This window comes from Equus quagga, chromosome 6 (genome assembly GCF_021613505.1).
Source record: "Equus quagga isolate Etosha38 chromosome 6, UCLA_HA_Equagga_1.0, whole genome shotgun sequence".
In the NCBI taxonomy this organism is placed as follows: domain Eukaryota; kingdom Metazoa; phylum Chordata; class Mammalia; order Perissodactyla; family Equidae; genus Equus; species Equus quagga.
The window spans coordinates 15,142,272-15,214,360 of NC_060272.1; the positions used below are offsets into that span (position 1 = coordinate 15,142,272).

General features: G+C 38.7%; 1 protein-coding gene across 1 annotated transcript; it reads right to left on the reverse strand.

The window, feature by feature from the left end:
* Positions 1–19,346: 19,346 nt before the first annotated feature.
* Positions 19,347–58,339, reverse strand: IPO5 (importin 5). Its single transcript, XM_046664381.1, has 26 exons — positions 58,173–58,339; positions 52,508–52,588; positions 50,145–50,337; positions 48,304–48,406; positions 47,096–47,192; positions 46,784–46,888; positions 44,621–44,743; positions 44,420–44,540; positions 42,515–42,602; positions 40,086–40,192; positions 36,349–36,473; positions 36,168–36,257; positions 35,913–36,086; positions 33,302–33,520; positions 32,146–32,229; positions 30,259–30,391; positions 30,049–30,170; positions 28,392–28,488; positions 27,041–27,213; positions 25,945–26,056; positions 25,803–25,858; positions 24,604–24,726; positions 22,804–23,023; positions 21,712–21,940; positions 20,129–20,270; positions 19,347–19,492 (listed from the first exon to the last, which is right to left on the reverse strand). Exons 1-26 carry the CDS (start codon positions 58,260–58,262, stop codon positions 19,406–19,408), a joined length of 3,294 nt encoding a protein of 1,097 aa, XP_046520337.1. The 5' UTR covers positions 58,263–58,339; the 3' UTR covers positions 19,347–19,405.
* Positions 58,340–72,089: the final 13,750 nt, after the last annotated feature.

Here is a 72,089-nt window from a genome sequence, read left to right on the forward strand (position 1 = left end):
AATAATTTGTACCATCAAATTTTCTCCATTAGTCATACGGACAAATTTGTCTTTTCTCTGAGTGTGTCTTTGAAATGCAAATTAAATTGTCCATTTTTAATGATCCTTGAAATGAATGATTTTTAATGGTAGCCCTTGTTCTTGAGGATTTACAAACGCTGCTCTTCTACTCTCAGAGCAGAACAGCTTGACAGGGTAACTGACCTGGGGCCCTAATGCTTGGTCCTAAATTGCTCCATGAATGTCTTCCCTGATTTTTCAGTTGTAAAATTGAGGCTCTCTTGTTGTCACATCTCTGAATGGCAGCTGCCTCACTCTGATGCCTGTTTTAACTTTTAAAAAATTCTGATTAGGGGCTGGCCCCATGGTGTAGTGGTTCAGTTTGGTGCACTCCACTTCAGCGGTGTGGGTTTTAGGGTTTGTATCCTGGGTGCAGACCAGCACCACTCATCAGCCATGCTGTGGCAGTGACCCACATATAAAATAGAGGAAGATTGGCATAGATGTTAGCTCAGGGCTAATCTCATTCAGCAAAAAATAAGTAAGTAAGTAAGTAAGTAAATAAATAAATAAAATTGTTTACAGAACATAATGGTAGAGGAAACCCCGTTTACAATAGTAACAAATGAGAGAAACTACTCAGGAATAAATTAAACAAGCTATTGCATCGCCAGGCCTGAAATTCCGTCTGCTGCCTTGAGCCTCGCAGGGCCCCAAAGTCTTAGCTGTGAGTTCTCCTGCTCTTACCAGATACGCCCCCCCTCCCAGGGGGAAACGCTCCCACCTTTATTCAAACGAGCCTCCTGTGGGAGCCAAAGAGCATCTCATCCTCTTGTTACTACAAAGTCTGCCTCCCTCAGCTCCTCCTGGTTCACTCTGTTCCCACGTGTGGCCCTCGAGGCCCTGCATGGCGTCCTCCTCCTTGGCCTGTGAGTGTGTGTGACTAATAAACTGCTGGCCATCTCATCTGTCCCATGTTGGTGTTGTGTATTCAGTCATCACACACTATTTGGGGTGGGGAAATCCCTCCTTCACCCATGGGGTGAATAGGAGGTGAGCAGAACAGATATGTGCAGAGACTGCATGAGGAAAGCTTTTAAATCCTCCTGAAAGACACAAAAATAGATGACAGGGTTTGTCCTCCCAGTAGAGAGAACTTATTACATCTTTCCTACCCATGGCACAATCAGATTTTACTCACTCTGGCGGAGGTAGGGCTGTCTTCTCCCCAGAAGTCAGTTCCTTAGAGCCCACTGCACCCTCAGAACACACCGTCTCCCAAAACTGTTCTCAAGAATCAGCTGTACCAAGAGGGGGATGAACTAAGAATGCCAGAGGCATTAGAAAGCCTTAATTCCAATTATGAGACAGAAAAATGTTACCTTTTATCAAAGGACAATGAAGGCTCAAAGGACGTAAGAACAATGGCTTATTTTTGCAGGGGTGATGACGGTGAAAGAGAGCGGGGTGAGAATTTGGGAGCAAAAGGCCTTCCTGATTCTTCTGGAATCATGGGCTTTGTTGGATATAGACCCGTCATCCATGAGGTGATCTTGTTTTCCCCTAGCGTGGCACTGAGCCCTTTAGAGACAACTTGGGGATGCAAAGAATGCCGCCTTCCAAGCAAAACTGATCTGGGTTTGGAAAGATGACAAATATTCCTGAAGACCTACTGAGTGCTGGACCTTCTGCACAAGCTGGTGAAATAGCATTAAACCCAACACACGAGGGCTGTGGGCCTGTTTGTTTCTTTCCCATGTTCTTCCAAAATGAAAATGACTTCACTGTTGTTTATGATAGTAAAGAAAATACATGTCATATAGAAAATTCAAACAATACAAAAAAATATAAAGAAGAAAAAAAAAGTGGTTACTTTTCTTAGCATCCAGCAAACATGGTGGTCAGAACACCAACCTCGAAAGATTGTCAGGAGGGTTAAATGAGAGAACACAGTGGGTCCTCCACAGCAGGGGTGGATTTCCTGGGAAGCATGTGGAGCCTAAGCTTTGGGTTCCTCGTTAGCACCAGCTTATTCCGAGGCCTCTAGTGATGTGTTCCTTTGGTCATCAGTTTCCATAAAATTTGCAAAAGTAATATATTTTTGTATTCTTTTTTTTTAAGAGAACCCCTTGAATTGTATAACTTTCAAGTGCCACAAAATCTGGAATTTCCTCTGCTAAAAAATTGTAGTTATTTTCCTTCCTTTGATAAATAGCAAAGTCATGTTTTCCAGGCACTGGGAGAGAGCGGTGGAAACCTCTGGGGCCACCAGGACTGTGCGAGGCTCAGCCTGAGCACCACGTCTCATTTTTTCTAACCCTCGAGGGTCAGACTGACCCAGCTCAGGGTTCGGCATCATTCATGGAGACCGCTCATTCACGCTGCAGAGCGCTCACAATGGTTGGCACCTTCCTCAGATGAAGAACACTGGGTTGACAACCTGCTATGCGCCGGGATGTGCTCCATCTACTCCGGAAGAAAGTGTTCCCTGCCTTCTCCCTTGCCTGAGGACAGCAACTGAAAACGGCTTCAGCTGTCGACAAGTTGAATGAATAAAATAAGGGATTCTTTTTGTCTTTTTACCACCTGTGTCATTAACCTCTGAAAACAACTCATTATTAAATCTCATTTTGGAGGAAGCTGAGGAAAACTATTCCATGTCAAGGCAGAAAACAATCTGAGCTTGTTTTCTTTGCCTCTAAAGATTGTTTTGGCCATTAAGGACCCGTGGGAAGAGAGAGTCTGTCTGCACAGCTAACGACTTCCGCCGCCGGCTGTGTCCGTGGCTCAAGCTGGCAGTAATGAGTCCTGAGCCCTGGGTTCAGTCCCCAGGTGGGCAAGTTAACTTTGCTCCCAACACGGTTACAAACCACACCTCGACTTCAGTCCTCTTAGAAATGCATGTCACTGGTCCCCAGAGAGCCTGGGTGAGGCAGCACGGGTGCGTCCATCAGCATAATCAGAGAAAGAATTTAAAGGTACATGACTCATGATCTTGGGTCTTCAGTGCCTTCTTTGTAGATGAAGGACAGAATTAGAGGACTTTTAAGGAACTGAGAGGGGAGAATAAAATAAGGACATATAGTCAACACTGGACATTGAATGAGCGTCTTCTGTCCGTTTTTGTTAGAAGGGTAATATATAGCCATTAAAAGTAAATAAACTAGAGTTATATAGTACTTGATCTATTTCAGTAGGAATTTCTGGTGAAAAACAGCAAGATGTAGAAGGCACATATAGTATGATCCCCCTTTATAAGACAACTAAAAAACCCTGTATATGTCTAAGTATACATGTATAAATGTCTTATACCTTTGTAGAGAAACAGTGTTAACATGAGGTACTCTGGGGAGGACACTGACATATGGATACAGGGAGAAGGGGAAACGAGAGAAGCTGAGTCAAAATAGAAAAGAAAAGAAAGGCTGAACAAAAAAACACCACAAAGAAAAAGAATATGTATATGTATTAGTGTCAGTTCTCTAGAGAAACAGAATCAATGGTATAAATATATGTACTGGCTATTGTGTGTGTGTGTGTGTGTGTGTGTATATATATACATATATATATATAAAATAGGAGATGTATATATATATATATATATATATGTATGTATGTATACAGCCAGCCCTGGTGGTCTAGCGGTTAAGATTCTGCACTCCCACTGCCACAGCCCAGGTTCATTTCCTGGTCAGGGAGCCACACCACCCATCTGTCGGTTGTCATACTGTGGTGGCCGCTTGTTGCTATGATGCTGAAAGCTATGCCACTGGAATTTCAAACACCATCAGGGTCACCCATGGTGGAGAGGTTTCAGCGGAGCTTCCAGACTAAGACAGACTAGGAAGAAGGACCTAACCACCAATTTCTGAAACAGTTGGCCATGAAAACCCTATAATTAGCAGTGGAGCGTTGTCTGATACAGCGCTGGAAGGTGAGAGGATGGAGCAAAATGACCGGGCAGGGTTCCGCTCTGCTGCACACAGGGTCACTTGCTGCTGAAATTCAGTTGGCACTAACAGCAATGTATAGATAGACAGACAGACAGAGATAAAGATATTTATTATAGGAATTGGCTCGTGGGATTGTGGAGGACGAGGCCACAGTCTGCCATCTGCTTGCTGGAGGACCAGGAAAGCCGGTGGTATAAGTCAGTCTAAGTCTGAAGGCCTGCAAACTAGGAGCACCAGTGTCCGAGGGTGGGGGAAGGTGGGTGTCCCAGCTCCAGCGGAGAGCAGCTTCGCCCCTCCTCTGCCTTTTTGCTCTGTTCAGCTCCTCAGTGGATTGCATGGTGCCCACCCGCATCGGTGAGGCAATCTTCTTTACTCTACCAACTCAAACGCTAATCTCTTCCAGGGACACCCTCACAGACACACCCAGAACTCGTGTTTTACCAGCTGTCTGGGCATCCCTTAGCCCAGTCAAGTTGACAAATAAAATTAACCATCACAGTACAATATGATGACATTTATGCATTTCATGTATTTTGGTGCAATGATATGTATGTTTATATGAGAATTTAAAAAATTATATTCAGGTGAAATTCACGTAACATAAGACGAAACATTTTAAAGTGAAAAATTCAGTAGCATTTAGTACATTCACAGTGTTGTGCAACCACTCTTCTATTTAGTTCCCAAATATTTCCATCACTCCAACATAAAACTCTGTATCTATTAAGCAGTTGCTCTTTATTCCTGGCCCCACCCACCCCCTGCTAACCACCAATCTGCATTCTGTCTCTATGGATTTACCTATTCTAGATATTTCATGTAAATGGAATCATACAATGTGTGTGGTTTTGTGTCTGGCTTCTTTCGCTTAGCATAAGGTTTTTGAGGTTCATCCATATTGTAGCTTACATCAGTACTTCATTACTCTTTATGGCTGAATAATATTCCATTGTATGGATATAACACAATTGGATTATCCATCCATTTACTGATGGACATTTGGGTTGTTTCCACCTTTTGGCTACTGTGAATTGTGTTGCCATGAACCTGCATGTACACGTACTTGTTTGAACACCTGCTTTCAATTCTTTTGGGTACATAGGAGTGGAATTCCTGGGCCATATGGTAATTCTATGTTTAATTTTTGAGGAACTATTAAATAGTTTTCCACAGTGGTTGGATCATTTTGCATTCCCACCAGCAGTATATGAGGGTTCCAATGGGATTTTTTAAATTTAAAAATAAAGAAAGAAAGGCACTAGAAAGGTCACGAATTCTTGGAGCTCATTAAAGGCAGTGTTCACAGGGAACACAAGAGTACCAGTGGGATGAAAATTACCTTTGGCCTTAGGCCAATTCCTTACTTTCGTGGAGCCTCAGTTTCCTAACTGGTGAAACACAGAAACTAAGACATCACAGAACACTTGAGTATTATATGAAAAAACACGAGAAAGTATACTTGCTGGTACAGTGTAGACAATCAACAATTGTTAGCTGAATCCCAATATTCTTTACTAACAGGGGCATTCACTGTAGTTGAAAAGGTAGTGGAAACCATGATAGATGTACAGACGATGATTCCCCCGGAAAGGGAGAGTTTCCAAGATAAGGAAAAGATACTTCTAGAAAGTATAATTTCAACAAGATGAGGGCTCCCATCCTGGAGGCAGCATGTCACGTGGTAAAAAGCACAGCCTTTGAAACCAGATAGTCCTGGGTCCATAAACTAGCTTTGCTGCAAAGTACTCAGAATTCCTTCCATTGCAAGTGACAGGAATCCAACCCAAATAGTCTGTGCAAAAAAGGGGGACTTGCTAGCTGGGGCAGAGCTTCCTGAACATGCACTGTGCATGGGTTACAGGTGTGCTGGGATATTTGTCCCCTCAGTCCTGGGGAAGGGGGTGATCAGCCAGGCTGGCACCTCGACGTAAGAACATGCAAGGCCGATCACTCCGCCTTCCTTCGTATGCTGACTTCCTTTTTCCCACTGCACACCTGCTGTCTCATGTGGCCACTGACCCCTCTTGGGCTCCTATTCTCACATTCATGGTTAGAGAAGAAAGGGAGCTCACTTCCTAGGCCACAAGTAGAAAAGTGCCCAGGTACTCTGATTGCACTGTCTTGCATCACGTGTTCATGCTTCCCACCAGTCCCCGAGACCAGGAGACTAGGTATTTCAATCCCTTGTAGCCATAGAGATGGGATCATTTAAGAAAATAGCAGCTCCCCTATCTAGAGAGGGAGAGAGAAAGAATGGTTCCTCAAAAGAAGACGAGTACAAAAATTTTGATGAGATCCAATTTATTAAACTTTTCTCCTATGATTTGTGCGTTTGGTGTCATGTTTAAGAACTCTTTGCCTAGCCCTAGGTCCTAAAGACTTTTTCCTGTTTCCTTCTAACATGATTATAGTTTTACATTTTGCATTTAAATCCATGATCCAGTTTTTAATTAACTTTTGTATACAGGATGATGTTTAGATCGAGCTTCGTTTTTTGTCTATGCATGTCCAATTTTCCAGCATCATTTCTTGAAAAGACTATCTTTCCTCTATTGAATTGATTTGCACCTTCCCCAAAATTAATTGGACATATTGCATTGATCTACTTCTGGATTCTCTTTTCTCTTCCATGGGTCTATGTGTCTTTTCCTCTCCTGGTACCATGCTGTCTTGGTTACTGTAGCTACACAGTAAGTCTTAAATCAGGCAGAGTATTTCCTCCCACTTAATTCTTCTTTTTCCAAATTGTTTTGGCTATTCTTGTTCCTTTGCCATTCCATATAAATTTTAGAATCAGATTGTCTGTAACTACAGAAATATCTTGCTGAGATTTTGATAGGAACCGGCTTGAATCTGTAGATCAATTTGGGGGACACTGACATCTTTACTCTTTAGTCTTCCAATCCATGAGTACAGTCTCTCTCTCCATTTATTTAGATCTTCTTTGGTCTATTTCATTAACATACTGTGATTTTCAGCATATAGATCCTGTCCTGTTTTGTGCTGCAAAGACCCTATTAAGAGGATGAAAAGACAAGCTACCAATTGGGAGAAAAGATTAGCAAATCACACATCTGACAAAAATCTTATATCTATAGTATACAAAGAATTCTCAAAACTTGACAGAAAAAAAACCCAAACAGATCAACAATTCAATTGTAAAATAGGCAAAAGATCTAAATGGATATTTTGCCAAACAGGAGCTATGGATGGCAAATAAGCACATGAGAAGATCTTCAACATCATTAGCCACATCATATTTTAGTGCATGCAAGCTTTGATCATGGACAGAAATTAATAATCTGAGTGTGATGACTGTTTAGTGTGGGAGAATTGAACGTATTCGTATTGGCCACTAATGACAAAAGACTTGATTTAACAAATCCAATGTTGTGTCAAAATTCTGAGTTTTTATCATATATAAAGGCTATTGTTTTCTTCATAGGCATATGCCAAATTTACCACAATGTAAAGTGTTCACCACATGGTGCGCTTATTCCTTTTCAGAAATGTGTTAAGTACATAGAACTAGCTTAACTTGTATTTTAGGCTAACAGATGTTATTTTTTGTATTTTCTAATACTTATCCTCAGTGATTCCCTTAATCCTATTATGTTATCAGTTTCATCATAAAACTCTCGTGGTTTCTCCAAATTCTCCCTTCTCCTTTGCTTAGCCATGTTGTACCAGGCCATAATTCTGATGGGAATATGCAGAACCTGGGATCTAAACATTGCTTTAAAAAACAATGCTAGATATCAAATAACAGTGAATTCTTTGCCATATATTTATTGAGGTTCAAATAATTAGTTGGCATTTAACAGGAATAAATGTATAGAAAGAGTTAAAAAATCTTCAGTTTGGAAAATTTTCAAAACAATATTACATAAATAATAGCTCAGGCCTCCAGACTTACCAAGTGTAGGTCGTTGATTGGGTTATTTGTCCCAACAACGCAGGAGGATCAGAAAAGACAATACAAGCACACCAATAACTCCCCAGGAGAGGACCACCACAGAAGCACTGGCTACCTTTTTTTCTTTTTTTTTAAAGATTTTATTTTTTTCCTTTTTCTCCCCAAAGCCCCCCAGTACATAGTTGTATATTCTTCATTGTGAGTCCTTCTAGTTGTGGCATGTGGGATGCTGCCTCAGCATGGTTTGATGAGCAGTGCCATGTCCGCGCCCAGGATTTGAACCAACGAAACACTGGGCCACCTGCAGCGGAGTGCGCGAACTTAACCACTCGGCCATGGGGCCAGCCCCTACCGTTTTTTGCCCCAAGGGCTCTAATTATTCATGATAACCTGCATTTCTTGCCTATTTATACTCTGAAAGTTGACCATGGAAGAATGAAATCCTGACCAGCAACAGGAAATGGAGTCACATTGTACACCTGACGACTGAAGAGAAGTCCCCGTTGTTGAGGCATTTCTAACATAATTGGTATATACATATCTTTTTGTCTCCTAAAGATGGGCACCTGAGCTAACATCTGTTGCCAATCTTTTTTTTTCCTTCTTCTTCTCCCCAAATTCCCCCAGTCCATAGTTGGTTATTCTAGTTGTAGGTCCTTCTGGTTGGGGCATGCGGGACGCCACGTCAGCGTGGACTGATGAGCGGTGCCATGTCTGCGCCCAGGATCCGAACTGGCGAAACCCTGGGCCTCCGAAGCGGAGCGCTCGAACTCAACCACTCGGCCACGGGGCCGGCCCCTAATTGGTATATTCTTCAGAAACAACTTCAACATAGTTAATATTTTTTCCCCCAAATGGTGAAACTCAGTCATCGTTCCCTAACTTTGAAAGCCGTGACGCTCCTCTGCTGCCCCCTCAAGGTTCTCACATTTTTCTCCAGAGAGAGAAACAAATTTTTAAATAACCAAAAATACCACCCAAAATAGAATATAAAAACCATACATTTGCTGCTCATAATGCAAACTATTAATAGTTTCAATTGTTAAAAAACAGTAATATTATCTTCCACATATGGACTTCACGGGGTGGCTATTTACTTCCAATTAACATAATTCAGGGATGACGAATCTTTGAAATGTATAATTAAAAAATATATTCTGCATACATTTGAAGGTAAAAGAGCAAAACCTTTCTTTGGATATCTACTGTTCTTAGGTTTTAAGGTAACTATGGTATAAATTTGTCACAATAAATTCCATTTTGGTTATTATTTTACTGTGTCCGCCATCAACGTATCAACTAAATTTTTGTTCTGAGATAAAAGAATTTACTTTTATTTATTTTTTACTTTACAAAAGAATCAACACCGTGAAATGTCAATTTTCAGGTCTTGTAAACTATTTGCCAATAGTCTTGTAACAGGCCGGCTCCGGGCAGCCTGAAGAGCGGCCTAGGGAGGGGTGGGGAGAGAGCCACCTCGCTGCATGGCTATGGTTTCCAACTTCTGCATTCCTGACCTCACTTAATTTTCACAGCAACCTAGCAAAGTAGATATTTTCTTATTGCCCAATGAGCAAACTGAGCTAGAAAGGGTATGATGCCAAGGACATTTTCCAAATCCACACAATTAATGAAGAATATATGTGCAATTCAAATCCAGGTCGGTTCGACTTCAAAGTTTACCCTTTTCCCAACATAGAGTGCTACTGTCTGTATGAAAAAATGTGCGTGCGTTCATTCATTCATTTACTCTTCTGTTTTCCTTCATCCTTCCACACAAGCAATTCTTCAAGAACCTGCTCCGTGTGGGCCCTGAAGATAGAGTTAAAAACCTTCTAGTGTGGAAGGCGGGTCTAACCCAAGTGCCCCCAAGGCTTAGGTGGGGCCCTCATGAGGGGAGGATTCATGTGCAGGAAACACTGGAAGGGAGTCGGGGATCAAGACAGGGAGGAGAAAAAAGCCCAGTAAGGGTGCGATTCCCTCAGAGGATGGCACAGTCTGATCCCGTAGGCGGCCCCGGAGTGTAACTCACACGTCTGGGTTGTCCTGCCCGAGGTAGCTGGGCGTTCATCCCTCTGCACCCTCAGGAAGGTTTCGAGCCACCAGGAAGGGGTAGCGCACACCCTCCCAAGCACTCGGGGCTCTGCTCTTTTGGGCAAAGCGGCTTCAGCAGCCCAAGAGCAGGGCCCTGAGGAAGAGTTCCAGGCACATTGAAACTGACGGAGGATGCAGAAATGGTTTTCGACAAACAAATACACACCTGTGTTCACAGCAGGACTATTCACAGTAGTCAAAAGGTGGAAACAACGCAAGTGTCCATAGATGGATGGATGGATAAGGAAAATGCAGTATATGCATACAACGGGATATTATCCAGCCTTGGAAAGGAAGGAAATTCTGACACATGGTGCAACATGGATGAACCTTGAGGACATTATGATAAGGGAAATAAGCCAGACATAAAAGGACAAATACTGTATGATTTCACTTCCACGAGGTACCTAGAGTAGTCAAATTCATGGAGACAGAACAAGAACTGCGGCGGCTGGTGGGGTGGAGGGGTGGGTGAGAGGGGAATGAGGAGTCAGCGTTGAATGGGTGGCATTTCAGTTTTGCAAGATGAAAAGTTCTGGAGATTGGTTGCACAACAATGCAAATGAACTTAACACTACTGAACAGTACACTTAAAAACGGTTAAGATGGCAGTTTTTATGTTGTGAGTATTTTTTAATAATTTTAAAAATTCAATAGAAAAATGAGAATCAGAGCAAAAAAATTGGCTCTATAGATGCTGGAAGGCTGAAAGAGTAAAAAACGGGATATTTAAATATTGGTAAATTCATGGAGCAGCTATGACGCCCAGGGCTGAGGTAACTGAGATATTATGCCTCTGGGAAGTAACTACCACCCTAGGACTGCGGGAACAGAAAGGGGGAGCTGGGACTGCCCCAAGCAGAGCTCAGAGGAGGGGCCCCCATATGGCTGGTGCTTGACTCCCAGGGGGTTGGGGATACATGGTATGGCTAAGGCTGAAGAAGCTGGAGCTTGAAGTTGTAACTTCTTCTGCTACTACAGGGGTGCTACCAGGAGCTGGAAACAGAAGGATGTCCCTTCTCCTCTCCCCTTCACGTCTGCCGTCAGTGCCTCCCATCGCTAGGATCCAAACAGAAGCCAAATGGCAAGGGAGTGCTGAAAGCGCACTTAGCAAAGTCCCAACCCGTCACAGAGCAGAGCAGAGAAAGGTAAGCCCGGAGCTGAGCAACCATAAGTGAAAAACCAGCACAACTGGTGTTTTAATAGGGACATTACATCAGGTAATAGCGTAGTGATGTTACATTTCCTGACAGTGATTATACCATGGAAATTTATAGGCAATGAGCAGGGTGGGGCTCAGGGGCTGGGAAGTTACTAGGAGGAAACATCAGGAGTGAGTGGAGTTCTGGCTGAACTGACCTAATAGGACGCTTGCTGAAGGCTGGCCAGGGTGCTGACCTCCCCTGGCGGATGGTGAGGGGTGAGAATCTGATGAGACGTCGAGGGTGGCTAAACTGACCCAGCAAGACTCTTGCTACAGGTGGATAATGGAGAGGAGCATGGAAGTCTGAAAGTTGAGGCTCGGGCGAACACGAGCTCGGAGGAGCCTGGCTGGAGCTGGGTCAGGGAGAGAATCTTTGCACGTTCAAGGGATTCAGGAAGTACAGTAAAGGCTGCGATTTGTTCAAGGTGATAAATCTAGATAAAGAATATATGGGAGTTCTTTGTATTATTTTTATACTTTCCTGTAATTGGAAATTATTTTACAATAAAAAGTACAAAAACTCCAAATCTGGGCAGAACTGGTTCATGCTTCTAAGAGTCTTGCTGGCCGAGTCATTTTCTTGCTGACTGAGTCTTCTTCGTCCAACCTGACAGAATAAACGTTGCGTTGCATTTCTTGTAACTCAGTAGAACGAAACTTCTTGAACTTCTGTGATCACATTGCAAACCTTGGCCAAGAAAAAGCATTTCCTAGACTTCGGTCATGAGTACCATCTGCATGATTCCTGCCACACCCTCAAAGCAATTGTGCCTCTGCTTATACTATGTTTTAAAAAGTCAACTCACTTTTTTTTTAAAGTGCTTTAAAAGAAAATTTTAAATCATTACCACAAATGAAAAACTGGTATCATTTGTTTTAAACAGGAGGTAACCACAAAAATAAACATGTCAAAACCAGAACAATGTTATTAAATTTTTAAAAATAAAATAAAATGCCAGTAAAGATATTCATTTTATGAAAACGCATACTTGAAAAATGCTCCGTAACAAGTGCAACTTTTTTTGCTGATTTAGTAATAAAAGGATATTTAGCCTGATGCCACTTAGTCTAAGATGAAATGAGGTTCTAAATCAACAGGATGATCTAGTTTTAACATTTTGATGGTAAGCAGCACTGAGCATATCAATTTATATATTGTCATTTAAAGGGCAAAAGATGTTTAATCGTTAACAGAGTTGGATATTGAGAATTAATTCCCAGGCAAAATGATGTAACTTTTATTCCAAAAAGCCATTTGAATATTTATTACCCTGGAAGGATATATAATAGATAGTTTTTCCTGCTGGGGAATTGTTCGGAAAAATCCATTTCAGACAATTTAGTTATGCTGGAATTTTATAAATTTACTGCAAGGACATAGACCTCAAAGCAGGCCAACTTCAAAGATTTCTTTCATAGCAGACGCATTTAGAGGCAAAAAAAAGTTAAGTTAGATAATTATTGTTGACAAAAAAAAAAAAAGAGTAACAAATGTCTGGTTAAAGAATTCAGGCTGGTTAACTAGGTAGGTGGGTAGTTTCTCAGAATAGTTTTTAACTCGACTCACACCCATCAGGGAGACACGCACGCATTTCATCAAGAATGCTAATTTCCTTCCAGAAGGAGGTTATGGATTACCTCTAGTAAAAGGCTTTTGTTGGGACCAAGTCTGTGAATTTTTCTTTCACAAGGGGAGCTGGGTGGGGGTGGCTGAGGGACAAGAGCAGGAAAAGACTGTTCATTGAACAATGTTTTATAGATCTTGAATTCTGAACCAGGTCAAAAAAGTAAGTTAAATTAAAAAAAAATTAAGACTCTCCAGAATTTGGGCCTCTTCTCAAAATACCCACATATTTTGTGACATAAGAGATACTAAAGGAAGAGAGTCTTACTTGTCCACCTGCCCCTGCCATCTGATTTGAGAAAGTGTGTCAAGGTTCTTTCGAAATTTCCAGCAAAATGCTCAGATGAGTTCAGAAGCAGGAAGCTCGGATTACCAGTAGGTTCCCAGTATTGGTTGGCTTTTGGAATGTTTGAAGGACTGGGGGCTGGTCCCCAGGGCCTGGGTGTAGCTCTCACAATAGTAGCCACCACTCTGTGCCCCTGAGCACTTTGGTGACATTATTCCATTAAATTCTCACCAGCACTCTCCACCACACACAAATCGGAGGAAGCCTTTGGAGGAACCACAAGAAACTTGGAAATTATGTCATCTATTCTAGATAGCTCAGAGAAAGGTCAAGATGGGACATTTGCAATTTAAACAGGTCCAGGCAAGAAGTGAATGCTCTTCTAGGACAATAAAGGGGAAGTCCCTTACCTGCAGGTCGAGGCAGCAGTTTTCAAAACAGCAGGAGGCCTGTGGGTCCAGCGAAGGGAGCTGGGGATGTTGGGACTTCGCGAGGACAGGGCTGTCAGGGGTGGTGGCTAGACTGGATGCTAGGATGGAATCAGGCCCGCTGGCCGTCCCTCCAGCTCTGCATACCTTGTGGCTGCTGGGAGCTGGCCACTGCAGTGGAGGTGGGTGGCTGCCCAAGGAAGCAAGTAGCTTCAGGGTGAGTGGGGTCCCTGAAGGCCAGCTCGGGCCCCTCACTCACCACGTCTGGTGACAGAGAGACCTTGGGGTTTCTATCTCTGGGTGGGAGTGGCGGCCAATTGCAAATCAGAAAGGTGCATTAGTATCCTCAAATGGCACCTTCATTCTGCCTCAGAATCCTTTGCCGTTTCTATCCAGACCGGTCATTGCTGTTTAAAGAAGTGATTACAGTTATTACTTTAATCCATTATCATGTGTCCACATATGTGTTGCTATTTTATGTTTACTCTCTTCTTGAAACACCAGCTACAATGTGGGCTTTTGTCTTATGGATTATTGATCATTTATATTAGTGGTGACCTTTTCCCATGGGACCCAATTTAAGAACACTAAAAATATTGATGGGTTGTACTTTTCTTAAAATAGAACTATCTTTTCTCACCTTTTAATAATAAACTTTAAATGTTTTTTTAAATCATAAAATGCAATAGAGTCATAACCCTCTAAATGTTCTTTCACTATTTCCCGGTCACAGGGAGCCCCATTTTTGATGGCTAAATGTTTAAAACTACATAGATGCCAAGAGAAGAGGGTCTGAGAAAACCCAGGGATGTGCAATCAATGGTAAGCGGCAGCCACACACAGCTGGGACAGAAACAGAAACCAAAAAAAGGCCACCTACCCCACTAGGTTTCTAGATATGGTGACACAACAGTGTAACTGCTTTTGGGGGCTGGGGGCCAAATTTCTAGATGGTCTCCAAGTAATTTGGTACATTCTTTCTTCACTGTCAACTTAACTGTGACTTAGCAATACTCCCCCCAGGCAGGAGCGGGGTCCGGTGTGGGGAGAGGGGATGGAGAAGCAACCTTCCTGGCTGTCTGCCTGTCTGGCTCCTTCACTCTCCTCAGCAGCACATACCACACACTGGTCCCACATGTCCCACTCTGGGCCATCTCTGTGACACAGCCCAGGACAATCCCAACTGTGCTGGCAAGGCTGGATAGAAAGCCTCAGCTCAGGGTAGGTTTGTCAGTGCCCAGCAGTGGGCATCCTTTTAGTCTCTGGTGCAGTTGGCTAGAACGCTTAGATTGAGGGCCCTGGATGCACATCCTATTTACACTATTTACTGAATGTTCTTTCTTTCCCTGACTTCTTCCTATGAGACGCTCTGTGCACCCTTGACTTTCCCTTGCTGTGTGATTACATATGTCCCCTTCCTGAAGGAGGCCATGTGTTTTGCTCAGCACTTGTACTCAAGTCACCACAGTTGTTACACAGCTTAATACAATCCTCCACGGGATTCTTGTTGGTTAGTAAGGACTGCTTCCATTTTCCATGGAGTAAATATTACATGACACAGTTAACTACTTGTAAAAACGGATGCTATCCAAATTCTCTCCCCAAAGATGTGCACTCATAACAGCAAACCTGCACTGCTGGGCATCGTTCTAGGTGCTTCATATATGTGTGTGTTATATATATATATATATACACACACACACACACACAAACCTCAAGCCTCACAACCACCCTGTGCAGTGGATACTGTTGATGAACTGTTTTACAACTGAGTACTGAGGCACAGAGAGGTTAAGGAGCTCTCCAAGCGCCCAGACTGGCAGCAGGGGCAATGAGGTGTGTACCATTATTATTCCCATTTTACAGAGAAGGCAACTAAGGCACAGAGGTGAACTTACCCAAGGTCTCAGTACATGTAGAGTGAGATAGTTAAACCCAAGCAGTCGATGGTTTTAATCAGGTCAACTACGGCCAGCCTATTTTTGTGGTTTAATGGGACACAGCCACAACCACTTGTTTAGTATTTTCTATGGCTGTTTCTGCACTAGAACGGCAGCTAAGTAGTTGTGACAGAGACTCTAGGGCCTGCAAAGCTGAAAATATTTACCATTTAGTCCTTTAGGGAAAAAGTTTGCTGAGCCCTGGTCTTAACCATTCAACACCATGATCTTACAAGGTGTAGCTTAAGACCACAGGAGGTTGTCAGGCTGCAATGTGACGTTCACATTATCCACCCATCTGCTACAAAACTCCCAGGGAAGGAGGGAAGTAATGCCTAAGCCACAGCAAATGGTACTAGTTTTGATTTCCATTACAATCTGAATGCTAGTCAAGAGGACAGAAATGTATAGACCAATCAGAGGAAAAATAGAATGAAAGATCCAGAATCAGCAAGGAACACATTTCAGAATTATACTGTTGACTTAACTGGGATTTTAAAAAACAATTTTTGTGGTGTTTGACATAAAAGCCATATTGCACCACTTTTCTTTTAGAAATGAATAATTCAGCTATAATTTATCTTCAAAGTGGTGGTATTCATTCATTCAAATACCTAACAATATAAATAGTATGTAGAAATAATCAGCTCAAATATTGTCTAGCAAATGACTGTTGGGATCACAGCTCTGTGAAAATGAAAAAAAAGGTCACTCATTCTCACTCCAGGATGGTTTTAGAGTTAGCACCACTCCACCCGCCCCACTCCCCCGTCCCTGGTTCAGAAGTTCAAGTGTTAGAGATGAAAAAATACCAAGTCTACTCCTTGCAGGTAATTCACTTTCTTCTAAGACAGCGGTACTCACACTTCTAGGGTTGAGAAAATGAAAGATGGCAGGTTTTGGCTATTACTCCTTTGAGGCAAAGAGGGCTAAGAGAAGCAAAGTGACTTCTATGGAACAAGATGATAGCTAGAAAATTGATACAATATTCGTAGGCAGAATGAAGCAGTGCTAAGTAAAACATTCAGCTGGCTCCTTAACCTTTCAAATTGCTTATAACTCCAAATAGCCAATCATTCAAGATTAGATCATAAAAACATAATGCTTACAGCACTGTAAATATGCATGCCCCCCTTATTTATTGAGACCAGGTGCATCAAGAATGTTTATTTGCTCATGAATTTACCGATAGTTCTGTTAGTCAAACTACCACTCCAGAGTTATGACAAAGTTGCCTCCCATTACAGAAGTGTCAAGTTAGCTTTAAGACAATCTCACTTTTAATTTACAGCATTAAGAAAATACTCCAAATGAGTTATGCTAAAAATTTCTAACACTTGTGCATGTAATTAATCCTTCGATACAAAATACCCACACACGTCGTCTTCTTCCAGAAATAGCTCGAATTCATAAATACATCATTATTGGCTGGCATGCAAGGCCACTAGGCCACTAAACTTGGTACAAAAGGAAAAAAATGTGAATTTTCATCTTGCGTAGAAAAAGTGAAATATTAAAAATGTTCCCCCAGATAATTCCAAAGAATTGTTAGTTCATGGAACAACATAATACAATCAGTTATGAGCCCTAGATTTCAAGGTCTTGTCACATTAACAGCCTTTAATACCAAACTTCCTTGATTAGCTTGAGTCAACTCCAATTACTCATTTGTTTTTCTACTTCTATTAAGGACGTAGTCAGTCCTCGATTGGTTTGTGCCCATTTGACTATTTCTTTCAGGGATCTTAGACCCTTTTTAATGGACATCTTCTGCCTTTCCCATGAGTGCTTAAACTGGAAGGTAGGAAGTTCTTGCCCATAAGTGCTTTGCAAACACTAGGTTCTCCAAAACAACAGGCAGCCATATTCTGACCACACTTCTACCTCAACTTAGGCAGGCATGCCACATTTTTAACATGTTTGTTAGTGCCATCGACTCCATTCTCCTAGTGACCCTGTGTATAGCAGAGCAGAACCCTGCCCGGTCTTTTTTGCACCATCCTTTCACCTTTCAGCACTATATCAGACAATGATCCACTGCTATTCATAGAGTTTTCACGGCCAATTTTTTCAGAAGTGGGCGGCCAAGTCCTTCTTCCTAGTCTGTCTTAGCCTGGAGGCTCTGCTGAAACCTCTCCACCATCGGCGACCCTGCTGGTATTTGAAATACCGGTGGCATAGCCTTCAGCATCACAGCAGTAGGCAGCTGCCACAGTATGACAACTGACAGGTGGGTGGTGTGGTTCCCTGTCCAGGAAACTAACACGGGCCACAGGGTGAGAGTGGGGAATCTTAACCACTAGACACCCAGGGCTGGCTTTCTTTAAGTGTAGTAATAATTTAAATTAAAACCAAAACCTAAATTGCTCCAGTTGATTGGCATTAGTACATGAATTGACTTTTCAAACTCTATTCTATGTAAGAAAGCAAAAGGGGTTTTCTTGACACATTTTTACTCCAACAGGATACAGGGTATAAAGCAGCTCCAAATATTACCCGATACACATTACAAAAGAGTCAAGTAGGTACCCAATGAAAGCAATGATTGTGTTGGCGAAGTCATTCCAGGCTAATGGTGTCGTGCTGAAAACTGAAAACATATTTGAAAGGTATTTGCTACCAAGTGAACCATCTTAATATAATCCATTCTGCTTTCTATTCCATTTCAGATTTAGTTTTAATAAAGTAATGCAAATCATTTAAAGAAAAAGCCTTTAATTTTAAATTCTGATCTATGCATAAAATTCATTTTTTATACCACGGTTAAATTTAGTACAAACTACAAAACTGTTAACACTGCTTCAACAGAAATCTATTAAGATCCCTTAAAAAAATTTAAAGAAATAACAGCAAGTCATTTACTGCTATGAGGTTAATACATAAAGAAAAAACACATTCACACATTTTACTGAATTTATCAGTAAATAATTTTAGCTATAATACTTATCATAAAATTGAAAGTTTGAAAGTTGTGTGTGGCTCTACAGCAATTACAATTTGCAATGAAAATACTAAACCAAATCTTTTTCATCTAACCAGAACAATCCTAGTTTAAGAAACTACTGGTTGAAATTTGCAAAACCTAAAAGGACACCAATTGTGAACGGAGTAGATGTATCATTACTTAGCTTAAACTAAAGTGGAAGACGGTAAAAACTAGATGCTTTTAAGTTTGAATTGCATAAGGAAAACATCAAAAAAAATTCAGAGCCAGAGTTATTACTTTAAAAAAATATTAGCTTATTCTTATATTAAAAACATTAAATGAATCAAAGCCAGACAGTACTGAATTTTTACACAAACTTCTTTTGTATTTCAATGTTGTTTATTGAGGAGTGAACGACAGACTACTGCCAGACATGCCAACGACACTTCACATTCAAGGGCTGGAAGCTGAAAAGCTTTCCAAACTGAGTCACTGTGTAAGCCTTTTGGGAAAAAACTGAAAGTGACATCAAATATGACATCTTCATGCTTGTTGTTTTGTCTTCAGCTTTTTTTCTATTTTTGGACCTACCAGTTTGCTGGTAGGCTTCTTTCTACCCTACGCAAAGACTCACACTCCAATAAACAGAATTAACACTAGGTGTATAGCAATTTGTTTCAACACACATCTATGCTAACGGACCTTAAAGCTGTTTTGTCTTAAATTTCCTTATGTCTAATGAGAAAAATTAATTTTATTTCCCTTTCACCTTCAATGGGTGGGTTATACCAATAGAAAAATACTCTTCAGTGCTACTGTAGGGCTTACGGGGAACTTCTTCAGTGGCAATGATAGAAATCCATTTAAACACCATTCTCAAACCCAGTGCTTCTCTTCCCGCTGTTGTGGCTTTGCAGAAGAAGGGCCTACACACAACTACCATTCTCTTTTGCTCAAAAACAAAACAAAGAAACCTAAACAAAAGGGTAAACGTTTATTTGGAGTTAGTTTTCTGGTGGTGATATCAAGGCCCTTCAAGCAGAGTTCAGGAGCTCCTGTATGGCTGCCTGCTGCTCGGGACTGAGCTGTGCTATGCATTCAGTCCACAATCCTCCAGAAGTCTAGGGAAAAAACAGTTTCACAGATTTAGATTTGGAGAAGTGGTCATTTGGAAGTATTTTAAAAATTGTCATTAGGTAGACTGTAATAATGCCAAAATATTTGCTTTCCAGGTAGATCGATTTGATGAGCATCATTGTAAAAGCAAGAAATCTGCTCATTTCTTTAACGTTCATTTCATCTACGGTAAGTTTTCTTTATTATTTTTGTACTCATAAAGCTACACTAGGTGGATGACACATTCAAGTAACTAACACCGAGGAATTTAAGGAGTAAAAATCATTTAAAAAACTTTAGTAGCTGACAGCTTACTTACTATAAAAATCTCATCTTTTTTTCTTCCGAGATATGCAGCAAAACTTCTACAGAATGAGTATGTGCTAAGCACTGAATGGGTTCAAAATGTCTCAAATTTGAGACAAATATTTTAGTTTTCATAAATGAGAACATACAGCTAGATTATATATTAAGTATAATTCATCTGAGGCTTGGAGACAAGCGAACATAAAAACGAAATTTCCTTAGCTCATTGGATTTCTATTTCCCTCCTCTAATATAGAAGAATATGGAAAAAAACAAACAAAAAAACCCCAAAAACATTTTATTTCCCCTTTCTCAGTTTAACCAAATCACCTTACCTGCACTTGGCGAACTACATTAGCCAGACGTTTGGCACAAGGATCTTCATGTTTAATTGCCTCATGCATTTCTCCTTCTGCAATTATACTGAATATTTTGGGCAGATTGGTATTGTTTGGGCCAAGAACGATTGGGTGATTACTGACAAAAGAAAGAGAAAAAACCATATAAATGAAAATTACAGGGAGAAATCACTCAAGCACTCACATTTTCCCTCAACCCTTACCCCAACACGAAATTCTGTTATAATGTCTTTATAAAATGATTATGTGTTCACTAAAATCAACTGCCTTTTAAAATTTAGTAGGAAGAAACCCTGATGATTTTACTTATTAGCTCTTCAGTTTCTTCCCATGTAAGTTGGGAAAAATACTTGGCTCATCTCTCAGGGTTGTTTTAAGGGCCAAACAAAAGAACGCTCTAAGTGCTTTATAAATAATTTGTGACATTAAAAAAAAAAGTAAGATATAACTAAGAATAACAGTTTCTTAACACAAATTTTATTTAGATACTATAAAATGGTTTCTAAAATAAATATGAAGTTCTAAAGGATACACGGACATTTCGAGAATAAGATGGGAAATAAATTCCAGGCAAGTTTAATGGAAAGAAACGTAACAGTGAATTTAATTAGAATTCGAGTCTTTGTTATTAAGAGAATTTCAGAGTAGTCATTTCCAAGGGAGATGATCAAACAGCCCGACGGAGAACTGGTCACTTCAGAGGCAGAAGCAGATTAGGAGAGTGTAGTCTCCAGGATGGCTGTTACATTCCTTAATGATGTTCTCAGTGGGAACTCACACACAATATTCGTGTGAACTTGACCTTAAATAGCTGTGAGAGAATATGCCCACTGGCCTACTTCTACAACCTCCAGGAAGATGCGTGGCTGTAGCCCTTGGATTTATTCACAGATTTGGATTTATTCATAAAGCAGTTAACTAATAATGACAGAGCTCAGATCTGACTAAAATTTACGGGAACTTAGACTTCGAACAACAGACACCAAAGAACATGCCTTTGATTTGATAGCTTCTATACCTTCCAGGTTGTTGCAATTCTTAGATATACTCATGGGCACAAAACAGCACTAATAATACCAGAGCCTAGGGCCAGATCTTGATTACCCGTCTGGTACATTTTCCTTATACCACTGATTCTTGAGTCCAAAAGAAAAAGACAAACAACACACACACAAGAATTTAGGAGGCTCAAAATATGGTACTAACAGTGTACTTCAATTTGATTTTACTAATAGATGATATGTCCATTATACCTCAGTAAAGCTGAAACAATAAAACAAAACTAAAGCCAAACAAATAAATAAATGGGGTGGGCAACAACATAAGAAGGGAACCTTCTGAAAACACCAAGTTCCATGATGCCTCATCTGTTGAATTTAACTCCATAAAGAAAAACTCAAAATTAGATCTGATCATAAGGCAACCTTAACTGTGATATGGTTTCCTAGTATGATTTACAAAGACAGCATTATCACAAACCCAAACGTCTGAAGGCTGTGCACAGGAAGCACTGTTTTATGCGAAGGGGAATGAAATAAGGTCTATCTGTCCTTTCTTACCTTTCAATCAGGTCGCACAGATAACTGAAAGTCTGAACAGCTTCTTCTTTGTCTTCGTGTAGTGGAAGCCAAGACAACCAGTGTGGGAGGACTTCTTCAACGTTCACACAGTCGGGCTTGAACTTCATAATTTTCCCTACTGCTGAGATGCAGTTCTCTGTAGCATTGACATTTTCTTTGGTTTTAGAATCAGCAGATTGAATAACTCTTACCAGCAGTGGAAGTGCTTCTAAAATAAGCAATTAAAAAAAGGTGAGTTAAAATCTCATTTTCATACAAATGAACATAAATATTTCCTCCTTTCATCTTTGGTCCAGTTATTGATGATAATGAAGAAACGCTGAAGTTTAAGGAATGTTTCCTCTTCTTGGCTACAGAATCAGAGACATAGTCAGGAAAGGGAGACTGCCCCAGCATGGTCAGGACCACAGCACTGTACTCAGCTAGAGACCCCGAGATGTTAGGAGCCTCCAGAGTCACACTCCTATCACCTCAGGGTACTGAAGCTTTTAAAAGCCACCTAGCTATATTCTTGTGTTAAAAGTCCCACACTAGGGCTGTGGTATACCCTGCAAATCCAAAAAGAACTGAACTCTGGAAAACCGGGGTGGGGAGGCTCTGACTCCACTCAGATACCATTTCCATTCCCATTTCTATGAGAATAAAGAGAGCTGGGGCCAGCCTCATGGCCGAGTGGTTAAGTTCGAGCGATCTACTTTGGCTGCCCAGGATTTCACTGGTTCGGATCCTGGGCACGGAGATGGTACAGCTCATTAGGCCATGTTGAGGCAGTGTCCTATAGAGCACAACTAGAAGGACCTACAGCTAGAATATACAACTATGGACTGGGCGGGGTTTGGGAAGAAGAAGAAGAAGAAAAAAAAAGATTGGCAACAGTTGTTAGCTCAGGTTCCAATCTTTAAAAAAAAAAAGAGGGTAAATTCATAAATGCTATAGATGAGGTATTTGCAAAAGGGAAGGAGAATAAGACAGAAGTAAGTTTATAATGTTTGGGGGTGTGGAAAAGAGAATGAGGTAGGGATAAAAGGGATGTCTGGAATGAAATGCATGGAACCAAATAAACAAAAGTACCTGTACAAAAAGGACGATAGTTATCTCCACCATACTGTGCCATGACTCCGAGGCCATACGCAGCTGCCTGCCTGACTTCTGGGCTGTTGTCACATACATATTGGAGCATTGGCCTTAAGAAATATTCTGCATATTTAAATGAGGCTGGACTACAGTGTTCTATGACATCATCAAAGATGCACAATCCCCATTGTCTATCTGGCCATGGTCTATGTGGACACTACAAAAGAGAGAATGTTTTTAAGCTTTGAATGTTGGTACATAAAGAATGTAAAAAAATATTCACTTATAAACTATCAGCTTACATGGATATTCCTGGTAATAGGCAATGAAAAACAACAAAGTAACAATCACTTCTTATGAATAACAATCCTCAAACTATGACACAGATTAATAAAGTACAGGTTTAAAAAGACTTGTGTGATTTGTTACAGAATTCCACAATCTGACATTACCATACACAAGAACTTACAGTAGCAGCAATGCATACACATTTACAATGCATATACATTTACATATAAAAGACAGTGTTAATGATGTATTTAAAAAACAATAGGGGCCAGCCTAGTGGTGCAGCATAAGTTCACAGTTCCGTTTCAGCAGTTCAGATCCCAGGTACAGACATGGCACCGCTTATCAAGCCATGCTGTGGTAGGCATCCCACATATAAAGTAGAGGAAGATGGGCATGGATGTCAGCTTAGGGACAGTCTTCCTCAGCAAAAATAAGAGGACTGGCAGATGTTAGCTCAGGGCTAATCTTCCTCAAAAAAAAAAAAGAGAGAGAGGGAAAAAAATAAAAGCTGTGAAAATCTTAACTTTATAGTATTGATTCAACAAGCTAAGAAACATGTGCCTAAATCTTCTGAAAAATGTACTATACTACTAACTACAATAAAATACAAAATTGAGGGGCCAGCCCAGTTGCACCGTGGTTAAGTTTGCATGCTCTGCTTCAGCGGCCTGGGGTTTGCAGGTTCGGATCCTAGGCACAGACCTACACACCACATATCAAAGCCATGCTGTGGCAGTGTCCCACATACAAAATAGAGGAAGACCGGCATGGATGTTAGTCAGGGACCATCTTCCTCAAGCAAAAAGAGGAAGATTGGCAATAGATGTTAGCTCAGGGTCAATCTTCCTCACTAAAAAACCCAAAAGACCAAAACCAAGATTGAAAGCCAAAAAAGGGACAAACATCTGATGACCGGTTTTAATTTATAATATATTTTTAAAAATTGAGGGGCCAGTCTGGTGGTGCAGTGGTTAAGTTCACACATTCTGCTTTGGTGGCCAGGGGTTCACCAGTTCGGACCCAGGGTGCAGTTCTACAGACCACTTGTCAAGGCATCCTGTGGCAGGCGTCTCACATATAAAGTAGAGGAAGATGGGTAGAGATGTTAGCTCACAGCCAATCTTCCTCAAAAAAAAAAGCGGGGGGAGGCGGGAATTGAACATATAAGGCCATCATCCAGCATCTATGATTACTGGTTGTACATTAACTGAATTCTCTAGGGCCTAGTGAAAAAAGGGTAATCACACTGTTTCCATTTATTAATTTAGCAGGGCATAGATAATCTGAAATAATAAAAAAAAATCACATTAGCAAACTTCAAGCATAGATTCAGTGAGAAAATCTCCAGGGCACTGCAATAAACCTGATAAAATTAAAGGTGTACAGTGGAAACTCTTCATGATTCCTAAGATCCACCTTAACTTGCAAGTCTAAGTTTTCAAATGCTGCAATGAAAGAACTCCAGGTGAACTATCTAAAACAACTGTCAGAGAGGTTAACACTTACAATTAAGTTGACAATTAATGGAAGCAGCTGTTCAAACCACGGTAACACCTTTTCCTTGTAGCTACTGAATATTGAGTGTAAAATGTCTGACACTTTGGTCAGAATATAAACATCATTATCATCCTAAAAAAATAAAATAAAAAACACACCCATATGTATTAAAAAGTATCCCCACTATTATTAACAGTAACATCTATTTAAAAAATCTAAGAAATGCAGAAAATTAGATTTCTCATCACTTTCTTAAGAGCATAGCAAAAGTCTAGAAACTGAGGTTACCTCAACAATTGCATGTCATGTCTCTTACCTGCCCATGGAAAGATAAAGGTGTGTGGCAAGTACTGCCTGCACTTATCGCACTTTTCTTGAAACACACTTACAAAATATAAGGTTGAAAAATTATACCAAATTTCAAAGTTCTAAAACACAAGTGTTTTTACTTTAGTATTTTTTTTTTGTTTTCTGCAAGAACATTTCCAATTTTGGAGTAGGATGGTGGAGACATGGGGTCAGTTACTTAAAACATCCATCTCATGCCTAGGAGCAATTTGCATGTCAGCGCGTGAGCACTCTGCAGAGAACTGACACAACCTGCACATTAACACTGGTCTACCAGGATGGCCACATGCCACCCATTCTGGACCCTAAATTCGCAGTGGAAATATGTTTGATGGCATCAAGCGGCTCATTGAGAAGAGACCTGAGTAACAAGGGGAAGAAGAATTCTATCAACCTGTGCATGTGTATTATGGATAAGGAAATCTGCCTTATTCTGTGGTCCAGCAGAAAGACAGCTCATGTTACAAGAAAGATCTGGCCTTAAGCCCCAGACTGTCAACAGTGTGTGGCTTTAGGCAGTCATTTAACACCTGAGTGTGAGCTCATGCATCTTTAAAATGGTGAAAGCACCACCAAGTACAAATGGTTGTTCCAGGAGGACGTGAAAGAAAACACTCGGTGGGCTCCAGAGTGCTTTCACGTGAGGCACCACAACAGAATGCACACCTGGCATCCAACACACGCACCAGCTCATTTCAGACCACTTATCCTCTAAACTGAAATACACACACATCAGATTCTTCTGTAAAGATCACTGATGATCATATCACAATAAGTCAGATGAATCAGAAACTTAAGCATTTAAAAGTCTTCCAGATGCAAACGGTCATGTAAATTAAGTTCTGAAGGGAATAATTTACCTCATCTTGTAGTGACTCTTCCACCTGTTCATCATAGTCTTCATCTTGTCTTTTAACTAAAACACACCCAAATAAATGTCTTTTTAAATGGTCGCCAAACGGTCAAGGATTACATTCAGAAATAAAAGCATGGAAAACTTACCTTGCCGTAATTCTTGATTTTTAAAATGTTCTTCGAGTTTAGCTTTCAATATACCTCCCAGTTCTTCAAAGTGTTCATTATTAAGGCATCCGTCTCCCATTACTTCAATGCACTAAAATGAGGTTGAGGAAAGAAAGCAACCTATAAGATCTAAGGGTTTTTAGAGTCAAATGTTAAATTCCATTAAGAATCACAAGGAAGCATGAGAAAAATTAACATAACTCAGTACCCTGGAAGATTGAGTACATGAGTAGATATACTCGGTTTGTATTTGTTACCATGCCAGTATTTATCAGAGAAGAATTTTAAAAATATTTTTCTTTTAAACAAGTGCTGAGCATATCTTAAGTGCCAGGCATTATGCTAGGTGCTGAGGATTCAAAGAGGAAACTGACCAACCAGCTTCTAAGGAGATCAGTTACTACACACACACTGTTCAGACAGCACTGGAGAAAGGGTAAGTGTGCCCTGGAAGGGCATTACAGGCAGAGGGAATCATATGGGCAAAGGCATGGAAGTATGCATTCTTTGAAAAAAAACAGAAGAAATTCTGAACTGCTGAGGTGTAAATGAGGACAAATAAAGATGCTGAAGAAGTGCTGAACCGAACTGTGGAGCAAGCGATGGAATATGGGAAGAGGAGTGACTTACGTCACTTAAGGAGTCAGTTTTCTTAATGCTTGAGAAAAGGAGAAGGAACGGGGAGGAAAAAAGCGAGTGGTTTCTGGAGTGGACCAAGTGAGGCTATTTCAACAGCACAAACAAGAGACAAGGCAAAGACAAAAACACAGCAATTTTGGAGGGAGAATAGGACAGAAACTAGACGTGAGTTGGAGATGATACCCAAGCTTCTGTGGTTGGATTATTAGGTAAATGATGGTAGAAACTAATCAAGATTGGAATACAAGAGTAGCTACTCTGAAAAAAATTACAAACAAAAAGAATGACAACACCAAAATATTAAAATAAAAAAGAATTGCACATTTTTGGTAAAAAAAAAAATCATTTGTTACAGCACACACACACAAAAACCCTAATTTATTTAACAAGACTAATAAACACACAACATACATATTATTAAAAGAAAAATATTTACCTTTGCAAAAGAATGCATTATTTCTGAGAGGACATCTGAATCTGGTTCTGTGCCAATGGCCTTGATCAGAGCATCACACATGAAATGCCACATCTGTGTGAGATACTCAGGACCACGAACTCTCGCACATTCCAGGAGAAGAGGCATGGATTCTGCTGCTGCCACTCGAACACGTTTTATTGTTAAGAAAATATAATCAACTATCCTCAAAAGATTATTCTATCATTTTTCTTACTGAAAGTGCTCACTGAGTTAGCAGAGGTGCTAGGGAACTTCTGTTTACCTAAGGTTGCTATCCAAGAGCCTGTGTTAAATATAACATGTGTATAAAAATAGAAGTCTCCCTGCCCCTAAGACATAGCTCCTGTCTCTTCTATCACCTACAATATAGCAGGAATAAGCACTCAAATGTAACCCAAAAACATAATAATGACTGTGGAAGGACCTGGGGTCCTTATAGCATGTCTCAAGACTTTTACTCTCAGTAAAACATGTTTCTAATAAATGCAAGTGAAGCTATGACTTTACTGAGAAAACTATTGAGGGTGTCTTCCTGCAGGAGCCTTCTCATTTTCAATAAAGATTAACTGCCTCTCCCTATCTAACATCATTTGTAAAATAAGGTCTTGAGACTTCCTCTTAAAAACAACTCTGCTATGTCCTCTGGCACCGTGGGAAGTCTCTGCCAGGCAAAAGCTGTCTTCTGTAAAGGATGCCACTACAGAATACTGCATGAGGAACTACAAGGAAGGGGGCTCTGGAGTCAGCCAGATCTGGGTTTGGGTCTGGGCTTACCATTCTGTTGGGCTGTCTTTTTTTACCTATCTATGAAACTGTGTGTGTATAAAGGCATAACAATGCATCTACACATATTAATTACTACTATCATTATGTTGAGGAGGAAAACATTTAACATGCAGATTTACTAAGAGGTGTTTCTCCCCAAAGGTGCCATCCACATCTGAAAGGTAAGCTTTTGTGCTACAGAAAGTTAAGTATCAGTGGGTCTCTAACCTGTAAGAAACATTTCTTAACCAAAACGTATTTGGGAAAACTAGCAATTATATACAATTGTAAACATTTGTTAATAAAATACCAATCTTTAAAGTCCTTCAGTGGTCCATAGAAAACTGTCAACTAGAAGCTAGGTAACATTTTCTTTTTCATCTTTTTGGCACAGTGAAACAAAGGCACATGCAAAGAACCAAGCCTACAATATGAAACTACAGCCAGTGCAAACACAAACAATAATGGTGATACTACTTCAGTTAACACAAAGTCTAATAATACTTGAACAAGCTACAATTTAACTACACCTAGACATGTTTTGCATTCAAAAATTGTAGGATATCATCATGGAAATAAAATTTCAGTAAAGGGACCATCAGTTTGACAACCTGTTCAGTGTATTCCACAAAGCCTTCCTTTAACTCCTTAGCATAGCAAACCTGAAACCAAAGTATTGAAAAAGAAGTCAAGATTCATGTTAGTTTGTAAGTATTACTATTTATTAACAAACAGCAAAATCATAAGGACCACAGAATGTTGTATCCTGACTAGAACTACATTTCAAACTGCATGCAGGACTGTCAAATTAGTCCTCTAACCAAAAAGAATTGTCAAATGGGAAAGGGCTATGAAATGATTGTAGTCTGTATTGTCATTCGAATGTGGAACACTTCATATTTATTTCTTGTGTGTGAGAGAATTTAGCAAGTGTCAGCACTCTGAAAATACTTCAAACAAAATATACCACTTAAGAAAAAATAATTTTAAAAGATATAAAAAACTCTGAAAACAACTGTAGCATATCATTTACTTTGTAAATCTGTAGCAAACAGGCTTACATTATTTGGTATTTTTAAAAAATCTTTTCAATAGTGAAACCAAAAATCACAATGCTGTTTTTAAAATTGTTTATTCTTTCTCACTACATTAAAAGATTTGATAATTTTGTTTACCGATGTTACATTTGTATTTGCCTTCAACTGAGAGAAAAAGCACAAAAATCCAAAATGTTTACAAATTACAGGCACTAAATATTGCTAAGTTCAAGAAACAGACATTTAAATGAATTAGAGAACACAACAATGCTTTATTAACACAAAATAAAATTTAAGCCAATAACTTTTACTTAGGCTTATCTCTTAATTCTTTTAAAAAATATATTATCCCTCATTGTCTATAACACACTTGCTCATAAAGGAGAAAAAAAAAACCCTCAAAGAAAGAGAACTTAAACATCAATCCCATAATACTGTAAGAGATAATCACTATAAACATTTTGACTTTCCTACCATGTTTGTTTACACAACTGGAATCATGCCAGTTTTATTTTTAACATTATGACCACAGTTCTGTTCATTTGTTCAAAATAATATTCCTTGGTCATCTACTATATACTAAGCACAACACAGACATGTAGCTTTGTAATGGCTGCATAATACTCCAGGGTACAGTAATTATTGATCTTCCTAATAACAGGTCTTCAGGCTGCTTATTTTTCTCTTTTTTTAAATTAGAAACAGCACTGATAATGAAAGGTTTTAGCTGCATGAAATCCAGGAATGGAAATGTTGCGTCAAAAGATTTCCACACTTCATTTTTTAAAGAATATATCACTAACTCTTCAAAACAATTTCTTCAGGGGGCTGGCCTGGTGGCGCAGCGGTTAAGTTCGCACGTTCCGCTTCTCAGCGGCCCGGGGTTCGCCGGTTCGGATCCCCGGTGCGAACATGGCACCACTTGGCAAAAGCCACGCTGTGGCAGGCGTCCCACATATAAAGTAGAGGAAGATGGGCATGGATGTTAGCTCAGGGCCAGTCTTCCTCAGCAAAAAGAGCATGATTGGCAGTAGTTAGCTCAGGGCTAATCTTCCTCAAAAAAACAAAACAAAACAACAAACAAACAAAAAAACACCAATTTCTTTAGCATCATGAAAAGCAATCTTATGAAATGTATTATGAGAAGTTGTAAAACAAAGTTTAGTAAACATTATCATAACTTACCAGCATCTGACAAGCAGTTGACTTTTCTTCCAGTCCTGCAGTTTTAATACCAAAACTTTGCTGATCTCCTAGGTTCACAAATTCCCAACCATCATCATCACTCATATTCTCCATGTCTTGGGCTATTAAAGGGAAGAAAACAAATTCAGGTTAAAAATAATAACAAAGAGAGAAGTTTTATAATTTCTATGTCCTCACAAAGACACCTACTATCTAAAAGGGCTACTTCAGGCTTAATTGAAGCTGTCTTCATTAAAGGCCCCATAACCACTGGAAGGTACTGCTGAAATTCTTTTCCAAGGATTTTGCACATTCTGGCCCATGCTGAGATCATGTAAGAGATCTGGGGGGAAAGATTACAATTAAATTAAAATTGATTTAAAAACAAGGGGTAAATACCACATCATAAAGAAAGCCATTTCCCTATCTCACAGAAACAATTTTCTATTTTACATACATGGCTCTTGAAGCAGTAAGCACATTTTCTAAGGTCATATACTTAAAATGTTCGGAGACAATAACAAAATCACTGTGAACCTCTACATTGGGATGCAGACAGTAGGTGAGGCAAAAGAGAAAGAAGGACTGTGTCTATTTTTCCTCCTTTCAACAAGCAATATATAGTTTCCCCTAATAGCATTTGAATCATGTAAATAAAACCCTCTTAAACATATCAACTTCTAGGCACTAATATTCTTGAAGGTAGGAACATATTTTACTTGACTTTGTATCCCTACTGTCTAGCGTTCCATTCATTAAACATTTATTAACACCTAAGAAACAAAACATCCCTTTCTTTTAGTTGTTTTAATTTTCCACGTAAGTGACTGGGTATATTTAAGACACCACTTCTCCTACTACTGTGTTTACAACGACTTAATCACCTGCAAATTACCTACAATCTGGTTCTAATTCATCATCTCTGTAACCCAGAAAGAGACTTTTACTCCCCAGTATCTGTCTATCTCACATAAGTGCGTGTGTGTGCTTGCGTGCGTGTGCACACACACTCCCCACTCCTAATTTAAAAAATAAAACAAAAGAAAAAATCCCAATTTTAAGTGTGAAAATGAAGTGCATTCATTCCACAAATATGCCGTGTTTTCCACGTGGCAGGCACTCTACTAAACGCTGATGCAGAGGGGAGTGAGGGGAGTACGACAGGCACAGCCCTTACTGCCCTCCTCTCAGCTCACGGTCCCCTCCGCCTCCTCCCAGTGGCAGTTTGCTAAGTATCCTTCTAACCATTTATCTATATACAGACAATGATACATGCATACTTAGGTACTATTTTGCATACTATTAAAACACATACACACGTTGTTTATATTATACTCTATCTTGTTTATTCTCTTTTCCTATTTAACCTATGGGAAATAATTAGTGTGGCTGTGTAAAATCAAAATTTAATTCAACAATTATTTATTGAGTGCCTCTTATATGTTAGGCACTGTGAATGCCATGAGGATTATGACAGACATTTAAGATGTCATTACCACACTGTGTCATAGGTACCCACCATCAAGACTCGTACAGGACGTGAAACATGAGCAGGAGTTGGCCAGGGTGAGTCGGGGAGGATTCTTTTACACTAAATGAATGTTTGTTCACAGGCAGAGAGAGAAGAGCACAGCAAGTTCTAAGAAGGTTGGATTTCTGTCTTTTTCTTTTGAGAGGGGAAGGAAGTCATGTGGCATTCAAAGGGCCAGGAGACTTCCAAACGGAGATTGCCAGTAAGTGGTTAGACAAATGAACCTTGAATTCAGAGAAAGATCTTGGAAGTTACAAGCATACAGGGGAAAACTTAAGCCATGATTATGGATGACACTGCTCAGGGGGAGTGACGAGATTACAGAGCCTAGGACGACAGAACCCTCAAGAGCACCAAAAACTTGAGTCAGAGGAGAGTAACAGTCTACAATAAACTGAGAAAATACGGCCTGAGAAGCAGAAGGAAAACCAGGGAAGAAATGTCTCTGAAACCAGGGGTTGAAATTATCTCAAGAAACCTATTACTCAGTTCCTTTCAGCACATTTAACTCTGCACTATGTGCAACTCCTAAGTGGACCAAGACGAATGTGTGAAGGCTGGTTTACCTGAGGATCATCATCTTCCATATCACTGAAGTCCGTCTGGGTCTTCAACAATAGCTGCATCACATCTGATGCATCTTGCATGAACTAGGAGAAAACATGTAGGAAAACCGACATCAATATTACTCATGTATATTGAGAGTCAGAGAGGCACTTACTGCTACCCAATTGTTTCTGGTGTAATAAGAAAACTTTCCAAAAAACCAATTACATTTCCCACACGGATCATAACCTCTCAGATAAAAACATAATATTGAAAAATTTTCACCTATATCACAACGGACTTACTGCTTTTTCTAGGAAAATATTTTCCAGTGAAGGTCAAAGTGAATTGCAGTATAAAGATACTTCTCAAGGCATCAAGTTTTGGTCTACGGCTTATGTATTTCTAACAGTAAAAAGATAACACAAATCCAGAAAGAAAATTTTGGATTGCTCCATAGAACTGGATAATTCTCATTTAACTCCCTGTTCTGGCTATCTTCATTGTATAAACAGGCAGTGTTTCAAAGACAGTTTGAAAGCCAGATAGAGTGTGGGACACAAAATGTTTCACTGATTAGGTTCTCAGTGTCCTATAGAAGAAAATTTGTAAGATAATATTGATGCTGATTTTGGAGGAGACGAGAGAGAGAGAGGTTCTATGTTGACAGTTCTGAGAATCAGAATGTGAGGGGTCGAGACAGAGGAACTTCTTTTGGATTAGTTTTGAAAACTATGAGATGTTGACTGGGAAGAAAAACACACAGGCAACGGTCCTTGCTAATCATTTTCCGAACAGCTATATGTACATAGATTTTTCTCTTAGGACACCTGATGCTTTTTGGATTAATAGGAAAGCAACTGGAATGTTTCCAAGCACATGTTTAAATGGGTGAAACTAAACATATGGATCTTGAACTCCACATCCCTCCCAAGAGAAAGACCGCACATGTGATAGGGAAAGGGGGAGGTTTCAAGCACATAACTGAGTTAAGAAGCAATCTTAATATTAACGATGAAAAAATGAAGGCAACAATTTAATTATATATAAAATAGGAGTAACATAAGATGATAGAAAAACAAGCGTCTAAAACAGCAATTATCAGAAGGAAAAAACCCTCAATGCCTCCATAGCCAAATTACATACAGTAAATTCAACGTACTACAAATCACTTACTTTTTCCTTCCCAACAGCCAGACCAATGAGGCTGATGCATTCAATAGTTTTTCCTCTGAGAAGTCTGAGTTCCTTTTGAACTGCGTTCTCAACAATGTGCTTTAGTGATGGCATAAATAAGTCATAGTAGGGGACAAATTTTTCCTCTGCAGTATCTGCAACTGACGCGATAGACGTCACAACTTGTTCCAAAACTAACTTGGTGCCTTTCTGAATCAACTAGGAGAAGGAAGACACAAAATATAAATTATGTAAATGAAGAAATACTCCCCTCAAGTTCCCAAATACTTTCTTGAAATAGCAGGTTAAGACTACTCTCCAGCAGCCAGTGTGGAGACTATAGGTTTTGGAGTAAATTTAAGAATCCCTATTGAACTATTTATGTGGGATCTTCTCTCTCTCCTGTTAAGAGTGCTCCTTACTCATTTTTGCTTTATCTCAAAGCACAGCTAGTTCTCAAGCAGAAAACTGACTCCTCTTAAAATTTTTGTATCCATTAAGCTTAATGCCTATCCTTCCCATTCATCTTTCCTTTAATTCCCACTACTTACTAGATATTATGTGCTGTCCAACTATGTTATGGAGAAAACTCCCTTTTTGGTCCATGCCTTTACCTTCTCATCTGACTCTCTCCAGAAGATATCACTAATGATACCACTGGTGCCCTCTCTTGCACTCATTTCTCCATCTTGGTGAAAGAGATGAGATCACCCTTTCTCCTGCACCAAAGATCTCTAGTATTCTCTGACTTGGCTAGTAACAAACTTACTGGATATTTGCAGCTGGGCTCATGCTGTCATCTAGCACTCTTATTTTGTAATTGTGGATTCATGTGAATACTTGACCCAGTAACTACTCCAGATTTTCTTCATTCCCCTCATTAACTACAACCACACTCTCAGAAGAGCTCTTGACTTTGTATCATGAGTTCCACCACACCTTTAAAAGGTTAACTTAGTCCCTTCTTCTGTATCTCACCATCTGCTTCATGTTTAACGTCCCAACCTACCTCTGATCTCAAAGGAAGGTCCTTCCTTGGCTACCCTCTCTTCACACAACTCTTGCTCACATACTTTATCCTCCTCCCCATAGCATCTCAGCAACTCCTTCCTTCAGTCCTTACCTATCTCACACTGGCCGTAAGAGAGAGGCAAGACAATACAGAGACTCTCTTCGCACTTTCACCCCTACCCAAACCTACTTGTAAAGTCAGATTTGATCCATCTATTCTTGATTTAACCAACCAACTGATCTGCCTTCAACTTGCATCTACCTTCTTCTGTCTTTAGATACACTTATGTTATCATATTCTTAGTCAGCTGTCATCTGACACTGAACACTCATCCTGTTTCAGATCCCTTTCTTTGCCTTCTGAGACACTGTATCTCTCGTCTTCCTCCTAGTTCTCCTTCAGACGAGTGCTATGCAAAATGTGGCTCACGAATTGTACCAGCCCATAATGAGATCAGGTACAGAAATTGAGTGTTAGAAACGTCTATAACAATTTGACAGTAACTTTTTATCTGTTGAATAGTAAAAAAGGTTTTTATTTTGTATGTCCTTTCTATTCCTATTATTTTTATAGCAGTAGTTTATTTTCATTGTATGGGACAACAAACTGGGCTTCAAGCTCTGCCTTTCTTACCTGCATCTTCTCTCTCACACACTGCTGCACTATCATTATTCAATCATTTTTAGGGTGCCTCTTACTTAAGCTATAACCAGAAACTGTCTTCTATTTGGATGGCCAGGACTTATTTTAAAAATTCAACATATTTAATGCAAAAAGGATATTCTTTTTCACATCTTCTGTCACCCAGTTTAGGAGAATGGTCAACATTTGAAAATTCCTTCTGTTTGATCCTTCAAAATTCAAACTGGCAGAAAGAAACTGCTAATGCTTCCCGCCAAACATCTTTTAGAATCACCTTTTCCACCAGATTGCCACTATTACCATCTAAGCTCCCTGAACAATGATCATATGGTCTTGCCTTCAATCTTTTCCCTTTTCTGTTTATGCCTCACGATGCTACCGTGCCAATTTCCTACAATCACATTGCCATGATTTCTTGTAGCAGTTAAGAACATAAAATGGTTCTTCCAAATTTACATAAATCAGAGTTCAAGAATAACTGCCTTGTTTTCAAGACGATTCATATACAGTCCTGCGCAGCTTAACGACTGGGATATGTTCTGAGAAATGTGTTGTTAGGATATTTCACTATTGTTGTTAAGTGATTTCGTTGTCGTGCAAACATCATAGAATGTACTCACACAAACCTAGATGGCATGGCTTACTCTGTTCCTAGGCTATGCGGTCCCAATCTTATGAGACCACTGTTATACATGTGGTCCACAGCCGACTGAAACACTATGTGGTGCGGGACAGTACCGATTCTACCTAACCTTTAGGCCACACCCTTCCCAGTTCCAATACCGGCCCATTCTCTGGTCAAGCCTGAACTACTCTACTCAGAACAGCCTTGACTGCCCTCCTCCTAACTTTCCATCGGTATGGCCATGCTGAAAAGTTCCTGTGTCTCCAGGTCTGACCCATCAAATTAACCTAAATTAATCTTCACATAGCAGGCTTAAAGATCTTGAAACTTACCTCTTGAAGTTTAAGTACCATGATGGAATGCAGATGTTTCACTAAATTATCTAAATACGGAATAAGTAGGGACTTGGGACAGTCCTCAGTGAAGTTAATGAGAGCAGCAGCCGCATGGGCCTGCACTCGTTGATTGCCTTGGTCTTCCATGGTCTGCAGCAGAGCTGCAATCACCTGTGAAAAGAAATCATATAAGCACACACTTTGAAATGCCACCCTTCTCACAGTTTGAGTGTTTGAGAACTTGTTACTTACCTTCTCATGGAATTTCTTTTGGAAACCAGGTGCAAAATCTGTAGCCATCTGTCCCACAGCATTACAGGCTGCATACCTTACTCTTGGATGCTAGAATATGTTTCTTTGCATTAGTAAGGGCAATGGATTCCCATGTGAAACTGCGGTAATAATTATGAATCAAATATTTACTGGTACTTACAGGATCCTGAAGAAAAAGCAAAACAAAATTTACTATCTCATTTAGAATTCCTTCCATTTGCTGGTGGCATCCTTCACCAATAGCGGATAAGGCCATTAATCCTGCATGCCGATATTTCCAGTCAGCTATAGAAAAGGATTACATACGAAAGAACAGCAATTAGACACTACAAACATGTCATTCTAATAGTTAGAAGTATAAAAACATTCTCCTTATTTGGAAAAGAATAACGAAATATTTTTATACATTTATTCACTAGAAAAATGGACAGAAAAAGTCCCTGACTGGATTACTTCATTGTAAGACTGGTTATGTCACCCACACATTTCTATTCTAAAAGTTAAAAGACAATATGGAAGCAAAGAGCTTATTAATATTTATATCAACTACTTAACAGTTTCCCCCTAAAATTTACTATAAGCAATAAATATCTGGATTTTCTGTGTCACACACTGCTGTTTATTGACTATAGATCCACTGATTTCCATGGTCACATTTCTTAAAAAAGAAAAGTCAAGAAAAGATGCTGTTTTTAAAGAATCTCTATTTAATAATATGGCAAACAAATATGGATGAACCTTATTTGCATCTAATAATAATAATGGCTACTTGCTTTTTGGTTGACAGAACATTAGCTAAGCAACTGTTTATTTTACTGGACTTCATATCCTATTCTAATATATAATTTCCCTGACTGTCATTTCTAAATATTTATATTTACTCTATTATTGTTCCCTTTAGGCTGCTTCACATTCCTTGTAGAACAAAGCAACATATATATAAATATATAAAGCTGGGATCTGTGTACAGCAGTGCTTCTCAAAGTGGTATCCAAGAGCCCTGGAATTTCCTGAAATTCTTTCAGGGGGTCTCACAAGGTCAAAACTATTCTAATAATATTTTTCTTTCACTTTCATTTTGAGGGTATAGTGAAGTATTCCAAGGATTACCACATGTGCGCAATTGCAAAAGACTGAATGTAGAAACAGACATAAGAATTCAGCTAAAATATTTACACAAATGTAAAGTAAGACATTCTCACTAATATTTTTTTGTTTTGGAAAAGAGTCATTCTTTATGAAAAATGTTATTTCTGTTAATGTATAATGAGTTTATTATTACTTTTAAACGAAAAATTTAAACATTTGCTGTAATTTCTAATACAGTGAATATTGATATAATCCACATAAACAAAAATGTTCTGGGATCCGTAGTAATCTTTTTTTTTTTGAGGAAGATTAGCCCTGAGCTAACTGCTGCCGATCCTCCTCTTTTTGCTGAGGAAGACTGGCCCTGAGCTAATATTCGTGTCCATCTTCCTCCACTTTATATGTGGGATACCTGCCACAGCATGACGAGCCAAGCAGGGCCAAGTCTGCACCTGGGATCCCAACCACTGAACCTAGGGCCACCAAAGCAGAACATGCGCACTTAACCGCTGCGCCACTGGGCTGGCCCCTGTAGTAATTTTTAAGAGTGTAAAGGAGCCCGAGGAGAGAAAGTCTGAGAACTGCTGGTATAAGGTTTAACCAAGTTGCAGACAAATCCTAAATTATATCAGACTTAATGTTTCACTTTTGGGAGCCCAAAACCCATGTAAAGATTAACTCTACTGTGACTAATTCTATGATTAAAAACTTCTGAAAAATTGCTAATGCTACTACTAAGTATTATAACTTTATTATTTATAATAACATTATTATATATGTTTTAAGTGTTTTTCAATTACTCAATATACCATTAAACCAAAATTTCTTAACTGAGGAATAATAATCCTAGGAAACCAATATTTCAATATCTGGTAGTAATCTTTGCATACTGGACTCATTAATTTAAAGAAGAAATGCACTAAGTACTTATTGAAACAGAAAGATGTCCATATGCGGTTCAGAGAAATAAAAAAAGATATGCCTCATATATTCCCAGCGTGCAGAGTTCCTGGAAGTATGTTCAGCAAAATGTGTTAGTATGGTATGGGGATTCAGAAATGGTTTTCTTCCCCTGAATTTTAAGGTTAAAAAAATTTCTTCTGTTCATTATTTAGAGCAAAAACAAACTGTTTTTTAAAATAAGGTCAGGTCTATGTCCAGTTACTAGGACATATGTAACTTTTACCACTGTTAAAGCATTTTTCACATATATTAAGTACATTTTTGGATCCTAACCCCAATCCTGGGTGTAGGGCAAGCATCATTTTCCTATTTTACAGACGAGGAAACAAAGGTGCAAAAGACTTGCTCAAAGTCATACATTTAGCAATAACAAATTTTTATTAAGAGTTTACTGCCATACTTGTAATGCCTTTTGCATCAAGCTAGTAAGCTGTAGAAGGAACTTTTAAAGTCAAATTCGTTAGCTACAAATCACAACCACATCCACAACAAGTCTATTTGAAGAGTAATGTGAATCAATGGAGAAACACTTAACAGCTGGTTGACCTTGTATACCCTTTTGATGTCTCTGGGCTTTACTTTCTTCATCTTAAAAATGGAAAAGCTAGATTCTTTCTAGCAGGCTCTTACAGGTTGAGCAATCTGTGATGCTATCTCCATCCCTTTGGGAAAAAACCTTCAAAAAATTTAGGGGGTAATAAAAGGGGAAAACTATTATACAAGACCCAAACATAAAATCACATCATTAAAAAGTGATAGTGGTTTTGGACCATGCCATTTTGGATAAATAAGAATCTTACATGACAAGGAGGAGCTAAGTAAGTAGCAAAAGGGCTAGAGTTCCAAATAATTCACTTTCATTTGAAGCTGGTCTTCTGTTACTCTGTTTTACAACTTTAAGATCCCGAATCAACGGTTTGACCCTCAAGTCTGTCTCTTGTAATGTACCCTATAGACATAAATATTACAAGTAAGCCAGGATTTCTGTAGAAGAGTGTATGCAGCAGCATTATTTGTAATCAATAAAAATTATTAGTATTTAATGAGGAATTGTGAAATGCTACGTGGCTGGTAAACAAATGAGGAAGGCTATTACATGGCGATATGATGTACTGTGGAACAAAAACTTATGGTCAGTAATGGTGTGTCTATATAGTATATTCACATTCAAAGGACCCTGCAGACAATGCATAAATGAGATCAGAGAAGTCTCAGAGCACAGTTAACAGTGGCCACCTCTGAATTTAACTTAAGGAACTTGTAGTTTATTTCTGTGTTTGATTTTTTAAAAAATCGAGCCCATTAACTTTATAATTAAAAAGACAAAAATAAAGCATGTATATAACAACTTTTGGCATTGATATAAATTACAGGTACAAAGGCTAACAAATAATTTGTTAGGAAAATAATAATAGAAATTTAGAAGTACCTTTTCTTTTGATTACACTAGACATTTTTTGAAGTAAAAGATAGTGGATGAAGGAAGATCATATGAATCAAATATGCTAATATTTCATAAACACCCAAATAAGAATGTCTTAAATTCAAATATAGGTATCTCTGGCTAGGGAGAAAATCTGTAAATTTTCCTTAGAACTTAAAATTTTTTCCTATACACTGAAGCCAGTTCTGGGGAGAACTGAGTAATATTTGTAGTGATAAGGAAAAACATTCTTTAGTCTAAGATTGACTAAATAGAACCTTATTAGTATCTCATAAAAATTAGGTTAAGCATAGAATCTAAAAAGGCAAAGATTAATTTTTAGACACAGTCTAAGCAATTAGAGTTTAAGACTTAGGAAGCCACATTCCACTATTCTAACATTTAAAAGAGACATAGCTTACGATTTTGAAGCATTTGCATAATGTGTTCCTTGATCATCGGCAGAACGAGCTTTCCACCAAGTCCACAAGCCATTCGGTCCAAAGCACTCTCACCAGCAACCGCATTGCTACACACAAACAAAATAATGTATTCAACAGATTCAAAACACCCAAGAACAATATACTGTACAGACATACTTCTAAACATGTTATCAAATAGGACTGAAAAATAATAATTCAAGAGGTCTTTCAAATGTACTAGTGCAGTTAGTTCTGAGTTGAAAACCCTAGAGTCAAGGGGTGCAGGAGGGAATAAAATTTTTATCATGATTCACCATAGTTTAAAAAACTTTATGTCTGAATCTTATTTTTCAAGACTTTTCCCTTTCTTTTCCTCTCCCCACACACGGCCCTCAGCTAAAACTTAGCTTCTGATACTTTCAAGACTCAGCAGTGTGAGCAGGTTTAGGAGACTTGGATGCCTCCTTTCCTGGAGACGCATCCTTCAAACTTCTCCATGCACAGCACTTACAGGACTGAAGAGGGCTGACACTGGATGATCCCACTCACTGGGTTCACCTTGAAAGGGGCACCAACTGCATCGCCAAAAGTTACACATAAGTGAAACTCCGTTCTAGTGTTTTCACTGAAAACTGAAGAAATCTGGACATAAAAGCCCTTGCACTGTCTTAGAACTGCAAGATTAGTAGTGAGTTTGTCATGTGTATAATCTTTAACTGTTCTATGAGACACGACTATGAAGACGAAGCTATCAACGATTTTTAGAACAAGTTAAGCATTAAACTTATCTTGAAAATATCTTTACGGCCTATTTACTCACAGATGAGATCTTATTCATCCAGTCCAGAAAAAACAGCTTCATAAACTATATAAATTTAAACGCCATTTACAGGGCAAATTAAAGGCGGGGTAGCAGCATATTACAGTAACCGAACCAGGGAAAGGAAACCCAATCTAAGTTGAGACTTCTCTTCAGCCCTATTAGGTGATTTCCAGTAAAGGATTAATTTCATATCCTTCAGTATTAAAGCTAGAAGTGAGTTCTTTCTTTCTTTCTTTTGGCAGACAAAGATTGGCGTTGAGCTAACATCTGTTGCCAATCATCTTCTATTTTATGTGGGATACTGCCACAGTGTGGCCTGATGAGCTGTGCTAAGTCCACTCCTGGGATCCGAACCTGCAAACCCTGAGCTGCCAAAGTGGAGCAGGTGAACTTAACCACTTTGCCACTGGGCCAGCCCCAAGAAGCCAGTTATTTTTAATAACAGAATTAAGTCTCAAAAGTGTGCCATATATTCTGTAAGTCAAATGTCTTTATTTTTATTATTTATCTATTTTTTTAAAGATTGGCACCTGAGCTAACAACTGTTGCCCATCTTCTTTTTTTTTCTTCCCAAATCCCCACAATACATAGTTGTATATTTTAGTTGTAGGTCCTTCTAGTTGTGGCACGAGGGACGCCGCCTCAATGTGGCCGGATGAGCGGTGCCATGTCTGCGCCCAGGATCTGAATCAGCAAAACCCTGGGCTGCCATAGCAGAGTGCGCGAACTTAACCACTCGGCCACGGGGCTGGCCCCCAAATGTCTTTATTTTTAATCTAATATCTGTTACAATAGTTTGTACTGACTACCAATCTTTCAGGGGAATAATTTCAAGAAAGGGAGGTATACAACGCACTGAGAATAACAGAAGTGGTATTAAACCCCAGTCTACTAACTGGCTACGTAAGCTTGGACAAATTGCTCAAACTTCCCTCTCCATTCCTGCATCTGTAAGACAATAATACACCTTTAGGACTGTTGAAAGAACCAAAATAACAGCTCTAAAGTGCTAAGCTTCACACACATGTAAGGGGCCATCATCACTACTGGATGGCAACTACAGATTTTGCTTGACTTTTCCATTGGAATCTATCTTCACGGGGGCCTCCTAAGTGGAAAGGAGTAACAATAATGCCAGTGCTACTGTAACCTATTATCCAAATCTCACCACCAATGTTTCCTCTCTAGCCTAATGTTAAATTGCCTTCTATTGGGAAAATAGGGTATTTCGTAGGGAACTGTGCTGAAACAACTATTCTAAGTGAGGTCTATTCACATAAAGGCATTTATCACAATAAAGCTTCTTTATACATACCTTAAAAGATAAATTTTTTCAAACTAAAAAAATTCTGAAGAAAAGTTAGAGTAAGATGGGGTAGAAAAGATAGCTACTTTAATAAAAATAAATAAATGTAATTGACAAAATTTGATATAGAAATGCATACTTCAGAAAGCCCAAGTGCCCCATATTTGAAACTTAAAAATTCAGTTTCAGATTACAGAATGCAGCAGGGAAGAGACGGGCCTTCTAACCTAAAGCTCTTGCGACCTGACCTCTTCTATTCCGTCAAGGAATCTTCACACAGTATCTGATGTCTGCAATTACCTGTCAAAATCATCATCTTCTAGTTCATCCGCATTTGCCCAATCCTCATCCTCTTCAAGATCAACCATCATTGCTAACATCTGAGGAACTGAAGTAAATAATTATTTCATACGTGAAGACTGTGGCTTTTTTATGTTGTCAATATTGCGACTTACCCACAAGAATTTTAGTAAAAAATGAAAAACGAAGGATTTACTTTGCCTCCAAGACAAAGACAAGAAAATTATTTGCCTGTTCCCCCAACATCTGGTTGATGAAATTTTAACCTTTTGGCCTCATTTTATTTAGATCTTGTTCTTTTTAAGAGCAACATTCAGGATACAAAGTCAAACTTGCTAAATCCTACTACCTTCTCTCGCTCCCTCACCAGATGCAAGCACCATAACCAAGTCAGTATTTCTCATTTCCAAACTGTTTTTGCACTTCAACTACAGACATCTATATCTATATATAAAATAGAGTCGTGTTTCAAGGTTTTTAATATAATAAATGGTATTATATGTATTCTTTGGCGATTTGTTTTTTCTCAACATGTGTGGATTTCAACTTAATCACTTTCTAATATTCCATTGCATAAACACATTATCCTGTTGATGAATGTTTGTGTTGTTTCCAATTTCTTTCCTATTACAAAATTTGCTTTGATGAGCTTTATACATATCTCCTTGACAAGCTAAGTTCAGGGCATGAAACTGTTACAAGTATCTTCAATACTACTAAAAAGCCACTAAACTGCTCTCCACAAGTGGTTGCATAAACTTGCATTCCTAAGGGAAATTTAAAAGGAGGCCTGTCTTGTTTCACAGTGAAGTGCCCTGGAGCTGTGAAGAAGAGTTCTTTCCAATCCACACCCTTCATCATCAATACTTGATACTGTCAAACTTTCTGACAACTTGTATTTCACAATTACACTTGTTTTTATTGAGACTGAACAGGGTTTGTTAGCTATTTTAGGTTCCCGGTGTGAATTTCCTGTTCCTAGACTTTGCCCACTTTCTAGATACCAAAACTTTCTTGATTGGGTGCACTGTAACTGTTTTCTCCCAGTCTGTGGCTCATCTTTTAATTTCACTCATGGTGTATTTGGTTGGTCAAAAAATTGTTTAGTACTTGCAAATTTAGTTAGCAATGTTTGCATCTATGGTTTGTGATTCCATCTTGAAAAAACCCTTTTCTAACTGTCAAACTTGTAAAATGTATTTGTATTATTTAGGTGTTTAATTAACCCCAAATTGATTTTTAAAGGATATTTGAGGTTGGGATACATTTTTTCCCACAGAAATAACCAGTTGGCAGCAACCTTTGATGAGTTATCTTTTTAAGCCTGCTTTCTTTCATGTAAGTGCATCTGCTTCCACTTTTGTTCCATCTGATCCACTTGTCTACACCCGCAGCATCAACAAATTCTAAATCTTCAAGCTGACAGGGCAAGATCTCTACTTTGCCAAAACTGTCTTGGCTACTCCAGGCCCTATGTTCTTCCACATGAATTTTACGATCAATCTTATCATGACCAACGCTATCAGGATTTTGACTGAAATTACATTGAATTTACAGATTAATTTGAGAGAAGTGATATTTAGTTTTTCTATTAGTCATTCAATATATTATCCAAATTTCTCCACAAACATATTCTAAAGAAACAAATTTCTCCATCTACCTCTTCTGATTTATTTCCAGGCATTGCAAGTCATGCCTGCTATTATGAGGTTTCAGGGTGTCCAAGCATAGCCACCATATTGGGTCCAGGCACATAAGTATGTATAGACACATTTCCCCAAATTCATCTGATTTTTGAAAGAACGTTTATTATATCAACAAATCCATGAACTTACATAATTCTCAGCTAATTTTTCCAACAATTTTCCCACATTAACACAAACTATTTAAAGGCCTTTGACTTACTTGTCTGTGCAACAATATTGGTATGTTTTCTTAACATAGCAGCTGCAGTCTCAGAGAGGGTCACAATTACTTCAAGGGCAAGCTGGCGTTGCATATTATTGAGGCTAGTGTCTCCACACAACTACAAAGAAGACAGATTTGTATGTTTACTTCACTCACTGAAAATAATAAACACAACATTCACTGAAGTATTTAACTTACCTTTAGGCTTAGCTGTAAAGTAGCTTCCAAGTGGGGACGCAAATACTTGGGCACAGTATCTGCAATCTCCACCAGGGATTTCAGGACTGAATCGTCATTCTGATAGCATGAGTCATTCACAGCCTAGAAAAGATGAAACAGAAAAAAACACTGTGTTCAAGAGTCACTTTATGACACCTCATTAGCCAAAACATTAAGAGGCAGACAACAGAGAAATACTTATTAGACTGTTTTTCGCTAAATAATAACTTAGCAATCTGCATTATGCAAATGTTCTACCTACAGCCACATGTACACCTTCCTTTTGAATTAGAAACATATAAAATAAAGATCTAAACCTAAGTCAAAATTATAACAAGTGAAACTATAATAAGCAACACAACAAAATGTACAGCTGTCAAAGAATTCTTTTCATAACCAGGAATCCCCTTCTCCTGTCCTTCCAATAACCATATCATAATCTTTTTCATAATACAGTAAATACTAGATCCTATGATACATTTAAAATGTCCAGTATCACCCAATTTATTTCTTTGACATTCAGTTTGGTCACTGTGGCATTTAAGTGTGCATTCTGTATCTACCATTGCCTACATCAGAGTGACAGCTCTTAACGGTTATGGCTAACATTTTAAATTCAGAGGAAGAAAAATTTAAAATTGACTTAAACAGCTGAGGAACTCAAGATTTTTAGGTAATAAACTACTAATACAATAGGACGGAACAGATAATCTTTTGTCATTGACCTAAATTATCTTCTCAGTTTGATAGCATGGTAAGAAGAGTTTCTATGAAATCCTGCTAATAACCCTGCATCACGTAGTAACCTTCAGTTTTAGCTCTAATCCTCTCTAACCCAGTGCTTCTCAACAAGGGCACTATTTCTCCCAGGAGGTGTCTCTTGATTGTCACAAGATTGAGGATAGCAAAGGCCAGGGTTACTAGATATCCTGCATCTGACACAAACGCTTATGAGGAATTCACATGACCTTTTTATCATGCACTTCACATGATCATAAGTGTCAGACACTTATAAAAATGAAAAACTTGTGTATAATGATCTGAACCTAGAACCTAACTCACAAGTTATTTTTTGCCTGATTTTAATGCACCATGAACCCCCCTGCCAAAACATAAATACTCCATAAACCAAGGATGCATACATACTTTGTTTTGCCTGAAACTTCACCTTTTCTGGAAACCAAATCATCAATAGTAACAGCAATCCTGGCGTTTGACTTGTCAGTGATACCTCTGTATTGGTCCATATTTTTCGCTATTGCATTTGGATAGATCACTCAGAAATCACCTAGTCTCCTATGATTTTTGTTGTAGTCACACTCTAGCATTTACATATGGAAAAGGATGCCATATATACTATGCATTACTTTCTTTTTCTATGTTACTTTCTATTTCTTCTTTGTATTCACTTAGAGTCACATACTAATATTTTTAAAACTTTTGCATGTTATATTATCCATACATTTCATTTTAGGATAGAATACAAGAAATTGCAAAATATTTGTTATAAAAAGTGGTTTGGGGTCTGACGAGGTTAAGAATCACTACTCTAACTTACCTTACCTTATTTTATGTTCTGATTGAGGCAGAAGGTATCCTTAAAATAATAACAACCTTGGGATCTAATAATGTGAATTAATTATAAACTATTTACTTTATAACAAGCTGTTACAAGCCCTGTGGTTAAGGGTAAGGACTGTAGTCCAATCTGGGTTTGAACTGTGCACTATTCTACCACTTACCAACACTGTGACCTGGGGCAAATTTCTTCTCCTCTCCTCTTTAGACTCTCCTTATGTAAAATGGGCATTAAATTTCACAGGTTATTTGGTCGAGTAAATGAAAGAAACCTATGTGATTATATATTCAATAGTAAGCATAAATTGCTTATATCATTTGCATTATAGATAAATTTTGAAACTCTAACCTAAATATTTTAAGAGTTCCCAAAGGCAATAGATGTATGCTCAACGGGGACAGGTTTGCATATTTTGTTTGCTCCTATACTCCCCGTGCCCAGTGCCAGCACATAGCAGGCAATAAATATTTATTGAATAAATGAATGCACTAGAGAGCTCTGATGAGAATTTAAAGAAAACCAATAAAGATATAATTATCACCAATTTTATACTATTTTCTTACCTGTAAGAATCCGGGTAACAAGTCTGCAAAATGTTTGAACAGAGCAACATTATGCTCATTTGCAAGTATAAATGCAGCTGTAGCTCTAGCAGACAATGTTCTAATCTAAAAAGAAGAGAGTGAAAAATGTCAAACATGAGGCATTTTTACTGGATCCAAGTTTTCTTACTCCAGATGAAATTTTCCTTATCAGTAAAAGCAGTATTTGTATTTTAAAGTATAAAAGTAAAGACAATCTTCAAATACACAAACTTCTTTCACAAGTTAGATGTTAAATTAGGTGTTAATATTAATGGACTTGAAATTACTTACCGATGGATGTTCCTGATCTTGCATACACTGAACTAGCATCCGTTTGATGACATCTAAATAGTGCTGCTGCTGGTTCCCAAAAATTCCAGGAAAGTTCCTAAAAAACAGATCCAAAGCACTCTTTAAAAACTACATTATATCTAGTAAAGTGTCAGCTAGACCATGTAGTATTATAATCTAATCTTAAACGCCAGCTTGACTTCACAAGTGTGCATCAATCCTTAAGGTGGAACATCATCCACCCATCCTCCAAGCAATCCTCTTCCAGGTTAGGTGAACGGAACAGTGTAGTGGCGAGGACTGGGCTGGGAGCAGAGGCAACACAGATGCACATTACTCAGCAACCCATCCCAGCCCTTTGTTTTATACTGCATCTCAGTGGGAAGCCGACATGGAGTGTAGGACGGGGTTTCAGATGGTAACTACAGTAACCACGCTTTCTGACAATCTGTTCCTAGCCTTGGTGATCCAGGTAGGCCAAGCTATGCTCCACTTTAAATCTGGCAAACAATTAAACTTAATACTTCTACTTAAATCTCTACTCTGGATTGTTGATATAAGATCCATTTCACAACTGAAGTAGAAAATAGTGTGACATCTACCTTTATCCTCTTCTGATGCTCAGGTGTATCTTATTTTAAAAGTGTATATGATCTTAAAAAGTTGTAAATCTAATCATATTACATTTTAAATGTGGTAGAAGCATATGATAACACAGTATGCCAAAAATTTTCTTAATGCAGATAATCATTTAATTACAAACTTGGACCATTTGCTTATAAATATATGAGTTTACTAAAATATAGTGTTTTCATAAAGCTTGCTCATAAAAGACCAGAAAACAACAGGGATTCACCAGCATTTTCTTTCTCTTCAAGATGCCATTATTAAAGTGGCTTTCTAAAAGCTACATTAAGTACTGTGTCAATCTCCAAATAAAGAAGAAACTGTTCCAGAAATTTCTTCAGAATCATAAGAGACAAATGAAAGAAATAAAGTTGCAGAGAACCTCTGAATACAAAAAAGACTCATAATATGAAATAAAAAGCTGTGTTTTTTCAATTTCACTTCCAATGCAAATACAAAGCTTATCTAAAGGCATTATTTTAAGTCTAAAAAGTTAAGTTGGACTAAAACAATTAATTAAAATGTGCTTTGTGCATTCATGACATTAAAATTTTTTTTAAAAATGAGATCGATGTATATACCAGAAAATGTGAAGGGCAGCTTCTCGCAGTCCCATGTTTTGAGAGCTGACTGAATCAAAAAGGAACTTCAAACCTTCAGGCCACTGGTTGTTGCCATCTTCATCTGTAAGTAAAGAAACCCAGGCATAAAATGAGCAAGTTAAAACTTCACAACATTTAAGGGTGAATCCTTTCATTTCATAAGCCTCATTCAATATGCAGTAGTAGAACGTGTCATGTGCTCTACATTTTAAAAAACAATTCCAATAAAAGTAGGTCCTTTAACTATAGAAATGGCATTATAATCTTGTAAAAAGCAACCGTGTGTATTTGGGTTACATAAGCATAGATCTTAGCATGGTTATTTCTAAGGAGTGGGATTTGGAGAAAAGGCAAAACTTTTGACTATCTGACTGGTTCAATCTTTTATATATACCATCGTTATTAAAGAGTTTAAAAGCTAATATTTGGTAACAAGGTCTTGAAACCAAAATAATTATTACTTTCAAACTGGAGAAGATACGGGAGTGGGAATCCCAGGACCCAGAGCAGTGCTCATGCTATCAATGTTTACTTTTAAACAAGATTTAAAAATACTGAATTTTTGTGATACTTTGTAATAAAAATGAGTAACCACAAAAACATATTGTACCAGTTAAGAAACTCACTAGTTATATTGTCACAAAGAACTTAGCTGCAGAAATTACAGCTGAGTTATGTACTTTTTCTTTTTAAAAATTTCCCCCATATTTGCTAAACTTTTCTGAAATGACAAGTGTGCTACTTAGCTGACATTAAAATACGCTTAATCCATCCCTTCAACATAAAGATGACGTTTTGAGGGGGAATAAATTAGCTGCTTAAAAAAAAAAACCTATGGAGAGAGCACTTTGAAACAGTTTAGGAAAGTTCCCATAATTAAGTGATTTTGATGTAGAAATGATGTCACCTATAAAAATTCCTACCTGCACACTTACACTTGAAAATAGACTTCTCTAAGCTTTTAAAAGAATTCAACATTGAATTTCTATGGTTTTGAACTTACTTAAAATAAAAAATTTAACACATTTCCTATTAGTTTTTAAGAGCTAGTTGATACCAGTAAGCTGAATGGAACAAGAACTTCTACATTACTGGTAGCTGAGATTAAAAAATTAGTGTCACGATTTACTAAGTACAACCAACAATTCTCCCACTTAGCCCTTATTTTAGTGACGTATCCTTTTCAACCTCCAAAAATGCCACCTAAGTGAACTGAGTTTAAAATCACACCTATGAATCTGTCCAAAACAATAATGAAATATATTTCACTACATTATTAATATTTTCAGTGTGGCCAAAAAGTTTTGACTGCTGGTAAAATGTATTTTTGAATGTTTTCTTTTTATCTCATCCTTCAAAAATATTTTTGGGTATTTTATAATATACATAGTATAGCAGTATAATAGCACATATGCACAATTTATAAATACACAAATATAACAGCAAAAGCGCCTGAAGTCCACTGATTTCTACTTTTATTGGCAAGCTTAATCTACAAAGTAGATTGTAAATTAGAACGTGCTTTCAAAACTTTACAGATTAAGAGGGAAATAAAACCAACAATTTTCAAGTAAACTATAAAATTATTTCTCCACATGGATGTTTCCAAGGCCAATGGGTAAGTATTATGTCTACATTTCACAAACATCTCTAATTTTTGGCTCTAAATGCAGAATCTATAATCACTCTCATTTTGAACAGAATAAATAGTGCTCAGGTACTTGTGAATATTTCTCTAAAAAGATTCCACTTAAAAAAAAAAAGGAAGGATATACTCATTTTCTTCTATAACATAATAATAAATGTATCTGCATACATACCTATTAAATTCCGGGCCAGCTCTGCAGCAATATCACAAATTTTTTTCCTCATGCTAGACTGTGTTTCCATTTGAATAATCATCAGTAGTTCACTCTTGATGGCAGTCTGAACGTCAGAAGGAAGAGTTGGATAGACTTCATCAAAGGCAGAGGACAAAAGACGTCTTAGGAGAACAGCAGCCATTTGTCTAGCCTATAAATAGACAACATTGTTAATAACTTGGTGTCTTATGAGAGAAAAAATTTCCAACAAACTAGATTCACTCTGCCATTGATGTATTTTACTATTTTATTTTTACAATTAATTTCAAAGGCACTTTGTCAGATTTTTTAAAAAATAGGTAAAATACATAAAATTCCTTCTAATCACATCAGTCTACTATATAGAAAATGGCACCCAAAAGCTGTTTTTGTGTATAACTGAAGAAAAGCCCTGAACACATTAGATCTCAAATAGGAACATAGCTTAGCAATGATAAACCTGCCTTTAATTCTGATTTTTAATACATTCTTTGGAGAAAAACAAATCTTAATATAAATTGCAAACCCTATAATGTTCTTTTCCTACCTCTGCCTCGGGCTCTCATAATGAAGCACCTTTCCTCCCTTAATCTTTGCTCCCAGCCTGGCCTATCTTGCCCATTGCTGCCCTTTCATTAGCCTCTTAGACAAAATGCTATCAAATCCGTTTATCTTTACGCTTCACTCATGCAAACACACAAGTTCTCAATACCTAAAAAGTGTTAACAGTCTCAATGTGCATATTCTTATCTCATTTTAAAATCTGTAGAATATATTTAAGTTTGGCATTTTCTGCATAATATTCCTTCAGGTTACCAAAAGAAAAGTCAAGACAACTGCCATTCTAAAATTTTATCATATTAGATCAATAAGCCATCACAAATATTAAACCAAATTTTTCATACTTTTTTTGCTGGGCTACAGCTAGTCATCACCATAACTACTCTGGGACCATGACAACACAAAAAGATTTAAGTTATGTTATACAAACAAAATTTGCCTATTTTTTTCTCCATATACTTTTCAGTGAGAAATCTTTTTATCTGAATTACTTTTGGCAGATAGCAAACTTTCCAAAAAAGTGTGTGCTCTAGAAAGGATTCAAAGTGGTTAAAATCCCCTGAAAAGTGGTTAAAATTTGTGCAGTTCTTCTCACACATATGCTGGAAACCATGAAGCCACAATTAAGATGCTGAGGCCAGTTCACAATCATCCTCTAATTTCTAAATCAAATCAAATTATTTAAATATGGCTCAATATGTGTTTTTAAAAATAAAATTCACTAATTTTCATATTATTCTTGGCTTTAAAATTTGTTTTGTAGCTGACTTACATCAATCTTCAAGAATTAAAATAGCCAACTGTTTTTAGAGACTTACGTTACCTTACATATGTCTGTTCTTCGTGTTTGACATTCATTTTGAATGAAACAGAGAATATGTTACAAAGGTGAAGAAGCGCCTTTTGGGTCATCTATTTTAAAAAACTGGGGCACTTTAAAAATGTTTTCAAAGTGTTACCAGAGAACATGAAATTGCCAATTCAAACTGATTTGACTAGAAATCAGATTTCACTTCCATCATGTGTTAACATAAGCATTTTACACATAGTGTGACTGTTAGCAAAGAAGTTTCCCTTTACAAATCATAAATGTAATGCTTCCTAGGTGGGTAAGTTTTCTAGACTTGGGTATTTTGACTCCTTTTCCAAAATAAATACAGACTATTCAATTAAGATTCAGTATACTCAAGGATATTACTTTGGGGAAGGGAAAAAAGTTAGCTGCTAAATGCACAGAAAACCAGTACGAAATTATAAATTTGAATTTGATAAGGTAACTAAGTAATTTGCCAAAAACTATGATTTTTAAAGCACTCCACAAAGTGTCTCTTTGTTCCTAAACATCTTTAGCACATATTCTTCACCACTGAGAGATGGCTATAAGCATAACATTTTTAAAGATAGACCAAAGTATTTATTCAGAAATATCTGGCAACACATTAAAACACTACACGAATTAAATTTCCTCCTTTAGAATGGTTTCAAGGAAGAAAATTTTTTATAGTTACAGAACTCACTTAAATTTACTAATTTTTATGTAGTTATTTAAGAACCACTAACTTTCAAATAGTCTAGACACATCATCTTACATGGAAAAAAAGAAATTCTCACTTTTAATACAGAGTACTTAAATTATAACTTCAAAGTAGCTTTTAGAAAATAAGTTCAAAGTTCTGATAACGTCTAGGCAGTAAACAACAGTTCTCATTATCTACTCTGCCCACATCTAATAGCCAAGCTGTTCTGTAGCAATGTCATATTCTCAAATATTCAAGTAGTACCTCCTCAGCAGCTGTTGTATTTCTGATGGCTTGTAAGAGGAATGTGATCTTTGATTGGCCTGGGATATTCTCATAGGTTTCCTACATGAAAAGAAAAACATTAGAGCTTAGAAGATAATGTCAGAAAACTTCTTGAGTACACCAGTGAGAAGAAATGAAACAAAGAGTGGGAAAGATCTAGACATGAGGGTCATATAATCTGGGTTTGGTGTTAAAATTTTCTCCTGTGACATAAAACATACTTCAGATAGGTTAGGAAAGAAGACGTCCACGGAGTTACTTATCAAGTTCCTTTCCACCTTTATCTCTTAAATGGATTCTTCTGATGTATGTGCACATTTTCCCAACTTTTGCTCCCTTGATTAACAAAACTCAAGGCCTCAGAGAGCCAAAAAATTGTTGAATGTGATCTGAGCTACCATGCTACAAAGTAAGTGCTCACTCAACATCCCCGTACATCATGGAAAGCTGCTCATCTCGTCAACATCTTTTAGGCCAGATTATGAGGAAGTGGTTCAAAGTACCACTACTCACAACCACCAGACACCTCACATGAAGCCAGTCAGAGAAGGGAAAAGCAAAGTATTCAAATTCTTTATGCCACCCTTTCTTTCAAGCAAGGATTATACTAAAACCATATTACAAACATAAATAAACGAATACGGTCAGGAGAAATTTGGCCAGGAGACTTTAGCATCATTTTAATAGATCTAGAAATCTAGGTTTTGTGACTCAGGACACTTCTTTCCTTCTCCATTAATAACATAAAATGAGAGCAAATTGGTTAACAATAAAAAGCAAGCTGACACCAATTAAAAGACTGAGTGTCAGTGGATCAAAAAAAAATGGATAAACATATGATGTCTACAAAAGTTAAGGTGAAGAGAAGTATAGATTCATGTACAAAAATTCTAAAAGCAGTCTTTCACTGTGGAAAAGAAAGCATTATTTTAAGTACACTTGGACTTGTTTTCCCCCAAGAAGCCTCTTAGTAAATAAATGTAGTCCACTCTCATCTATCCACTTTAAGGGTATAATGTAGCTAACATGTTAATTTTCTAGCAGTCTAAGTTCAGAGCTTGCCTGCTTTCTAAGAGCTACCACCCCATATAAATCTACCTGGTTTCTTTGGAGAGATGTGACAAGGACCAGGGAGGGAAAACAGGGCTTCTCTGAATCCACATCTACCTTACACCTTTTACTTAGTGCTCCCCGGTAGCCCTGAGATATTGACAGATAAGGAAATAAAGGCTCAGAAGTTAATGACTTGCCCAAGGTCACAGACAATAAACAGAAGAAAGAACTCTGGTCTTGAGGTCAACTGTACTCACATCTCCCTGGCTGATCGCTCTCTCTAAATTTCACCCCTGAGGGCTCATTCCACCAAACCACCAGTTCTATCACGCAGTGCTACACAGTTTTCAAACTTCCCAAACATATCTCAGTTTGGGGAAGAGTAAATTTTGGGAAAAAGAGAATTCAAAATGTTCTGATAACCTCAACTTCCTCTAAATACATAAGCACACAGGAACAAAACAATGCTGAACACTGTCACACATACTCACGGCTGAAGAGAGAAGATCTGAATTTATTTACCCAGAAATGAGATAATTTATCTAAAGATATTCACAAGATGACTGTAAAAATGGTATGTACACCTTTAGGTTCTTCACTTATCTTTATCAAAGCAACTCAAAAACCAGTATAGCCTTTTCATTTAAACAGTCTCTCACAGCACAACAAAAATGTCTTTTTATTTTTTGCACCTATCTTAGCCCCTGATGCACTGTAGACGCTACAGATGTTTCACACTTAAATTTCCAGTGGTCTAAATAAAGTTTTGGAAAAATTTTTTCCACTAGGGTTTTGCTCTGAGAAAACCTGATATAAATTGTGAGGATCTCTAGCCTCGCCCAGGTGGGTCTATTAGTATGACAGTTATACTATGTTAATTCTAGTAAGGACTTAAAAACATTAAGTCAAATATTAAACTCTATTTCATAATGAATTAGAAGTCACTGGAGGGCGAGTTTAGTACGCATGATATCTGACTCCTGAGGGAGGGTTCTCCCCATTTGATTCGTTCTTTTGCGGCAATCCAGATATAGTATTACAACGATACCAAAACACTGGTCAAGGAGAATAGTTTGGCAAAAAGAACAGCCTTAAAATCAAAAGTGTAACTTTTTCTAGCCTAAACAGACCGAGTTCCACAAAAACGGGGTTGGTATCTTTTCCTGTCTGTATTCCGAGCACCTTGCACATAAGAGTACAGCAAATACAGAGAATATTTCTAAGAATATTACTAGCACTCGTCCAAGCAGGTTCAATGAATGTCACCAGTGTCGTGGCAAATAAAATTCCACTTCCATTTGATTCTACCATAAACAATCACACAACGTAAAGCAGATTTCACCTCCCCTCTTCCCACCCACAAAGGAGAAACGCTAATATGTACTCATCTCACTTACTCCATCAATATTTATGGCAAGCCTACTTTGTGTAGGGAAACGTAAAAGAGGGGACAAACAGCTTTTACCTAGCAAACACCATGGTTCCTCAAAAATCAGGTATATTTTTCAAAACATTATCCTCTTTCAATTCAAATCTCATTAATGAAGTTCTATATTATAATCAATGAGGAACAGTCAATGGAAAAAATTAATAAGAATACAAAATCCATGCACATGATTAACAAAACACTTAAGCTTATGCCACATAAAAATGTTTAGTCATGAACGCTATGGACATTCAATTTTGGATTACTTGTTAATTATTCATTCAATTGTGTCTTCATGTTAATTACTGTATTTTGAGACTTTAAAGGCATTTAAATCATTTCTTCAAATATCAGGAACATTTTTTGTAAAGTTAAAGAGAAAGCCCTTGAAAAAATATTAATAGAAATAAAATATAAAGACTACCAAATGGTTTATACAATGGAAAGTTTTAAAACTTTTTAAAGTTTTGAAGCTCTTCAATGCTTTCAACAATATATTACAATAAAAGAAAGTCACTTACTGTACTTGATTCCATATCTGAAGACAAAACAAGTCACCTTAGTCAACAGTTTGGCATTTATGTGTCAACTAAGTATTTTTATTTTGACTGAGTAAATTACAAAGATATTTACTGAGCCCTTGCCAATTCTATAGTTCAAAAAAAGGTCTCTATTTGCTACATCAGACTGCAATACTCAATTTTATTTAGTTTGATTATTTATAAAAGGCTTGTGTCAAAAGGAAAAAAAAAGATTAAGGTATCATCACACAACTATTTCTTTTTGCAAATATTTTGCTTTTTTAGGAAGCTCTATTTACAGACCAGCTTAGTGCCATATTATATGGTGCCAGGGGGCTTTCCCTCAAACATTTACCTTTTTTGTGTCAAATTAAGAAAATTCTATAACTTACTTTACATATTAGTATATTCCAAGAATATACAAAGAAAGTAAAAATGTAATATCTGAATGTTTTCACTAGGAATAAAGAGACTAAGAGAATAACAGTACATATTTGCAATTGTTCTTTATGTGAAAATGTGCTGAATGCAGCTAACTATCCCCAAAGTGATGGAAGTGATAAAAGATTTACAACAGGCACCAATTGGAATTCAAGCTGAACCAGACACTGGTATTTAGTTCAATAGACAAGAGATTCCCCACTAGGCTTGACAATAGACTTAAGCAACTGGAGGGAAGAGGGAGAATTAAACTAGCTTACTAATTACAATGCTGTTCTGCTTTGTAACACATGGAAATTTCTATTATGGGTTGGGATTAAGAATTTATTTTGGTGAAAAATCACCACTAGAGTTAGCAGAAAGCATTAACATGTTTTACTAGGCATTCACATCCCACTGATAGGAGTGCAAATTGATAGAACTAATAAATGCACGTTACTTCCAAGGACAAACGCTACTTTTAAGTATTCTACAACTAAACCTGGCAAAGTCTGAAAAGATAGGTATACATGTACTCACATAGAGCACAATTTGCAAGAGCAGGGCACTGGAAACATCAATGTCCATTCATAGAAGGTTGGTTGAATCAATAATACTTCCTTATGATGGAATACTACATAGCTGCTTTAACAAACTCTTATGTGGCAATATGAACTATACTGAGTGAAAAATCCAAGTTGCGTAATAGTACGTGTATTACAAATCCATTGACGTAAAAATGAATGTATACATACACACCTGTAAAGGTATTCTTAGGGAAGATTCACAAGACACTTCAAAGTGGTTACCTTTGGGGAACGGGATAAAAAACTACTTGCACTGTTTGAATTTTTACATGAACATGTATAATAAATGAATCAAAAGTCATTAGGATGAAGTTAATAGTCGTTTCAAGTGCTTTTTCACACAGAACTTTACTTCCAGTGTATTTACTTCGTGTATTACAAAACCACTAAGTGTAACCAGCACATCCTAAACCTATTCCAAGTCTTAACAACACTGATTTTAAAGACAACTACAAAACTTGTGAGTCCAGAAGACGACTTGTCCCTCAATTTCATTAGTCATATATAAAACAAATTTTTTCTCTGTAAAAATAACCGGCTGAACATCCTATAAAAATCTTCAATCGCATGGTGGCAAAGACCTCCACAGACAACCTAGTTTGAAGATAGCTCTGATAATGCACTTAAGAGACTCGGGAAAGTTTCTGCCCTTTCCTTGAAGTATCTCACACAAATGGTGGTCTCAACACCGACAGTATTAACATCAGTCTTCTACTGAACCAAGGGTGCCTTACTGCTACTTGGTAAATGAACTTGCAGATACATTGGAAATATTGTCTCTTGAAAGTATATATACATTTTAGAGGCCAGGAGCCAGAGGTGGTTAAAAAAAAAAAAAGAGACGGAGATTTGGGTTAGATTTAATGAAATTAAAGACAAACATATGGCATTGGCCCAGTTAAACAACGGAAGTCCCAAGACATCCCACTTATGTCAGGAGACCACAAATCTCTAGAGATTAAAGAAAATTTGTCTGAACAGCAAAGTAAGGTGGAAGTTGCTTAGAAAGAAATCCTAAAGGCAACTTCACAAGATTGGGGGGAGGAGGGAAATCCTACTTCTGACGTTAGGAACTAGACAGGAGACAGAGAGCAAAATGGAAATAAGCAGAAAGAAGGAGACAGGGCAAGATCTCAAAAGGAGGGGACGGGGAAGGGAGGGACAGACGGAAGCGAAGACTGAGGGGCAGGAGAGAAGCAGGGTGATGGTCAGGTGGCGGCCAGGGTTGGGGGACAAGCGGGCTGGGTGGAGACCGCGGCTGGAAGGGCGGGGGAGGCTCCCACTGGGAGAAAGCGGGAAAGGAGCGAGGGGAGCCGGGGCCCGCCCCACACCCCACATCCCACATCCCCCCCGCCGCCCGGCTTCCCCCTCTGGGCGGGGGCAGCGTGTCAGGAGCGGCCGCACGTGTGTGCGAGGGGCGGCGGGGAGGGAACCGGTGCCGCGGCCGCAAGGGCCGGAAGGGCCCGGGGGCACGGCCGGGAGCCGCGGGCCGCCTCACACGTGGGCTGCGCGGCCGCCGCCCGCCCGGCCTGGCCTGCGCGGCCGAGGCGGAGCGGCCGAGGCCCGGCGGGGCGGCGTCGGGGGAAGGCTCGGCGAACCGGCCGGGGCGCGGGGTCGGGGGTGGAGAGCTCGGTTACCTCTGCCTGTTTCCGGACCACATTGTCGGGGCTGAGCAGGTTTCCCAGGAGCAGGTAGAACTGTTGCTGCTCCGCCGCGGCCGCCGCCATTGCGCTAGGCGTGAGAGAGAAGGAGGGAGGGGAGACAGGAGCCGTGAGGCGCGCTGGCGGGCCGGCGGGAGGGGCGGGGGCGGGCCCAGCGCGGGGACCGGCACCAGCGGCGGCGCGGGGCTGGGGGGGCCGGGCGGGAAAGGGCGGGGCAAAGGGGAAAGGGGAGGACGGGGCGGGGCCTCGCGACCCCTCACCCCGCCGCGGCCTCCGGTGCCGGCGCCTCATTGGCCCTGGGCGTGGAGGGCGGGGCCGAGGCCCCCTCCTCGGGGGCCGCGCCGATTGGCCACGCACCCTGCAGTGCCGTCACCGGCGGCGTGCGGCGCGGGACTCGGCCGCCCAGCTGAGGCCCGGGCTGCGTCGCGCGGGTGGCGGGCGGAGCCAGCCGGTTGTGGTGAGGGGCGTGCGGCCGGGCTGGGGAGGAGGAACCAGTTCCAGAGCGCGGGAGATTTCGCCGCCGTGGTCTGGCCGGCCTCCTTCCCTGCCTGCCCGCAGCCCTTCCTGGCGGCTCGAGGAGCGCCCCCAGCTCCAGTCCCCTCGGCCCCGCGACCCTAAACCACCCCACATCCCGGGATGGCGCTCCCTTAAAACCCATTTCCTACTTAAATTCCACCCCCAGCCTCCACGGACCCCTCGGTCTGTCAGACCCTTCGACCTCCCCCAGGGCTATGACTCAGGCCGCCCCTTCCTCCCGCTGCGCTCACCAGTGACTCACGGCCCTGGCGTGCCCGGATGAGGGGTTACTCAGCGCTGGGCCCTCCCGCCAGGCCTCCCCTCCCCAGCTCGCGGCCGTCTTGAGATGTCCACGTAGCGCACATGCCTCCACTCCGTCCCCACCCAGGATCCGTGGCTATCCCCTTGAATTCCTTGTTTTTTGGGTCCCGTTCTTTTGGTGGTTGGGGAAGTTGAGAAAGACACTGCAACAGCGATTTGTAGGGCTGATCTCTCAGTGTTTCTTTTTGATTCCCAGCGGTACTGAGGGGCCCGGAGACCTGATTTCACTTACAGCACACTAATGCATAGAGAATGCATCCAACCTTCCTTTACTACTGGACCTGCCAAAGGCTGAGAGAGCAGTGTTGAATCAGAGGGCACTTCTGCTGAGCCCCTCCTGTGTCCAGTGCATTGGGCGGAGGGTGACAGTGGAGAAAAGAATACAATTCATTTTTGCCTCAAAAGGACACGACGTTCCTAGTGAGGTTCCACCTTGGCTGAGATGGAGAGTACTACACTTCCGGCGGCCGACAGTATTTAATTTAGGGAATGTAATCTCCTGCTGACTGTTCTGCTGAAGTTCTGCTCTTTGGAGTTCTGCTTAAAATACTTGCTTTTAGGTGAACGGTTTCAAACTTTGGCTGTACCCTAGAATCCATCCACTGTGCCCAGAATCTCTGGGCTGAGGCCCTGGGATCCCCATGCAATTGTCATTGCCAGCCAAGATATTTTAAAGGATTCTAATTTATTTGTGGAGAAAAGTCCCTTAGAAAGTTTTAGCTGTGACAGTGATGATGGGGTTCTCTGCAAGAGGTCTGCAGACCTGTTTTTGTAGAATTGATGTTTCTTAGATGTGACAATTTGTCATTCTTATGAAAGACAGACCATTATGTATATTTGGGTTAGTTATTTTGCTTAATTGTTTCTTGTCAGCAGCAGACATGTCTGGATTCTGAAGAGGATTTTTCCTCACCCAAAGTTATTAAGATTTTTGGAATTGCATACTAAAACAACCTTTTTTTTTTTGGTGAGGAAGATTGGCCCTGAGCTAACATCTGTGCCCATCTTCCTCTATTTTGTATGTGGGAAGCTGTATGGTTTGATGAGCGGTATGTAGGTCTGCACCCAGGATCCAAACCCGCGGACCCCAGACCGATGAAGCAGAGTGTGCAAACTTAACCACTACGCCATGGGGCTGGCCCCTAAAACAACTATTTTTAATGACTAGGTTAGCAGAGAAATAGGATGAATGGTCCAGAGGCTTGCTCAGGGTATGGCCTGATTTCTAGTTACTTTTTAACACCTGCTGTGATATGTTTTTATTGGCAATTACTCTGTAGATTACATATATTTGTTTAATGATTATTAAATAATAGAAAGTCCAACATAAGTCTACAGTCATCAAAATAAGGAGCTTCTTTTTTGATGAGGCAAAGCATAAACTTATTATTTCAGACTAGAAACAAAGCAAGTTAGTACTGGTGACATTAACTGCTAGAATATGGAATGACAGCCTGGCCTTGTTTTATTATTGTAAATATCCAATCCAAAAAGGAGAAGAAGATTTTTAAGGGTAATGAATAAAGAGATCCCCAAATGAGAGAAAGTCCTATAAACCAAGGTGGGTAACAGACATCCTGCCACTGGAGACCAGTTGTGGTGTCCAGGAAACCTACTGGAGGGAACTGTATTCCCAGCAGCAGGCCTACCATTTTGGAGAGTTTGTAGTACTCAGCCTTCTGAGAGTTTATTGTGCTGAGAAACCCATTTACCATGGAGAGAATCCTGTTGGTTTTATGACTATTATCTTCCCATAAGAAAATAGCTAAGATGTTGTATAAAGGCAGCCCACGAGAATATAAAATTTTTTTCCAAGGAGATTAGGTGGGAGAAAGTAGGGAACCTTGAACTTGAGTTGAGTGGATTTGGGTCTTTAGTCTCTTACTAGTTATGTGAACTTGAGTGAACACATAATGTCTCTAAGCCTCAATTTCTCATCTATAAAATGGAATAATAATGGCTGTTAAGGGATGATATTATTAATCACAAAAGTTCTAACATTAAATTATAATTGGTAGTGAAGTGGAAGGGTAGAAGATTTTTAGGCTCGCTCACTCCTGTTTAGCTGCCATTGCTTTGGGCCAATTAACTGTGAGTGGGCAGCTCCTGGTGCTTTCCCTTCAGCTTATTTGACCTGATAATACCTCTATTACGTTCTGGGGGCATATTTGCTCAGAGCAGTTACAACGCCTTGTGAAAAAGGGTGAGGTTGGGAAAATGAAATACTGGAAGTTTCTCTCAACTGGATGTGAAATCTAGGTAATTTAGGTCTTTTGGTGTTTGTCAGAAGTCACGGCAGAGTCTGGTCATGACCTCTTTATAATACTACAGGAGGGAATACTCCTTAACAAGACAGCATCAGAATCCTCTCCAGCTACTATTCTTGGTTTTATGGACTTCCATGTCGATGGGAGTGTTCTAGAAATGGGAGGTGGGTGGAGAAGTTAGGCTTATAAAACCTCTGTGAAAGCTTCTGTCAACTGTGGTAGAATTTAGTCTTGTCTGTCATTTCTGGTTTATTGGGTGCTGAATATAAATAAAAAAAGATTCTCCCAAATGAACAATCTGTAATTTTTTTTTAAGTTGCCCCAGGACTCCAAGAGAAACAGCTACTTGTCCTGGTAGTTGTAAGCACATATGTTCTCTATATCACAACTTACTCTGAGGGTCAGTTCAGATAATATAAATTAAAGTATTATAATTGTAACTATACACAGGTATATGGTGATAGTATTATTTACAGGTATTTGCATTAATAGTTAATGTGGTACGATGAAAAAAAAGTTGGCATTGTTTCCTAATCTGTAAAATGGGAATAATATTTCTTCATAGGGGTGTTGTAAAAGTTAAGATAGTATTCATAAATGCATATAGTATGGTGTCTGTGTAGTTGTTAGTCAAGAAATGTTAGCTATTATTAGTTGGATGGATTTTGGGATTAAAAAAAGAAATAGACCTTAAATAAGCAATTACTCTTAATGCTCCATGTGATATAGATGTATGCATCAGATTTGTGTGTCTATAAAATGTATTTGTTCATTTTCTATTAGTCTCCCAATTATGCAGAATAAAATATTATGTGGAATGCGTTAAGGATAGTTAATAGACACTTGGCTGATAAATAAGAATCCTAACTCTTTCTAATATTGATGTTATTTGTTGCCTAGATAAGAGCCAGCAAAAAAGATGAGGCTGTTGAAAAGCTGTTTACTGGAAATAAAAATGCTGAACTGTTCACATTTCTTCAGCTGCTTTCTATCAAAACTTTCAAGCGCCTGCTCTGAAGCAGTCTGTTCCAGTCAGAGTGTTGCAGCCAGGGACCAGTGAAACCTTAGCATTCCTGAAGGGCAGTGCACACAATAGGCCCTCAGCAAATTGCTGAATTGTACACAGGCAGGGAAATTTGGACTCAGTTTCTTTTGATCTGTGTCTCTCATAGCTTGAAATTCACTGAGTGTCTGCAGGTGGTCAGATTCCTTTTAGGGGGGCAGTAGAGTTTGGGGGCCGGGAGCAGAGGCTCCAGAGGCAGCCAGAATCAAAATTCCAATAATGGCTTCACAACTTACTTGCTGTGTGATCTTGCCCAAGTTAATGAACCTTTCTCAGCCCCAGCTTCCTCTTCTATGAAATGGAGATAGAAGTACCTTCCACCATGTGTAAAAATACTTGGCATAGTGCCTGGCACAGAGTAAATGCTTAATAGATGTTAGCTGTCATTGCTGATGCCGATTGAAACCTCCAAAATGTGTAAAGTTAATTCTGATTGCGCATCTACCTGTTAGATTACTGCCTTTTTATAATCCTATTACATGAGGAGTCATGTTACAGCAATGCATAATAAATGTGGTTAAGAACAAATTTTTTAAGTTTGATGTGATCATCATAGAGCATTTCAAGGTCATTTTCAGCTTTAAATGCTACAGTTGCACTGTCCAATTTGGTAGCCACTAGCCATTCGTGCCAAATGATCACTTGAAATGTGGTAGTTTGAATTAAGGTGTGTTTTAAGTGTAAAATACACACTAAATTGCAAACACTTAGTAGGACATTAAGAATAACTAGCAATTTTATATTGATCACATGTAGAAATGATAATATATTGAGTTAAATAAAATGTTAATTATATTTATCAATAAATTGTAATTATTAACTATAGTAACAATTCTGCCTGTTTTTACTTTTTAAAATATGGCTGCTAGACACTTTAAAATTACTTGTGATTTGTAGGTTCACATTATATTTTTACATTATATATATTATATTAACTATATATTATATTTATATTGGACAGTACTTTACTAGAGAATAAAATAAGCAACTAGCTACACATAGGGGTCCTACATACTTAGTTCATTTAGATTTAGGAAGTGACGTCACCCAGTGAAAATCAGTTACCTTATAGTCCTTTCCGTTGCTTCCAGTTTTCTGACTTGATTCTCACAGATTTGGAGACATGGTACAGTAATTTCTGAGCAGTGTTCCTTGCTTAGGAATTTCCTTTCCCTGCTGGTTGGACATTAAACAGATTTGTGAATCTTTAGAAGGTAAGGAAGACTCCAGATTTGATCCTGTAGAATAAATCCTTATAAATTAAATCAAGGACTGGTTAAGAGCTGGGGGGAAGGAAGAATACCTTTTACTTTTTTTTTGATGTCGATTTTTTTCATTGAAGTGTGGTAAATGGATTTAAAAGCCACCATTTGCTGCATTTTAACACCTAAAATAACAATATACTTAGCAGAAGAATTTAATATTTAAGTTAAATGGTTTTCCTTAGAACACAAATAAGTTGAAAGTAAAAGGATGGAGAAAGATATACCGTGCAAACAGTATCCAACAGAGACTGAAATGCCTCTACTAATGTCAGACAAAATAGATTTTAAGACAAAGTTGTTGTCAGAGACAAAGGAGGACATTTTATTATGATAAAAAGGTCAATCAATCAGGAAGGTCTAAAAATTATAAACACATGTACCTATCAACAGAGCCCCAAAATACATGAATTGAAGGGAGAAATTCAACAAAGTAGTTGGAGATTTCAATCCCCAATTCAATAATGGAAAGGACCATTAGGCAGAAGATCAACAATAAGCAGAAGACATGAAGAACACCATACACCAACTAGACCTCAGATATCTGTAGGACGCTCCATCCAACAACAGTAGAATACACATTCTTCTCAAGTGCATAGGGAACATTCTCCAGAATAGAACATGTGTTAGGCCATAACACAAGCTTTGGTAAGTTTAAAAGGATTGAAATCATACAAAATAGTTCCCTGTTCACAGTAAAACAAAATTAGAAATTAAGAACAAAAGGAAATTTAAGGAATTCACAAATAAGTGGAAATTAATCAGCATACTTCTAAGTAACAAATAGGTTGAAGAAGAAATCACAAGAGAAATTAGGAAATACTTTGAGATGAATGAAAAGAAAAATACATGGGATGCAGTGAAAGAAGTGCTCATAGGGAAACTTAGAGTTGTAAACATCTACACGACAAAGAAGAGAGATCTGAGCCAGCCCTGATGGCCTAGTGGTTAAAGTTCAGCCCTCTCACCACTTTGGTGGTCCGAGTCCGTTTCCCAGTTGCAGAACCATACCACCAGTCTGTCAGTTGCCATGCTGTGGTGGCGGCTCATATAGAAGGACTAGAAGGACTTACTACTGGGATGTACAACCATGCACTGGGAGAGGAAAAAGAAAAGAGGAAGATTGGCAGCAGAGGTTAGCTCAGGGTGAATCTTGCCCTGCAAAAAATAAAGTAAAATTAAAAAGATAACAATAAAGAGCTCAAAAACAAAATGAGCAAAATACTTGAGCAGGCATTAAAAAATCAATCAGTGAATCAATAAAATAAAAACAAGGGAGATCTCAAATCAATAATCTAATCTAGTTTCTTAGAAACTAGAAAAAAACCAAAGCAAGTAGAAGAAATAATAAAGACAAGAAAGGAAATAAATGAAAGAGAATAGAAAAACAATAGAGAAAAATTTTGTTTCTTAGAAAAAATGAACAAAATTGACAGGCTTTTGGCTAGATTGACCAGGAAAAAGAAAAGATTCAAATTACTAAAATCAAGACTAATAGAGAGGGCATCACTACCAAGCTTTCAGCAATAAAAAGAATTATAAGGGAATACCATGAGCAATTGTATGCTAATGGATTAGATAACCCACATGAAATAGACAAATTCATAGAAAGATGTAACTACCGAAATGAATTCAAGAAGAAATAGAAAATCTGAATAGACTTATATAACAAGTAAAGAGATTGAATTAGTAATCTAAAAACTTCCCACAAATAAACTTCCAGGACTAGATGGCCTCACTGGTGAATTCTACCAAACATTTAAAGGAGAATTAACACCAGTGATCCTGAAACTTTTCCAAAAAACAGAAGTAGAGTGAACACTTCCTCGTTCTATGTCATCCTGATACCAAAACCAACAAAGATAGCACAAGAAAACTACATGCCAATATGAATATTGATAGAAAAGTTCTCAACAAAACCCTATCAAACTGAATCCAGTAACATATAAAAAGGATTATATAGCATGACCAAGTGGAATTTATCCCAGGAATGCAAGGTTAGTATAACATAAGAAAATCAATCAATGTGGTACACCATATTAATAAAGTGTAAACACCACATGATCATCTCAATTGATGCAGAAAAAGCCTTAAACAGACTCCAACATCCTTTCATGATAAAAACACTCAACAAACTAGAAATAGAAGAAAATTTCCCTAACCTGATAAAAGCTATCTCTGAAAAATCCACCGCTAATAAGATACTTATTGGGGGAAAACTGAATGCTTTCTCCCTGAGATCAAGAACAAGACAGGAATGTCCATTCTCACCATTTCTATTCAACTGTATTAGAGATTCACAGATGGCATGATCTTGCATGGAGAAAAATCTGATTGATCCACAAAAATGCTATTAGAACAAATAAATGAATTCAGCAAGGTTGCAGGATACAAGATCAATATACAATAATCACCTATATTTTCATACACTAGCAATGAACAATCAAAAACTGAAATTAAGAAAATACCATTTACAATAGCATCAAAAAAGAATAAAATACTCAGGAATAATTTTTTTTTTTGGTGAGGAAGCTTGGCCCTGAGCTAACATCTGTTGCCAATCTTCCTCTCTTTGCTTGAAGAAGATTGTCCCTGAGCTAATATCCGTGCCAATCTTTCTCTATTTTTATATGACAGATACCGCTGCAGCATGGCTTGATGTGCGGTGTGTAGGTCCGTGCCCAGGATCTGAACATGCGAACCCCAGGCCGTGAAGCACTGCATGTGAACTTAACCACTATGCCACTGGGCTGGCCCCCTCAGGAACAAATTTAACAAAACAAGTGTAAGACTTGTACACTGAAAATTATAAAACATAGCTAAAAGAAATTTAGAAAGATCTAAATAAATGGAAAAATATTCCATGCACATGGATTGGAATACTTAATTTTAAGATGGCAATAGTCCCCAAACTGATGTACAGATTTTAGGCAATAGCTGTCAAAATTTCAACTTTTTTTTTTTTTGCAGAAATAGGCAAGCTGATCTAAAATTTGTATTAATTGCAAGAGACTACAAACAACCAAAATAATCTTGAAGAAAACAAAAGTTGGGAGACTCACACCTTGATTTTAAACAATTTTTTTTTTAAGATTTTTTAATATTTTTTTTCCTTTTTCTCCCCAAAGCCCCCCGGTACATAGTTGTATATTCTTCGTTGTAGGTCCTCCTAGTTGTGGTATGTGGGACGCTGCCTCAGCGTGGTTTGATGAGCAGTGCCATGTCCGCGCCCAGGATTCGAACCAACGAAACACTGGGCCGCCTGCAGCGGAGCACGCGAACTTAACCACTCAGCCCCGGGACCAGCCCCCTCACACCTTGATTTTAAAGCTTGATTATAAAGCTTACAAAATCAAGACACTGGTACTGGCATAAGGACAGACATATAGATTAATGGAATTGACTGGAGAATCCAGAAATAAACCTTCTATTTGTGGTCAACCTTATATTTGATTTTTGACAAGCGTACTGTGATGGTTAATTTTATATTTCAACTTGGCCAGGCTATAGTGCCTAGTTGTTTGGTCAAACACTAGTATAGATATTTCTGTGAAGGTATGTATGGAAGTAATTAACACTTAGAATCAATTGACTTTAAGTAAAGCTGATTAACCTCCATAGGGTGGGTGGGTCTCATTCAACCAGTGGAAGGCCTTGTTAGCAAAGACTGAAGTTTCCAGAGGAAGGAGTAATTCTGCTTCAAGACTGCAATGTAGAAACACCTGCTGGCTTGCTCTGCAAATTTCAGGCTCAAGACTGCAACATGAACTCTTCACTGAATTTCCACTTGCTGGCCTGCCCTATGGATTTCAGACATGCCAGCCCCCACAATCATGTGACCTAATTCATTAAAATAGATCTCTCTCTATATATCCAGTTGGTTCTGTTTCTCTGGAACACCTTGACAAATACAGGTGCCAAGACCATTCAATGGGAAAGAATAGTCTTTGCAACAAAAGTACAACTAGATATCCACGTGCAAAATAATGAAGCTGGACTGCTACCTCACACCATATAGAAATCTCAAAATGGAGTATAGACCTAAATGTAGGAGCTAAAACTATAAAATTCTTAGAAAAAAATATAAGACTAAATCTTCATGGCCTTGGATTAGGCAACAGTTTCTTGGATATGACACTGAAATCACAAAAGACAAAAGGAAAAACAGATAAGTTGGACTTCATCAAAATTAAAATCTTTTGTTTCAAAGGAAACCATTAAGAAAGTGAAAAGTTGGGGCTGGCCCAGTGGGTGGCACAGCGGTTAAGTGCGCATGTTCTGCTTCAGCAGCCCGGTGTTTGCTGGTTCAGATCCCTGGTGGGGACATGGCACTACTTGGTGGGCCACGCTGTGGTAGGTGTCCCACATATAGGTTAGAGGAGGATGGGCATGGATGTTGGCTCGGGGCCAGTCTACCCCAGCAAAAAGAGGAGGATTGGCAGCAGATGTTAGCTCAGGGCTAATCTTCCTCAAAAAATAAATAAATAAATAAATAAAAAGAAAGTGAAAAGTCAACCCATAGATTGGGAGAAAATATTTGCAAATCATATATCTGATAAGGGACTTGTATCCAGAATATATAAAGAACCGTTATACTGAATAACAAAAGGCAACCCAATTAAAAAATGGGCAAAACATTTGAATAGACATTTCCCCAAAGAAGATAAAAGAATACAAATGGATAATAAGTACTTTAAAAGATATTCAACATCATTAGTCATTAAGGAAATGCAAATCAAAACCACAATGAGATATCACTTCATGTCCACTGGAATAGGTATAGTAAAAAAGACAATAGCAAGTGTTGGTGAGGATGTGGAGAAATTGGAACCCTCACACCTTGCTGATGAGAATGTAAAATGATGTAGTCAATTTGGAAAAGTTTGGCAGTTTTCCCAGAGTTACCATGTGACTCAGCAATTCTATTTCTAGGTATATGCACAAGAGAAATGGAAACATATGTCTACACAAAAACTTGTACATGAATGTTCATAGCAACACTATTCATAATGGCCCAAAAGTGGAAACAGCCCAAGATTATACCAACTGATGCATAGATAAACACAGCGTGGTATATCCATACAATGGAATATTATTTGGCAATAAAAAATGAAGTATTGATACATAATACAACATGGATGAACCTTAAAAACATTATGCGAAGTGAAAGAAGCCAGACGTGAAAAGTCACAGTTTTTTGGTTTTATTTACATGAAATGTTCAGAATCAGCAAATCCATAAAGACAGAAAGTAGATTAGTGGTTGTCAGGGGCCTGAGGTGGGAGTAGAGGGGGCAGGAGAGGAGGGGAGGTAATGTGGAATGACAGCTAATGGGTATGGAGTTTTTGGGTGATGAAAATGTTCTGGAATGTGATAGTGGTGTGGATGCGCAACTCTGTGAATATACTAAACATTCAATTGTGCACTTTAAAAAGGTAAACTGGTATGTGAATTATATCTCAGTAAAGCTATTATTTAGAAACTGCTTTTCCTTAGAGAGCTGAAGAAAATCGTTCCAGACCTCAATTACTGAGTTTTTTCTATTTTCACAATATTTTTAACTCAGTTCAGAATACATGGATGATAACATTCATAACCCTCAAACCTTCTGAACATTCCTAAACCATTATTTTGGGGGGGAGGAAGGAGAATGGGGATGTTCAGATCTGATTTAGTCTATATATTTTCCTCTCCATCTATTTGCTCTTTATAGCAAGTATCTTACAGTTTGGACACAATGACATACACATTTTACCTCATGCATTATGATGACATACCTAGTGGAATATTAATTGTGACCTCAATCCACATCTTAAATTTGTACCCACTGGCAGAACAGATTTTTAATGGTCTGTAGTTAATGAGGTAGAAACAAAAGGAACTTTATAATAGTTCATATTCTTCAATTCTACCCACTCTGTGTGTAATTCTCCTTTATGCCACATTTTACTGTATTAGTATTTATTTAACAAACATTTCATTTATTCACTTATTTAGCAAGTATTTATTGGTCACATTCTCTGCAGGAAGGCTAGGCTATGGGATTCAGTGGTGAGCAAGTAGACTGGGTTCCCACCTTCATGGAGCTTATAGTCTTGAGAAAGAAGTCAGATAGTAAACAAGTAAACTGAGCAGATAAGATAATTTCATATGGTGAGTGGTGGAAAGAGGAGGATAATGGGATCAAGAATGACTGGGATGGGACTTGGCTGCTTCTTTAGGGACACAGTCTTTTGAGGGAGGTGATATTTGAACTGAGACTTGAAGGATGAGGAAACAAGTGACAAAATGGGGGAAATTCCCCCACGCAGAGGAAACAGTGAATACAAAAGCCCCAAGGCCAAACTGAATCTGGTGTATTCCCATGAGGAAAGAAGGGTATAGCCGGGGGCTAAGCTGTGAGGGAAGGGGCTGAGGGTAAGCAGGGGCCAGATGGCCCAGGGCGTTGTGTCAGTTCAATAGTGTGACTTATTCTAAGTGGATGGGAAGTGTTGGGGGATAAGTAAGGGATATGACCAGTTTTAACAGCTCATTTAACATTTAAACAGTTTTAAAAGGTCATTCAGGCTGCTACTTAGAAAATAGACTAGGGGCCGGCCTGGTGGCGAGGGGTTAAGTTTGCTGATTCTGTTTCAGTGACCCAGGGTTCACCGGTTAGGATCCCAGGTGCGGAACTACGCACCGATTGTCAAGCCATGCTGTGGCAGGAGTCCCATGTATAAAGTAGAGGAAGATGGGCACAGATGTTAGCTCAGGGCCAGTCTTCCTCAGCAAAAAGAGGAGGATTGGCGGCAGATGTTAGCTCAGGGCTAATCTTCCTCAAAAACAAACAAACAAAAAAGTGGAAATAGACTGTAGGAGGAAAGTGAGGAAGCTGGGGGAGCGTTAGGAGGTCATGGTAGTACTCCAGGTCAGAGAAGATGGTGGCGTGGACTACAGCGATTGACAGTGTCCAAAGTGGTCTGATTTAGATATTTTTCTTTCGGAAATAGAGCAGGATGCAGGGTCCAGAGGCAGATCCAAGTTTTGTGGGACCTGAAACTTATACAGGCTCCTTTGTAAGAAAAATAAAAAACTAAACACAAAATGAGTTGGAAATGAACCTTGGAAGGGTTCTGTGCAGGAGAAAGGCCTGGCAGCTTAAGCTTCATGAGCCTCATGGTGGGTCCTCCTCTAATGGGGGCGCAATGAGAAATCAAGGATGCCTAGGTTTTGAGTCTGAGCAATGAAGATGCTATGAAGGTGAGGATGTGTTTGGGGTAAGGTCTGGAGAGAAGAAAACAAGAGTTGGGTTTCATTCGTGGTAAGTTTGAGATGCCTAGTAGACAACCAAATGGCGATGTCCAGCAAGCAGTTGGACAGAGGGGCCAGGAGTTCAGGAAGAGGGCAGGACTGGGAATATCAATTTAAGTCATCACATTCATGGCATTTAAAGCTGTGGAAGTGAGTGAGATCGCTGGTGAAAAGAGAAGAGGATGTCTCTCAGCTCTTGGACATCCCAACACTTAAAGGTCAGGCAGGGGAGGTTTATAATTCACACATAATGCAAAAATAATCAGAAGAGGGAACTGTGATAATACATTGACCATTAGTCACCTTAAATTCGAATTCCCTTTTGATCTCTGGTTGCGAGGATTTCTTTAATACCTAGGAATTCACCAGTGAATGTAAAGATCGTTGGAAGAACAAGTAGGCACAAATGCCAAAGAAAAGGTCGATTACACAACATTTTATTTGAGGGAATTATTTTTATTTTTTATACTTCAAGAGAAGTAGTATTTACGTGGTACTAAGGAAATGCTGTTTTCTCTAATCTTCAACCATTCAGCTCTCCTACATTCTAATGTACTTCTCCACCTCTCACTTAGGATGCTTTAACAATATGGAATTAAAATATTCATTTAAAGAAATTAGATGAAACTAACACTAAGATGTCAAATGCTGTCCTTCTCCCATCTCAACCTAAGTATTTATCTAATTAGTTTTATTTATGCTTAAGTTTTTGCTTGATTATTAGAGATAATACACCTGCCATTTTAAATAATGTGGAGGGGGGGAAAGCAGGAATGTGTTTGAAGTTCTATCTGCTGTGTGAAATAAGAATGAGATTGGAATCATGTTATAAAAATGCTTGTGTTACATGGACTCAGTTATACCACAGGCCAAATATTTTCTCCTAAAACATAATTACAGATAGAAAATTTTGATAGAACTCAGCTTAAAATGGGAATGTTGGTATTTGTATCTAAACACCATCACTATAAAGGGATCCTATTATGTTATGATTCAGGCTGCTTAGCCTCAGCTTACCGAGTCTCCTGTTCTTCTGGGGCTCTGCCCAACAGTCAGGAATTGACTGTTTAGTGGTTATGAGATTGAGAATAGGGGCTGAATCGCTTCTGAGGAAAGAGGAGGACTATTCTATTTAAAAACTAGAAGAAAATCATATATTTAAGCTGTTAAT

Bases quoted from the DNA above. Each gene is read 5' to 3' on its own strand.
- IPO5 (XM_046664381.1), bottom strand. From the start codon at position 58,262: ATGGCGGCGGCCGCGGCGGAGCAGCAACAGTTCTACCTGCTCCTGGGA. The intron at 26,057-27,040 runs GTAAATATTTTT...ACCTCATTTTAG, and splicing joins TAATGCATTCTTTTGCAAAG to TGCATTGAAGTAATGGGAGA. The intron at 25,859-25,944 runs GTAAGTTTTCCA...GGTGTGTTTTAG, and splicing joins AAATCAAGAATTACGGCAAG to TTAAAAGACAAGATGAAGAC.